Source organism: Lactuca sativa, chromosome 9 (genome assembly GCF_002870075.4).
Source record: "Lactuca sativa cultivar Salinas chromosome 9, Lsat_Salinas_v11, whole genome shotgun sequence".
NCBI lineage: Eukaryota > Viridiplantae > Streptophyta > Magnoliopsida > Asterales > Asteraceae > Lactuca > Lactuca sativa.
In genome coordinates this window covers 44,150,818-44,222,906 of record NC_056631.2, presented here as the reverse complement: position 1 = coordinate 44,222,906, position 72,089 = coordinate 44,150,818, and the positions used below count along the sequence as shown (strand labels likewise).

General features: G+C 34.7%; 3 protein-coding genes and 1 long non-coding RNA gene across 4 annotated transcripts; 2 read left to right on the top strand and 2 right to left on the bottom strand.

Annotated features, from left to right (window-relative positions):
- Positions 1-5,979: 5,979 nt before the first annotated feature.
- Positions 5,980-6,684, top strand: LOC111898283 (non-specific lipid-transfer protein Lac s 1-like). The gene is made up of 2 exons (XM_023894203.3): positions 5,980-6,377; positions 6,503-6,684. Exons 1-2 carry the CDS (start codon positions 6,037-6,039, stop codon positions 6,510-6,512), a joined length of 351 nt encoding a protein of 116 aa, XP_023749971.3. The 5' UTR covers positions 5,980-6,036; the 3' UTR covers positions 6,513-6,684.
- A 17,163-nt stretch (positions 6,685-23,847) lies between these two features.
- LOC128128932 (uncharacterized) lies at positions 23,848-26,597 on the top strand. The gene is made up of 2 exons (XM_052767673.1): positions 23,848-23,954; positions 26,264-26,597. The coding sequence occupies exons 1-2, from the start codon at positions 23,848-23,850 to the stop codon at positions 26,595-26,597; spliced, it is 441 nt and encodes a 146-aa protein (XP_052623633.1).
- Positions 26,598-52,334: 25,737 nt separating this feature from the next.
- LOC111898284 (non-specific lipid-transfer protein Lac s 1-like) lies at positions 52,335-53,269 on the bottom strand. Its single transcript, XM_023894204.3, has 2 exons — positions 52,852-53,269; positions 52,335-52,532 (listed from the first exon to the last, which is right to left on the bottom strand). Exons 1-2 carry the CDS (start codon positions 53,193-53,195, stop codon positions 52,523-52,525), a joined length of 354 nt encoding a protein of 117 aa, XP_023749972.1. The 5' UTR covers positions 53,196-53,269; the 3' UTR covers positions 52,335-52,522.
- Positions 53,270-55,934: 2,665 nt separating this feature from the next.
- On the bottom strand, positions 55,935-57,365 carry LOC128128810 (uncharacterized). Its single transcript, XR_008226857.1, has 3 exons — positions 57,227-57,365; positions 57,060-57,129; positions 55,935-56,026 (listed from the first exon to the last, which is right to left on the bottom strand). It is a non-coding gene; the product is annotated as an uncharacterized LOC128128810 (long non-coding RNA).
- Between the last annotated feature and the right edge of the window lie 14,724 nt (positions 57,366-72,089).

Below are 72,089 nucleotides of genomic sequence, written 5' to 3'. Positions count from 1 at the left end.
TTATTTTGCTTAAGGAGGCCAGATCAATGAGTTAGAGGAACGGATCTGACCTCATGAGCTCATTTGAGCTCGAGCATGGCATGAACTCGACGAGTACCAAGAGCAGACTCGGCGAGTAGGGTTAGGGTTTCCCCATAGTTCACTCAGCGAGTATTTGTCGAGTTGGGGGAATGACTCAGTGAGTCCGAAGGAATTAGAGGGCTGGAGTTCAAGGCGGAACTCGCCGAGTTCATATTGGGACTCGGCGAGTTGAGTCGGGGTGGCCCCCTGACTCATGCCAGGTGTGACCCGTCGAGCAGGGGAAAGACTCGACGTGTCATGCGTGACTAGAGGGTTAGTGGACACGCGTAGACTCGCCGAGTCACCTAAGTGCACTCGGCGAGTCGGGTCAGAGTCTGACCGTTGACTTTGTTGATTTTGAGGATTGGTCAACAATGGAGTCTTCGTGTCAAGAGAGGGTTGAGTCTAGTCTCTAGAGTTATATTTATGAGGGTATTTTACTTTATGTGATTAGGCAGAGGCTAGACCGTATTGCTACAGAGTCAGAGATTTACCAAGACATATGAGGTGAGTCTTCTCACTATACTTTACCTTGAGTGGTAAGTAGGGTTATGTGACAGAGTATCTTGTATGCTATGTATGTGATGTGTTGCACTGCATTATTTCTATGTGATTTATGTTGTGTTTATTCCCGAGTTTACAAAGTTAGGACCGGAAGGTCCATAGAGTTAGGACCAGAGGGTCCATAGAGCTAGGGCCAGTGGGCCCACAGAGTTATAGCCTCGAGTGGCTAACATGTGTTATATGTGGTATTTTGGGGAACTCACTAAACTTTATGCTTACAGTTTTATGTGTTATGTGTTTCAGGTACCAGTGATGGTCGCGGGAAGGCGCCGACATGATTCGTACACACACATGGGATTTTATGTATTTCGATCTTGGGAAATGTTTTTGTGAAACAAAGATATGATACAATGAGATTTTGTTAAAAAATGTGTTTTGAAAATTAAAAATTGTTTTAAGTATTTTACGGTGTTATAGTAAGGTCAACACTGAAGCCCTACAAGAATCCTTTTTGAAAGATTCAACGACGAAGGTCAGCCCGCGCAAAGCCCTGTTTCTCGCTAAACCACCTGTAAGTGAGTTATGCTTAATGTACTTTAAGTATAACTTATGTTTAAGTTCATTATTATTATTATTATGAACCTATAAACAATATATGTGTTAAGTATTATAAATTATACAAAGTTTTATTATAATAACTTTTAACTGTTCGTTGTACGGATAATCTGGTTTGAAGGGCCGCATAGGGTTGTTGGATGAACAACTTAAATGCCAAAATAGTCTTGCCCTTCAGTGTTTCATGTCTGGCCCCTGTTGTACATAGTAGTTGAAAAGTACCGTTTAACATTTATATAATACAAGAAAAGCAATATTGCACGACTAATAATTTTTCACAATAAATATTAGACAAAAATCTAGTGATAATGATACTAGGTTTCGTCGAAGGAAAATACAATTGTTAGAAGTGAATCGCTGCTCGAGTTTGGAGTCAATACTTTACAAGTGAGTGCATAGTCCCTTCATGAGCATTATTTTAATACAAGTATCAATTAAAGTATTAAATATATGTTTATGTGTGAAATATTTGATATTGCCTGAAATACTTGTTAAGAGCATATCTGACAATATATGATGATTTAGGATACAGAGTAAACCTAAATTAATTAAGAGGAATATTGGCTACTATCTTCTTATGAGTACGAGCGAGATATACACGTAGGGTAGAACTTTAAAAATTGTGATTAATCCGAGAGCATGGATTAGACATAGTCATTCGTCCCTAGTTCGAGAGTATGGAGTGGGCATAGTCATTTGTCATTGATCCGAGAGCATGGATTTGACATACCTGATCCGAGAGTATGGATTAAGTAAAGCTGTTAATTTATATCCGTGAGTATGGATCATGTCAACGTGAGGATCGACGAGGTGGGTAAAATTACTTATATGAGGTGAAATTGTATATATATTATGAGTTCTAATATATATATATATATATATATATATATATATATATATATATATATATATATATATATATATATATATAACATTGTGGGATTCAAATCCCTATATACTCACTAGGTTTTCCAACCTGACCCACTCAATTTATTTGTATCACAGGTGTCGATATGAAGCTACATTACACTGAGAGATTAACTGAGATGTAGATCATCAGTGTAAATGAATGTAAGGTCTGTTTATGTTTATGTTTCTGTATTGACGATGACATCCCAATGTTTTAATATATATAAAATACATTTCTTCAGAAATGCTTTGATAATATCTTTATCATGTTTTCTAGGAACAAATTCCACAATATTATTCATAAAAATGGATACTCTGATTTTTAAATAAACATAAATAAAATTTTTAAAATGACTGTGAAGTTTGGGATGTCACAGTTGGTATCGGAGCATTAGTTTAAGAGAAATAGGATTAAGGATTTATTTCTAGACTTAAACCTAGAATGTTAAGTGATGATTGTGAGGAGTGTGTCTAGTATATTTTAGGTAGTACATCTGAATAGACACAAACACTAGCTCATTTAAGGAAGATGCCTAAATTGCTTTTATGTGCTAAATGATTTATGTTATAATGTGCGTTATATACTTTATGATGCTATTATTTGATCGAATCTATGGTCTATTGCCGACCGGATCTGGAAACTTTATGTGTTCAGATTTCTAAACGTTTAATTACAGTATTAGAACTGACATGTAGCTTTTTGAAATGATAAGGAGATTTATACGTCTGTCGTAAGTAAAGATTTCCCTATCTTAATTCTCATCACTGCACTCCGAACGTCTAATTTGGTTTATAGATCGACATGGTGAGAACTCGAAGCGGATTCGGAAATGCTAATGGAAACCGTCAGCTTGAGCCACGAGTGATTAAGCGTGCACCAGAGGTACCAGTTGCACCCGAGCCAATCTCGATGGCAGGAGTTCAGGCAATGATTCGAGCTATGATGGCCAAACAAAGGGAGCAGATGAGGCAAATGTTGCTCAATAGGGACGAACCAACTGTACCCATTGTGCAACCTGAGTTGAATGAAGGACAGTCAGAAGAAGGAAATTTCAATAGAACCGTTAGTCAAACCGAACCACCAGTTGTTAAAAGAAATAACCAAGACGAAGGAATTAAAAGGAATGGACGCAAGTATAAAGACTCCACAACTTGCAAACCATCAAAATTTATTGGGAAAGAAGATCCAATTGGAGTTATGGACTGGATCTCTGAAATGAAGCTAGCTTTCATAACATGTGGTTGTAAGGGCAAGTTACACATCACTTATGCAGTACGTCAGTTTAGAAGTGGTGTTGTTCGTTGGTGGAACACTTTGGGAAAGATCATAAGCCCCAATTAGCCACTACAACTGACATGAGCGAAATTCTTGGTACACTTTAAACGTAAGTTCTGCTCAGCCCAAAACATGCTAGACCCCCAATTATGTGTTTCATGATTATTATAATATAATAAAATAGGAAAAATGAGTTGAATCATCCGTAAATCGTAAAAATAAGTGCAAACACAAACACACACACACACACACACACACACACACACACATATATATATATATATATATATATATATATATATATATATATATATATAGGGTTAGGTTATTTTGTTTTCATTATCTATTGTGTGCATGTATGATTGATTCTGGACCAATCATTTTAGTTATTTTAAGAAAGTAATTAATGCATATTACATGTTGAAGATATAATGGATATTAATTACATCTTTAGCATTTAATATGCATTAATTACTTTATTAAAATAACTAAAATGATTGGTCCAGAATCAATCATACATGCACACAATAGATAGTGAAAACATTTGAACCTAACTCTCTCTCTCTCTCTCTCTCTATATATATATATATATATATATATATATATATATATATATATATATAATACTTAGAAACTACATGTCTTTCCGATCCCGAAAATATAAATTTCGTAGAAATCTGACTTCTTATGAATTAGATATGATTTTTATAAGATATAAAAGTCAGTCGTTACAATGAATGTATGACGCAAAATGCTATGAAGAGAATGATTGACTTTTAGCTAAACACACCAAAAAGAAAAACGTAGTACTCTTTAAAATAAGAATTTTGAGAAAAAATGTCATAAACGGAGTCCGTACGAGAGAGTTATGATTTTAGCAAAATCATTTAATTTTATATAAATATGGACGAAAAATAAATTCAAAATTAGCCGATGGAGTCTAAACGACAGTAGTTGTAGATCTCGTCGATAGCTACACGTGGATATAAAGAACATCAAAAAAGAGTTTGTACGAACCTATAAACAATATATGTGTTAAGTATTATAAATTATACAAAGTGTTATTATAATATTTTTAACTGCTTGTGGTACGGGGAATCTAGTTTAAAGGGTCGCATACGGACTTCAGAACAACCTAAATGCCAAAATGGTCCTACCCTTCGGTGTTTCATGTGTGACCCCTGTCTGTTCATAATAGTTGAAAAGTATAGTTTAACACTTATATAATACAAAAAAAACAATATTGCTCGACTAATAATTTGTCGCAATAAAAATTTGACAAAAATCTAGTGATAATGACACTAGGTTTCGTCAAAGGAAAATAAAATTGTTAGATGCGAAACGCTGCCCGAGTTTGGAGTCATCACTTTACAAGTGAGTGCATAGTCCCTTTCATTAACATTATTTTAATACAAGTATTAATTAAAATATTAAATATATGTTAATGTGTGAAATATTTGATATTGTCTGAAATATTTGTTAAGAGCATATCTGACAATATATGATAATTTAGGATACAGAGTAAACCTAAATTAATTAAGAGGAATATTGGGTAATATCTTCTTATGAGTACGAGTGAGATAGGTAGAACTTTAAAAATTGTCATTAATTTGAGAGAATGGATTAGACATAGTCATCCGTCCCTAGTTCGAGAATATGGAGTTGGCATATTCATTTTTCATTGATCAGATAGCATGGATTTGACATACCTGATCTGAGAGTATAGATTAGGTAAAACTATTAGTTTTAGATTCGCGAGTATGGATCGTGTCGTTGTGAAGATCGACGGGGTGGTAAAATTGCTTATATGAGGTGATATTGTATATATTTTGAGTTTTAAAATATACATATGATATAACATTGTGGGATTGAAATCCATATCTTCTCACCAGGTTTCACAACCTGACCCACTCAGTTTATTTGTATCACATGTGTCGATACAAAGCTATATTACACTGAGAGATTAGTAGAGATGTAGATCATTAGTGTAAATGAATGTAAGGTCTGTTTATGCTTATGTTTTTGTATTGACGATAACATCCAATGTTTTAATATAAAAAAATATTTCTTCGAAAATGCTTTGATAATATATTTTTCATGTTTTCTGGGAACAAATTCCGTAATATAATTATTTAAATTTGATACTCTGATTTTTAAATAAGCATAAATAAAATTTTTAAAATAACCGTGAATTTGAGGATATCACAGAGAAGTAAATGTGGACGAAAAAAAAACTCAATGACTAAATCTGTGGAAATCGAAAAATATATTACCCTTTTATCTCATTATCCTTTTTTTCCATTGAAAAATTCAATAAAAATTAAACTTCAAATCTATTGAATACTACCGTGATATTCGATAATGATTGAATTTATTGAATGACAATTAAATTTGTTACTTTATTCGATTGTCCGATTAAAATCATCTTTTCTGAATCGTATGTGAATTGTGATGATGAATGTCAATTAATTACATAGCGAAATTTAGAGTTTTACTAGAGATTTCATATTATATTATATGATAAATTTTGAATTTTTTTTTAATTTCACGGATTTTGCCACGCCCACATGCACATGCATGCATAGACGTCCCTATAAAAACATGATACCCTCCAAAATACTTTCTCACACCAAACAGAACAAGCAAGAAAAAATACAAGTTACAGTTGAAAAATGACAAGGATGATAATGAAGGTTCTATGCGTTGTGGTGGCTTTCATGGTGGTGTCAGCGCCTTATACAATGGCTATTACTTGTGATGATGTCGTTAAAAAGTTGACCCCATGCGCAAACTACCTGAAGAAAGGTGGTGCAGTGTCAGCGGCATGCTGTAAGGGTGTTAAGGGACTGCATGCCGCGGCTAAATCAACCCCTGATCGGAAGACCGCCTGCGTTTGTATGAAGGAAGCGTATAAGTCAAATCCCGGCATCAAACCAGAGAACGCTCTTGTTCTTCCAAAAAAGTGTGCTGTTAATATTCCTTACAAGATTAGTCTTAAAACCGATTGCTCCAAGTAGGTCCAGTTTATATACTCGTAATTTTTACTAAATGAAATCATTACATGCATCCTCGATCTCTTTAAGAGTAAATAATGTTGAATGGTAAATTCTAGTCACATAATGTGTTTCGTTTATGCAGGGTGAAGTGAGCCTTTACGTTGAGAGCAAGGACATGGAGACATACATGATCACTTGGGTTGCGTAGAAACATATATTATGAAATATCGATAAAATAATATTCGAAACCCGGTTTTCCCTTTACTTTGTATTGTGTAGCTGAATATGTTGTTGTTGTTATGTTATGCAATCAGTTTGGTATTATATTCTTTTGCCGTATATATATATATATATATATATATATATATATATATATATATATATATATATATATATATATATATATATATATATATATATATATATATATATATATATATATATATATATATATATAAAGATGCATATATTAGAGAAAAAATAAACCATAGCAAGAAGCTATGGAATAAGTGCTGGGAACATCAAACAGTAACATAAACTAATGTACAAACATGAAAAGTAAGCAAGATATCAAAATGGGAAGCAACTCCAGTCTACCTAATATTTTTCTGAATCGTCCTTGTATTTGCACCATTCAAACATCTGTAATATAATTGAATCTGTCTTTTTAGTAGGAGAGGGATGTTTTTGTGGAAGATTTTCTCATTACGAGCTGACCAAATGTTCCATATTGTCGAGTATAAGATTGCATTAAGCACCTGCTTTTTATTTGAGCAGTTCCCCTAAGAATTTCCAAACTCAATACATTCCTTGATGCTGTCAAATTCAATGCCTTGTACACCACACGATTTTAGAATCCAGTACCATACCGTCTTTGCAAAGTTACACTCGAATAAAAGATGGTTTCCTGATTCGATTGGACTTTCACATAACTGACAATTCAAGTTAATTACGGAAATACCCCTTTTATTAAGTGCTTCTGCATACGGAATTCTGTCAAGGTTGGCCTTCCATATAAAACACTTGACTTAAAGGGGATAAGTTTCGACCAGCATATCAGTGTCCTAGTGAAATGACTACAAGAATCGTCAATTAGTCTCCTCATAACATTAATTGACGAGATAAATTCCCTCTTTGTGTAAGTTAAAGCGAAAACCAATTTTGAAGAGAATTGAAACTCCCGAGAGGAAAAGAATTGATAAAACTCAAGTAATTCCATAAGCATATTGTTGTTGGGGGTTTTGCATTTCCATCTTCACACAAAACCATCCGCATTAATCGCGTCCAAAAGTGTGCACTTTTTAACCGATTCCATGTTGTATATATATATATATATATATATATATATATATATATATATATATATATATATATATATATATATATATATATATATATATATATCTTATAATATATTATAAAACATATTAGTCGTATCTTCAATTTTAAGAGGTATCAAATATAAATTTTTTTACAAATCAATGATGCATAATAAAATCATTAGTACTTGCTAAAATTTTAAAGACTTCAATTAAGAAAGGTTACTAAAAATTTAATTTGGAGTAAGATGACAATTTAAAATATTGGATTCATCTATATAAATTAATTTATATTTTTTAAACTAGACACCGATAATAATTAAATTACATCAAATGTATAAAAAGAAAATATAAATATAAGTCCTAAACATAAATATTTTAGTTAAAAGTAGAAAAACCTAACTAATAATAAAATCTAATAATTATTTTCACGTAAGAAAACTATTCGTCAAAAGAGCTATTTATCATCGCTGCTTTGCGCGGGCACACATCTAATATATATATATATATATATATATATATATATATATATATATATATATATATATATATATATATATATATATATATATATATATATATATATATATATATATATATATATATATATATATATATGAAAAAGTGAATATACCCTTAAGGTATATAAACTTAGATATCCAAACTCACGATACTACGTCGTTTTGTATCATATAATACATTCTAATTGTCAAATGTTCTTATAATTTAACTTCTAACTTGGTTTACTTCCATGATTTTTATAAATTACACATATATCTTCCTCTTACATATTTTTCATTTTCAACTACAATATATATAGTTTCAGTACGTGTTCGGCAAAAAGATGTGATGTAAGAAAAAAAAATAATCGTGAAATTTCGAAAAACTTGAAAGTAAATCAAGTTAAATGTTGAATTTTAAGAATATTATAATCAATATATCAAACAAAACGACGCATTATGATGTGTTTGAGTACCTAAACTTATATACTCTTAAGGTATATTCACTTTTCATATATATATATATATATATATATATATATATATATATATATATATATATATATATATATATATATATATTTATATATATATATATATATATATATATATATATATATATATATATATATATATATATATATATTTGAACCATCGAAACTGGTTTGTTGATAATTTGCATGGGGTCTAAACAAAAGCAATAATTAAATCAATAACATAGGATTAAGAACATGATAAATCATAGGATGAAAAAAATGGAACATCCTTGAAAGATGTAAACCGAGGAAAATCACTGTAAAACCAAAGAACACATAAATCTTCTTGGGTTTCTAGCACTATCACATTAACACATTTACATTAATGGATGTGGACAACATGTTAACGCGCGTTATCATACTAAAAAAGTGTCACGTCAGAAGCCATGTCATCGATAGTGTTATAACAGCTACTGAGGAAATAGTCAACATGTTATAATTAACACCTACTAATTTTCATGGCATCGTTTCTTTTTTATTTTGTTTTTCAATTTAATTTTTAGTGTTTAGAAAAACAAAATCGATTTACAAAACATGTTATTTAAATAAAACCTAATTTTTTAATTAGACATAATATTTAAACATCTAAAAAACATTACAACAAAAAGCAAATAACATTTAAATATAAAATTTTTTATTTTTGCCCTTAAATTATTCATCTTCGTTACAATCGTACATATAATTAGCCAGGTCTTCTCGAAGTTGTCTGTGTTTTCACGCGTCTTGAATATTAACGATTCTATGTAAATATTCTGTTGTCCTTAGTTGATATTACACATGTTTGCGTTTTGTAGGAAAATACTACGCAATATTCTGTCCTTTAACTTCAATCACCATGTTATGCATTATGATATACACATATAAATTATCTCGTTTAGTTTCTGACTAATATGGTCGTGCTGCATGTTCAACTATGTGTCATTTTGTCTTTAGAACTCCAAAAGCTTGTTCCACATTCTTACGTTCTCCGTCTTGTCTTCTCTTCAAAAAATTGTCTCTTAGTTCTAGTGGGTGTCAAAACGTTTTCATGAATGTGGAATATACTGGATATATTTCATTGGTAAGGAAATACCCAAACTTATATTCATTATCATTCACTGTAAAAGAAGCATCTAGTGCCTTTCCTGACAAGAGATCGTCATATATTCGTGACTGATCAAGAACGTTGACGTCATTGTTAGAAACTGCAACCTCAAAAAATGCATGTCAAATCCATAAATCTTTGGAGGCAACAACATCTCATACCAACGAAGACGTTCCATAATGACCACTTTCATAATGACATTTCACCACATGAAATTTATCCGGTTCCAGTGTGTGCAATCAATGCTTCTAAGCATATCCGTAAAACCATGTCTTTCTTCATGTGTCGCATATAGTTGTTGCATATCATTCAACGAAGGTTTGTACAAATAAATGTCGCCAAAAGGTTTTGATAACATCTCTCGCCGATGTATACAAACTATCTCTTGCAGTTCTCTCAAACATTCTCATGTAATCGTCAATAGAATCAGGCCACCCCCCTATAGCATCATATCTCATTTGGAAAATCATACCTAAACGTATATTTACTAGGTAAAAAAATGTATTTAATTTATGTAAAACCTACATTTATAAATTACAAAACTTAAAATAAATAATACCTAGGTTCCAAGGTGTTGGCTATCCATACAAACATGTTCTTTTGCAAATGAAATCTTTTTTTTAAATTGCGTGGATAGTAGACACAATTATTCGCAAAGTAATCATGAACTAGATGTCAGTTTCCTTCTTCGCGATATATGTTTAACATCGCACGTCTGATTAATAGATGAGTTGGATCTAGTTGTAGGAGCACGTTCGTGTAACACTTATACATCATAGAGAAGAACATCTCATCATTAGCATCATCATTTTCAGATACGGATAGAACAAATCCATTCTTTTTTATTGTGAAGTATTGAAATTTTATGATATGTAGAGAGAAAAGAAAGAGGTGAATGAATTTGGTATAAATTGTGTATGTGTGTGTGTATATATATATATATATATATATATATATATATATATATATATATATATATATATATATATGCAAATAAAAAACTAATGTTTTTTGATCTATATGACTGCTACCGCTCAAATGTTTGAAAAAGTCGTTCGAATTTATTGGCCAAATCCACGTTGCAGCTCGTTACTATGGCAATGGAGGACAACAAAATGGGTGTGGGTGTTGCATGCGTTACCATGCTGTAATGGGTGTTCCAGGTCGGGAATAACGAGCTTTAACGTGCCCACATCGATCAGTTTAAAAAATAGTTTAAGCTAATTCCTGAAAAACACAAATCCCAAAACATGGATGAAGAAAAATTGGAAATATATTAACAATATATTGGAATTCAGAATCCTATAAAAAGTCCTAGAAGTATTAAAACAAGAAAACCCAAATCAGCATCCACGACTTCATTATTAATCCCCTTGAACTGGAAATCCGGTATCATTAGTCGAACATACTGCTTTTATTTCTACCGGCATGACCTAAAACAAAGGGTAAAATCTTTTGTGCCACTCTTGCGACATCACATAAAAGATTTAATGACCATGAATGATGTTTCCATTATGCATATTCTCCGATAAAGTCCACCAATGAGGTGACATGTTGCCGTTAGTGGCTATGTTATTGTATCACCGCTATTGGTTACGACCATGGGTGTTGCAATTATGGCACCTATGACACCTTTTGACGCCATTTGTTTGATTATAAACTTTGTAGATCTGAGCATTTCATATATTATTCTCAAGTTATAAGATGTCTTGATGTAAACCCTGAAGATATTTTATATGTATACTTATTAAACTAATCAAATTTAGTTTGGTACAATTTATAAAAACAACGTTGCTAAACTAAGTTGTTTACAAATTATCATCCTTAACAAGAGACAGAGGCAAGAGCCTTAAAAGCTTATTAGAATATATTTTTCTTTTCCCATGGTCTTGTCCAGTAATGTTCCCCCACCAAAAAGGCATCACCTTCTTGATCTTAAGATTTTGACCGGAAACTACCAACTGTGCCACCGCTGATCCCAGTCAATCTTTATGATCCTTCGCCATTTCCAAGAACATCATATGGATAATGACGAGGTTCCTACCATATCAAAGATCTAGAAGTGAGAGAATATAATTTTCAAGGGTGGTGATAATGGCGGGTGGGTATTTATCTGTGTTATGAGACAACAAAATTTCCACCTTACATTCCATATCATCGTTAACACCATATCATTTAAGTAAATGGTGTTCATATTTTATAACATGTGTTTATATATATATATATATATATATATATATATATATATATATATATATATATATATATATATATATATACTAGTGGTGTATCCGTGCAAAGCGACGACAACAAATAGTTTATTTTGACAATTAGTTTTATTCTGAAACATGTAGATACATATTTTTATTATGTAGGGTTAATGCATGTTTAATAAACATATGACATTGCATGAGTCATCACCGATGACTTGGAAGTAAAACCTTCCCATATCCAGACTTGTCCACGTGGCAATACCTTCACTCTCTAGTCTGGGCTTATCCACCTAGAAATATGGATGAATGTGAGTCATGAATCAATGTGAATGAGCCAAGCATTAAATTATTGTTTTGGGTTACGATCATAACTCTACTTACATATGGTTTCAAAAATATTAAATAGTTTTTGTTAAGAAAATTTGCATCGCTGTATTTTGGTTTAATATAAAAATATGTTGCTATTTTGTGTTAAAAAATAGTCTTTCTTTTAAATGTGCTGTTTTCTGTTTAAAACAAAAATACGATTAATGAAATTTATCGATGTTATTTATTTATTATAAAAATAAGTATAAATAACTTAAAGTTTTGTTAATGCTTATTATAACTGAAAATTAGATTGTTAAGAGTTCGTTTTGAAAGAGAAGTAATTTTATATTAGGTTTTTTTTTCTTTTTGGAACGGCTTATATTAGGTTTTGAAAAACATAAATTTGTTTATTTTTTGTTATTAATCATTATTACTTATATTCCGATAGCTTTTGTTGGGATCAAATTTTTTCCCTTACATATATTAATTGCAACAATGTTAAAATGAAAACCATAAATCATCAAATGAAATGACCTATAGTTACTTAAAAAGTCAACAAATTTCACTTGTACACGATCCTTGTTTCTTGTATGATATACCTATAAACTTTTCTAGTTTTCTAATACTTGTTTCTTCAAATCTAGATCTTGTGGTAGATAACACGCATACTCGATCACCAATTTGCAACTTATCCACATCTAAAAAAATGATAAAAGCAAAAAGAAGAATTTTTAGAGATTTTACAAATACTTTCAGTCTCCTTTCTTTTCCACTTAATCATATAATCCTTAAACTATATTCCAAAAATACTCTTCATTTATTTTTCCATTCCCATCTTGCAACATCACAAAAGAACAATGTTTTTGATAATAGTCTTAATACTCTGTCCGTGTTGTTCACCCATGACATTATCCATCTCCACTTTAATGGTATAAGGACCAAATTACCCTTTACCACATCATCACACCAACTTCTGCAAACAAGCTACACACATTCTTTTGATCTTATTAAGACCATTACGCTCTATTTTATTTTTATTTTAGTGATACCTATAAATTACCCAGCTAGTAAAGTGTGTGTGTGTGGGGGGGGGGGGGGGGGGGGCTGATGTTGGATATCTCTTTCGTTCAGTTTCAAGTTAGTATCATTGGATCCGAAGTTCTAGCGGTCTTAAAATCAACCCAAACTTCATTATTTTAGCTTATTGTTGATTGTAAACATTAGTATTTAATAAAGGCAATGTAATACATGATTAATAGAAACTGGACTGGTTATTGCCATGTTCAAATCTTGGTGTCCTTGTTTTCCCTTTTTTTAATAGATAGGTCCTCTAGTTCAGCTTCAAATCTATTGACTACACTATTAGATAGTTGTAGATGACCAAAAATCATGGAAATTTAACTGTGGAGTAAAACTCACGAAATAAAAAAAATGTAGGATGGTATGCAAACTTGAATGTAGGACATTACAGATTTAAAAGGGTTTTTGTACCCTCATCATCTATACCAAAACAACAACTTCTCCATTTCCAAGTAGGATGCTATAAAACTCACATTATGAAAAACATAGGATATTACGCAAATAGTAATTTCCCATAGTGTTTTATTAGAGTTTAGTATTAAGATCCCTCACCCCATGGTTATGTTTATTTGATCTTAAATAAGGCTTCCATCTTAATAGCTTTGTCCACCTGAAAAAAAGTGAATTCCTTGATTACATCATCGTAAATTCAAATTTGTAAACCTAAAAGACGGGAATAGAAGAAACACAAATAACAAGAATTACTATGGTCCAACAGAAGCTTCACCTTGTTTGCCAAAAAATATTAAGTTTGCGAAATGTTTTACCAGTTGCATTTATACTCTCATGAGGAGCAAGAATGTCACCACAAGGACTCATGGAATAGCTCTTTTGTGCCATTATAATTATAGAAAAAACCAAAATTAATATAATTTGTATATATGCATATGCATTTGAATTATGTAGAATGATTTATATGCATCAGGAATGATGGAGACGTTTCATGTCTGTCTTCCTCAAGAACACTCCCCATTTCATGTTCGTCTTCCTTGGCCTCCCTAGTGTAGAGATCAAACCAGCAAGTTGAAACAATAAATGATTTTATTTTTTCATTAAAAACATTAAAAGTACCATGAGTTATATTATTACCCAATAACTTTTAACTTTAAGCCGTTAGAAAGTCTCCGAACACCTGTACACCTTTTGGCTTCTTCAATGCTACAAATGTTTACCAGGTGTATCATGTGGTAGCAATTTCCATGGTTTGGTTTCCACTTCAGAAGTTATTACTCTACAAACATAGTGAGTGTGGAAAACAACATAAAGATCATCATTTAATAGAAACTTTGTCACAATATCAACACCAAAAGTGTAAAAAAAATCCAACGATCATTCATGGCCCACCCTTTGACATCTCTATGAAGATCTGACCATAAAAGATCACAAATGAAATGATGATTGAATACATTCTTGTAGCGACAAAATGATTATTTTTATTCATGTTGAAATAACGACACAATCTTGTTGTAAGGGAGCCAAAAACCACAAAAATGTTGGAAACAAGTCAAATAAAAACACAAAATTTGGAGGAGTTTAACAAAAAACAATGCAGAAGAATAGTTGCCTTGCACACAAAATACGATTCTTTATTAATTACTGCAACAACAGAACATTACATGGACACGTACTATATATAAACCTATGTGTAACTGTTAAATGACAGTTACTATCCTAACCAGTGCACCGGTAAAATGAAACCCATTCAAACCAACACAATTGTTCAATCTAATCGTTCTAGAACAAATACCATAAATACTAATAAATACTATTTTAATAGATAATTACCAAACTACCCTTGTCTAGCTTATATTTTCCAACATACCCCCTTAAGCTAGACAAGATTCCAGAAAACATCATCAGAAACATTCTTCACCAAACACATCCACAACCATGCATTGCACAACTTCTTATTCATCATAGAAAACATCATCAGAAACAGTGCCCAGAATCTTTTCATCTGGTACAACATCACACCTTTTTAATGAAACAACACAATCATCCACAAAGTCTTTATCATCTTCTTCAATCATCAAAAACATAGTCTCCTCGGACAGCTTCACGAACTTGGCATCTTCTTGACTCTCATCTTGTTGCTTCTTCCTGCAAAACCTCATTATATGACCATAATTGTGACAATAATAACATTGTTTTTCTGACAAAGATATTCTTTTGAATGATCCTTCTCCCTTGGAAGTTCCGCCATCATGATCATCCTTGTTTTTATCTTCACCCAAATCATTTCTAGGTTCCTTCCCTTTCAATTTTGTTTAAACTTGAAATGCTTGTTCCATCGGGGAATCATCAAATTGCCTCATTCTCAATTCATGGGATTGCAAGGTACCTACTAAACTTTCCAAAGATAATGTTTTTGAATCCTTTGATTCTTCTATAGCAACCACAATGTATTCAAATTTTCTTGTTAAACTTCTCAACATTTTCTCAACAATCCTTTTTATCATCAATATCTTCTCCATTTATTCTGATTTGATTTGTTAACATAACAATTCTGTTGTAGTAATCCTCAACCGGCTCAGATTCTTTCATCTTTATACCATCAAACTCGCATCTGAGAGTTTGTAGTTTCACAACTCTAACTTTATCTTCCCCTTTATAAGTTTTGTGTAATGTATCCCAAGCCTCTTTTGATGAAGTTGAAGATGGGATTCTTTCGAAGATAACTTCATCTACCGCCTGGTAAATAAGGAATAAAGCCTTCCTATGTTTCTTCTTGGTATCTTTCAATTTTGTGCGTTGCTGGGCCGAAAGAGTTGTTTGATCTCTTGGTTCAACAAAACCATTGTCGATCACACTCCAAAGGTCTTGTGATTCAAATAAAACCTTCATCTGAATATTCCATTGATGGTAATTCCTTCCGGTGAATTTTGGAATCTGAGATTGCACCCCCGTGGAAACTTGTTGAAGTCATCAGGACAAACTCTTTTCCTATTTTTTAGTTGTTGTAATCGACACCCACACACCAAGCTCTGATACCACTTTGTTGGAAACAAATCAAATAAAAACACAAAATTTGGAGGAGTTTAACAGAAAACAATGTAGAAGAATGGTTGCCTTGTACACAAAATACGATTCTTTGTTAATTACTGCAACAACAGAACATTACATGGACACGTACTATATATAAACCTAGGTGTAACTGTCAAATGACACTTACTGTCCTAACTAGTGCACCGGTCAAAAGAAACCCATTCAAACCAACACAATTTTTCAATCTAATCCTTCTAGAACAAATACCATAAATACTAATAAATACTATTTTAATAGATAATTACCAAACTACCCTTGTCTAGCTTATATTTTCCAACAAAAAAGTTGGCAGAAGAAATGGAGTTCAGACTAACATGTATTTTACCAAGAAAGGAGAAAGGGAAAACTTAAACTTACAAAATAAAGAGAGAGGATAACGATCCAAATGTTAAGCATCATAGGAAAAGCTTTCACCAATTCCTGCCACATAGTCTTAAAATCTTATGGTTGAGCCCTAACACTATTAGCAATAATAACAACGAATGGTTCAAACATTTCTTTTACTTCTTCCACTTTATCCTATATAAAGACTCATAAAATCGATAGATCTGAGGTTGGTTAGAAAAAAGGGCCTTACCTTTTGTGGCACAGGAACAAAGGGTGGTGGTTGATAGAGGTTTGTGATGTTACGACTTCCATATTTGTAAAGATAAACATACAATCTTCAAAAAAAAACCAAAGATATGCAAAGAAAATAAGAAATAGTTATTGTTTTGTTAGAAAAATGCAAAATAGTTAATTTATTGATGGCTACCAGATAAGTTGATGTCGTTGGTGAAATAACCACAATCGGAGATTCGCAGTTTGGTGGTGCGATGGAGCCATGATGGATGATCCATGGGTTTGAATTAAGATTTGCCTAAATCATGTATTTACCAAGTTCAACCAAAAACCTAAAATCAATCACATAAGCCATGCATATAAACATATAAGGATGTCATGGACTCCCTCTAGGGTCATACTCTAGCATGTCGTGGGCTCCCCCAGGGTCTTACACCTATATGCCATGGGCTCCCCCATGGTCTTGCTTAAAATGTCATGGGCTCCCCCATATGGTCTGATAACCACGTGTCATGGGCACCCCCATGGTCTTTACCTGGAATTTCATGAGCTCCCCCACATGGTCTGACATCCAAGTGCCACGGGCTCCCATCGAGGTCTTCCATGCAAGTATCACAAAGACAACTAGCATATCACATACCACATAATCAATTAGCATAACACATGACACATAATCAACAACCATACCACATAACACATAAGGGGATGGACTTGGTGCCTTCAACCCATTGGTATGGTGAGGAAACTCACCTCACACTGCTGAAGTCCTGTGGAAAAAACTATGGCTGCTGGCTGACAGATCCCCAAAATGTCAACATCAAAACGACACCCAATTAATAAATGGGTTCCAAATCATAACCATAACTCCATACTTGGGGTAAAGAGACTATTTTAACCCTAACCTAGATTGGTCCAAAACCAAGGCCCAAACTCAAACTCTGGAGGCCCAAAAGCCAATTAATAAATCAAGGCCCAATATATGACCCAATTTTACAAATTGGGCCCAAACCCCTAACATGGGCCTTACCCTAAAGCCCATCCATATATCCTATCCATACACCTATTCTCAGATGGCCCAACAAGAACCCAACCATCTAAGCCCAAAAGGAAGGCCCAACTCAAAGCCCAAACATAATTAGGGTTTTCACATAAAATAACCGTTAGGGTTAAGTGTTCTTACTTAATCCATTAATTCCAATATTTCCTTAAGATAATTGCAAAGGATTATTAATTAATATTTTAAGTCTAGCAAATAGTTCCACTGCGGGTCCCGATCAATTCCAAAATTAGGATTTCATGACATTTGGGTTTTCTAAACCCTAATTAGGGTTTCCTATAGCAATATTGTACTTTAAAGATTACATCTATTTGAGCATTGTTCTTTTTTATATATATTCTTGTTATTTACAACATTTTTTGTTTTTTTTTTCTAATTATAGCGTTGTATTTTAAACAATTATATTATGTTGTTTTCTATTGTAGTGGTTTACTTTATTTTTTCTATTATGTTGTTTTCAACGCGCATTGTTTTTTTAATACAAAAAATACATACAATCCACATTACATATAAACTGCATACAAATTCAAATATACATACATAATGTCATGCTTTCACTCATACAAATACTGTAACACCCAGATCATGTACGCATTGTCTTTAATAGTGTGAAGTTGTAAGTTTTAGTAATTGCCATGATCACAACGTGAAGATTGCCTTTTCACGTCGTGAGGATTGATCCAGATGCATGCATCATTTAAAAGTCCATGATGTGAGCAGTATAGTGTTCACGACATGAAGACAGATAACAACCAAAAACCATAAGTTTTTTGATATTTAAGGGAATGAAAGGTCTAGGGTTTCTCTCCCTCAGTCTCTATGACTCTCTAAGCCTCCACAAACCCTAATCTTACCTCTCCTTAAGATCCTTTGTCATTTGGGTGCATTTCTAGCTTGTGGGCTAAGAATCAGCACCATCATCATCTTTTCTTGCATTTAGACCCTTGTAAGTATCAAAGGCTCCAACTTTATTGATTAGCATGGGTACATCTTGAGTTTTGTCCATTTTATTGATGTTATTGCTTGATTTAGTGGAGTAGATCCATAAAGTTGGCAACTTTATGGATTCTAAGATTCTCAAAAACCTCATAGTGTTCAGATTTGGAAGTTGGTATAGATTTGAGGCATACATGAAAGTTTGAAGCCCGTTTCTTCCCTTTTGACCTAGAAAATGGATGATCATGTTTGGTGCATGCATGGCCATAAAGAAAACATTTTTATGGACCTTAGGGGTCCCCTTTAGCTTCTGGAAGAAGTGGAATTGAAGACTTAATGCAATAAGGACTTAAAATGGTGATTTTTAGCCTCAGACAACACTCACGATGTAGGGTGTGAGATCCTACGACGTGAGAAGTGGAGAAGTCTCGTTTCTATTAAGACCTCTGGATGTCACGACGTGAGAATGGGTGTTCACATCGTGATGCCAATTCAGGTGGTTTCTTTGACTAAGTTGACCAGTTTGGGTCGAGCTGAGTGGGAATCAGATGGGGTTCGTTGTCACGACGTGACCAAGGCTTGGCCACGACATGAGGATAGTTGACTTTGACTTTGACCAAGTTTGACCTTGAGGGTATTTTGGGATTTTGATGGAGTTGGTTAATTGGTGGGAATAGGTGTTGGTTAGAGAGCTTAGATTATAAGTTGAGACCTCATAAATTTCTGTTCAGTTTGCAAGGTGAGTTTTCCTTACTTTACTTTTGGGTCAAAAGGACCAAGGTCGGCACTTTGGATTTTTATCCTGCTGCGTCGCATGATTGTATGTTGTAGTGGTTGGTTAGATCTATATCCTGATATATATATATATATATATATATATATATATATATATATATAGGATGATGCTATGCTTAGTGATCTGTTAGATACGTATGACTGTCTGTATATGCTAGTTAGGGTTGATGTGATATATGCTGATATGTGATGGTGTGTTAGGTTGAGGCAGTCTTGCTTTTTGCTAAAGGCCACAAAACCCAAGGCGGCCCAGATAGACTTAAGGACCGTGAAGTGGACCAGTCACGCTGAAGGCCCGGAGGGCGGTCTAGATAGGTTGAAGGCCCGGTGCGGCGGTCCAGTCATGCTAAAGGTTCTGTGAGCGGTCCAAATATTATGTAGGCCTGCGAGGCAGTCCAGTCAGGCTGAAGGCTCTATATACATATTGCTTGTTGTTATTATTATGATTATGTGTTGTGTTGGTACTTTGGGGGAACTCACTAAGCTTTGTGGTTACAATTTTGGGTTGTGTTTCAGTTACCTCAGATGACCGCAGGAAGGCGAATGCATGATCGTACACTGCCTCGTGTTTTGATTTATAATTTTGGGAAAAATCTAATATTAAACATGTTATGAAAACTATATTGTAAACAATGGTGATTTGTGGATTGGTTTTAAAAGTTTAAATTTTTTAAGAATTTTATGGATGTTACAAGTTGGTATCAGAGCCTTGGTTTGAGTGAATTGGAGGAACACTCATGTAAATACAGTCTCAAACTAAGGAAAAGGTTTAAAAATAATTTTCAAAAGTAGTTTTCAAATAATCAAAAAGGATGTGGTGTGTACGATCAGCCAGAGCCAGTAAGTAGACACCAAATTACCACATTGTTATTTGATATTGTGATATGTTAGAACACCATGCTAGTGATAGGCTACGGATATTTAGGAATTACATGATAGAATTGCCTGATTATATGATGCCTGATAGCCTAGGGTTCTTCTTCATATGAAATTGACATCATTATTATGGTTGCTTAGTGTATGCATCATGGTTATACATAAGTACGATTCTATAGCCTAAGAATGTTTGGTTTAACCTTATTTCCTGTTCTTGTTTGACGAAGGGATTAGGGTAGGATTAGATATTTGACTGTCTATAGGGTCTAGTGTTATGTATAATTAGCATATACGAGTGCTGCAGGGTTGGTGGAAGTTTCATGGATGAGTTGTGTGGGGTTAGCCAATCAGTCTCGTGATGTTTAGCCTTCCTCTAGGGAGTGAGGATTGAGTGAATGAGTATGTTAGTAGGTATTATTAGGGTTGTTGTGATGATCCTTTGAGGAAAATACGGGTAGGTGTAGAAGGTAGTATAGGCCCGTACTACTGAAGGCATAGGCCTCGTATAAGTAACAAGGAAGTCATAACCCTTAGGGCTTTGTTAGGAGTTGGTTCCCCTAATATTATATTTATGTTATCTGATATATCCATGATTTATTTTTAGTATGGTGATGAAGAGACGATTTCAGGCTGGATTTGGATCGGGATTGGGAGCAGGCAGTCAGGGTGGGCCGGTAGTCACTGAGGACCGTATCAGAGAGATTAACCATGGGGATGTTATGACCATTGTCTGGGGGCAGATTATGGAGTTATTTGGGTCTATTAAGACCACGATGATGGAGTTCTTTGATGGCATATATGCTACTTTGTCTGGGACTGCTGATGCTGTAGTCACCGCAGCCGTCGCGGCTGCAGGGATTGGTGTTGGGCGGGTTTTTCAGTATCGGGACTTCGACAATACAAAGTCACCGACTTTTGATGAAGTTCCGGACCCGATCATAGCCATGAGTTGGCTATCTGACATTAAGGGATGATTTTTCAACTACTCTTGCCCAGATGAACATAAGGTCAGGTGCGCTTTGAACCTTCTGAGGTCTGGAGCGAAGGATTGGTGGAGACTTGTTACGAGGTCGTTTTCTTTGGAGAAGAGAGCTGCTATGCATTGGGAGCAGTTCTCGGAGATGTTTTGTACTATATACGTGTCGCGGGTGGAGCGTGAGAGGTTGAACCATGGGTTTTTGGACCTGAGGCAGGGGACTCAGTCGGTGACGGAGATCACCTAGATGGCGTGAGATTGAGAGAGAGCTTCAGACGAAAGAGTAGAGACCGACCCCGGCGCAGTCGCAGCCAGCGCCGAAGCAGTTCAAGGCCGGTGATTCTAGATCTGGGAGTCAGAGGAGCCACACTTGTCGGAAGTGCAATAAGGTTTATGAGGGGGCCTGTCGACCGGGAAGTGTGTGCCACAAATATGGCAAGGAGTGGCACTATGTGATGGATTATTGCCAAGTGGCCCCAGCTCTGAGTACCCGGATCTGCTATCATTCTGATTAGGTTGGCCATAGGAAGGTCAATCATCCATTGCTCGTCGCCAAGCTGGCACAGGCCATGGTTCCAGCTACTTTGAGGATCACTGTTGTGCGCCAGAGGAGGGCAGAGGATCTGAGGGCTTGAGGCCACGCTTTTCAACTCACTGTTGAGGAGCCCAGAGCAGCCCCAAATGTTGTGACTGGTATGTATCTATCCATTATTTTGTTGATTATGTTTTGTGTTATGCTTATATATATATATATATATATATATATATATATATATATATATATATATATATATATATATATATATATATATATATATATATATATATATATATATATCAAGGTTGCAGAAAACGTTAGGCGTTAGCTAGTCGGTGGACTAGGGTCTAGGGATTAATCGGAGGATTAATTGGGGACCATTAACTATTAAGAAAATTATTCAAAAATTTATAAATCTATTCTGGAACCTACCAGCCTATCTCTAAAAAATGACGGACAGGTTGATATTGTTGAAATTGAGTAGAAAAAGAGTATAAACAAACAAAAGGCTCTTTTTCTATTATTAATACTACTGTTATCCAATTTCTACCTCCCTTACCGATGTATTTTTACATCCCACAGCTTCGGCAGATCGCTTAGCCCCGTTCATCTAGAGCGCTCGATCAGTGAGCTATTGCGCATTCTATCAAGGGTGGCTGCTTCTAGGCAAACCTCCTGGCTACTTTAATCGTAAGAATATTAATAAATAAGCATAAAAGTTCCATAATAAGTTTAACAAACGTAACAATTTATCATCCAATTAATAAGAAAAGTTATTCAAATTTTAATATATCTTAAGAAAAGAAGTAAATTTGGGTATTTATATATTTGAATACATATAAATTTTGAAAACTTTGGAGAAAAATTTTAAAATAATTTTTTTTAAAATTTTTTTATATATATAAGTTGAACATTGAAATACTATGACCTTTTGAAATTTTGAAAATTTTGGTTTAATATTTAAAAATTTGAAAATTTGGTCGATTAGGCCGCCTAGGACCGATTAGAACCGTCTAGCTCCGACTTTGACCCCCTTTGACCAAAACCGTTTAAGCCGACCGATTAGCCTTAATCTTATTCGGTTGAAGACCGCCTGACGATTAATCCCCGATTAATCGGCCGCCTAGACCGATTTTTACAACACTGATATATATATATATATATATATATATATATATATATATATATATATATATATATATATATGCCTCTGATATGTATGTTCCTAGTGAACTTCTTGCCTGCTTTGGTGTTGTTTGACTCGAGTGCGAGTCGGTCTTTTGTATTCTCATCTTTCAGTAGGAAGTTTGATATGCCTATTAGGGAGTTAGGGGTGTCCGTTGCGAGTTTCTATTGCCAACGAACACGGGGTTTCTACGTCATTAGTGTATCAGGGTTATGTATTAGAGATCTTCGGGGATCCTTATCCAATCGATCTGATCCCTATTCCTATGGGGGGATGTTTGCGTGATTGTGGGTATGGATTGGTTGAGCCGGTTTGGTGCCATGATTGACTGTGAGGGTCAGCGAGTGGTAGTTCGAACCCCAAGTGGGGGAGAACTGGTTATCTATGGAGAGGGCACCAATTTGGGTTCAGGGTATTGTTCAGCGGCCAGGGGTCATTAGTATATTCAGCATGGTTGTGCGTGCTACTTGGATAATATGGTGGATACATGTGTTGGGGATCGGATTTCAGTTTTAGAGGTCCCGGTTGTTAGGGAATTTGTAGATGTGTTCCCAGAGGAGTTACCCGATGTGCCTCCTGAGAGGTAGGTCAAGTTCAGGATCGACCGTGTGCCATGTGTGGCCCTGATTGCCAAGGCACCATACTGCTTGGCACCGCCTGAGATGCAGAAGTTTTCATCTCAGCTGTAAGAGCTGCTAGGAAAATTGTTCATCAGACTAAGCAGTTCTCTATGGGAGCGCCGATATTGTTCATCAAGAAGAAGAATGATTCACACCGGATGTGCATTGATTACCGAGAGTTGAAAAAATTAATGGTGAAGAACCGTTATCCCCTTCTATGGATTGACGACCTCTTCGATCAGCTGCGAGGTGCATCTTAGTTCTCCAAGAAAGATCTAAGGTTTGGGTATCATCAGGTAAGAGTGAGAGCGAAGGACGTAGGGAAGAGCGTGTTCTAGACTTGTTATGGGCATTACGAGTTCGTGGTGATGCCATTTGGGCTCACTAATGTGTCTGTTGTATTTATGGATTTGATAAATCGGGTATGCAGGTCGATGCTCGATCATTCCATCATTGTGTTTATTGATGATATATTGGTATATTCCAAGTCCAAGGAGCAGCGTGAGGAGCACCTTCGAGATCTTTTGGGGGTTTTGAGGCGAGAACGACTTTATGCCAAGTTCTCAAAGTGTGAATTATGGTTACGAGAGGTCCAGTTCCTAGGCCACCTCGTTAACCAGGATAGGATTTTGGTCGATCCGTCCAAGATCAATGTTGTGATGCAGTGGGAGGTTCTGAAATCACCGTTAAAGATCAGGAGTTTCTTGGTATTGGAAGGGTACTATTAGAGATTCATTCAGGATTTATCCAAGATTGTGGTACCTCTTAGTCGCCAAACGAGGAAGGGGTGGATTTCTGATGGGGACCTGAGCAGTAGTCGACATTTGAGACTCTTTGGCAGAGGTTATGTGAGGCCCTGGTATTAACCCTCCTGAAGGGAGTTGAGGATTTTGTGGTATTCTGTGATCGCCCATAAGATCTGGAGACAATATATATACGGGGTTCATTGTACAGTCTTCACGGATCACAAGAGTTTAAGATATCCGATGGATCAGTCAAACCTGAACATGAGGTAGCGCAGGTGGCTGGATATAGTCAAGGATTATGAATGCAAGATCCTTTACCATCCAGGTAAAGCGACCGTGGTGGCGGATGCGTTTAGCCGCAAGTCGGCGGGGTCTTTAGTTACATAGATGTGTATGAGGATATCGGTTGATTCTCCACTTTTGGGTTTGATCAGGTAGGCTTAAGTTAAGGGTGTTCGGAGAGAGAATTTGAAAAATGAGAGGATCAGAGGTGAGAATGACAGATTTTTTGCGGATAGTCGAGGGCTGTTAACCCGGTATAATCGCGTCAGGGTTCCAATGTCTGGTGGGGTTAGACAGATTGTGTTAGAGGAGGCTTATAAGTCTTGTTTTTGTTTTCATCCAGGGCCACCAAGATGTATCGGGATTTGAGATTGAGCTACTGGTGGCCATGTATAAAGAGGTAGATAGCCTGGTATGTTAAGAGATGCTTGACCTGCAGGATGCTCAAGGCTGAGCATCAGAGGCTGCATGGAAACCTACAGCCTCTGGAGGATCCCATGTGAAAATGGGAGCATATTTCTATGGATTTTATTACCAATTTTCCGAAAATGCAAAAAGGTTTTTGATGCTATCTAGGTCCTCGTGGATCGATTGACCAAGAGTTCTCACTTAGGGAGAGATCTTCAGCTGAGAAGCTGACCGATGTGTATGATCATGAGATCGTTGCTCGCCATGGGGTGCCGGTCTTTATTGTTTTCATATTGTGATGTCCGGTTCACTTCTTGTCTCTGGCAGATGTTCCATGAGGAACTGGGCACGAGATTGCATTTCAGCACTGCTTATCATCCGTAGACTGATGACCAGAGTGAGCGAACGAGACATACCCTTGAGGATATGTTGAGAGCTTATCTTATTGATTTTGGTGGGAGTTGGGATTCTTACCTACCTCTTGCGGAGTTCACTTACAAACACAGTTGTCACTCCAGCATTGGTGCCCCACCATTTAAGCTTTAGTATGCGCGGAGATGTCATACCCCAGTTTGTTGGGGAGAGGTTTGTCACAGGATTATAGGAACGACTGAAGTAGAACTCTAGACAACAAAGCTTACCCAGTTGATTAGGCAGAGACTGCAGACAGCTTAAAGTCGACAGAAAAGCTATGTCGACCGGCACCAATCTGAGTTGGAGTTTCAGGTCGGTGACATGGTATTACTGAAGGTCTCACCTTGGAAAGGTGTGATATGCTTCAGCAAGAGGGGGAAGTTGGGTCCCAAGTATATTGTGCCTTTCTGGGTGATTGTCAGGGTTGGAAAGGTTGCTTATAGGTTGGATCTACCTGAGGAGCTCAGTCAAATTCACAACAATTTCCATGTCTCTGAATTGCGGAAGTGTGTGTTGGACAATGGCGTAGTGGTTCAGTTTGATGATATTCAAGTCGATGAGCACCTGAACTATGTTGAAAGGCCGATAGCTATTCTAGAGAGGAAGATGAAGGTCCTGTGCAACAAGGAGATACCTTCGGTAAAGGTACAATGGCAACATCGAAGAGATTCCGGGTGGACCTGGGAGTCAAAGGCTGAGATGCGGGAGCATTACGCAGAGTTGTTCACAGCAGTTAACTTCGAGGACGAAGTCTGATTCAAGTAAGGGAGAATTGTAACACCCAGATCAGGTATGTATTATCTTTAATAGTGCGAAGTAATAAGTTTCAGTAATTTCCCTACTCACAACGTGAATATTTCCTTTTCACATCGTGAGGACTGATCCGGACGCGTGGATCATTTAAAAGTCCATGACGTGAACAGTATAGTGTTCACGACATGAAGGCGGCTGACGACCAAAAATCCTTAGTTTTCGGTATTTAAGGGAATGAGAGGGATATGGTTCTCACCCTCAGCCACCATCGCTCTCTAAGCCTCCAGAAACCCTAATCGTACCTCTCCTTAAGATCATTTGTCATTTTGGTGTATTTCTAGCTTGTGGAAAGAAGAAAAGAAGAAGAAGGAAGTACTCTAGTGTTGGTGTGAGCAGAGAATCAGCATCATCATCATCATCTTTTCTTGCTTTTGGACCCTTGTAAGTATCAAAGGCTCCAACTTTATTGCTTAGCATGGGTAGATCTTGAGTTTTGTCCATTTTATTGATGTTATTGCTTGATTGAGTGGAGTAGATCCATAAAGTTGGCAACTTTATGGATTCTAGGAGTCGCAAAAACCTCATTGTGTTTAGATTTGGAAGTTGATATAGATTTGAGGCATGCATGAAAGTTTGAAGCCCATTTCTTCCCTTTTTGACATAGATCCGGTACATGTGTAGCCATAAAGAAAACATTTTTATGGACCTTAGCGGTCCCCTTTAACTTTTGGAAGAAGTGGAATCGAAGACTTAATGGAATAAGTACTTAAAATGGTGATTTTTAGCCTCAAACAACGCTCACGACATGGGGTGTGAGATCCCACGACGTGAGAAGCGGAGCAGTCCCATTTATGTTAAGACCTTTGGAGGTCACGATGTGAGAATGGGTGCTCATGCCGTGACGCCAGTTCAAGTGATTTCTTTGACTGAGTTGACCAGTTTGGGTCGAGTCAAGTAGGAATCGGATTGGGTTCGTTGTCATGACATGAGCAAGGCCTGACCGCGACGTGAGGATAGTTCACTTTGACTTTGACCAAGTTTGACCTTGAGGGTATTTTAGGTATTTTGGGATTTTGATGGAATTAGTCAATTGGTGGGAATATGTGTTGGTCAGAGAGCAGAGATTCGGAGTCAAGACCTCATCATCTTCTAATTAGTTTGCAAGGTGAGTTTTCTTGACTGTACTTTTGGGTCGAAGGCACCAAGGACGGCCCTGTGGGTTGTTATCCTGATTTGTCGCATGATTTTATGTTATAGTGATCGGTTAGATCTGTATCCTGGTATATAGGATGATGCTATGCTTAGTGATATGTTAGATCTATATGACTGTCTGTATACGCTAGCTATGGTTGATATGATAAATGTTGATATGTGATGGTGTGTTGGGTTGAGGTGGTCTTGCTTTGTGCTAAAGGCCAAGAAACCCAGGGTGACCTAGATAAACTGAAGGCTCGTGAGGTGAAACAGTAAGACCGGAGGCCCGGAGGACAGTCCAGATAGGTTGAAGGCCCGGTGAGGTGGTCCAGTCATGCTGGAGGTTCTTTGAGCGGTCTAGCTAATATGTAGGCCTGCGAGGTGGTCCATTTAGGCTGAAGGCTCTGTATGCATGTTGTTTGCTGTTATTATTATGATTATGTGTTGTGTTGGTACTTGAAAACTAACAAAATATAGAACATATAGGGTTTCATATTATTATCAAATTGAAGTACAAATACAATGAAAGGGAAAGACATAATATATAGACTAGCTAATTAGGGTTTCTTAGCTAAAAGGCCCAATCATAAAACCCAATACAAGATAAAGCCCAAAATCTTATTAGGCTAACATCCCCCCTCAAACTCACAATGCAACAACAATAAGCATTAAGAGTTTTTCAGACATAATAGAATCGAGGTGCAGTCAACGGCTTCGTAAGAATATCAATAATTTGTAAAGAGGAAGGAACATAAGGAAGGGAGATAGTGCCCTTCTGGAGACGATGACGTGTGAAATGACAGTCAATCGCAATATGCTTTGTGTTCTCATGAAATACTAAATTGTTGGCAATCATTATCGCACTCTCGTTGTCACAATACAAATGGGTAGACTGAGATATTTGAACACCCATATTTGCAAGAAGCTATCTCAACCAAACAATCTCACAAGTGGCGATAGCCATTGCTCGACATTCAGATTCCCTCGAAGATCGAGTAACAACATCTTGTTTCTTGCTTTTCCATGATATCAATGAATGATAGCTTATTTTATTTCCTTATTTTTATTAGTTTATTTTAGTATTTTTAGCTCTTTTTATCAATATTGCATTTTATATTCTTTATTTTCTTTATCATGGATCATGTCGGGTACTTTCTATTTTGCATGAGATATTTTGTAGAGTTTTGGAGATCATTGTGGTTGCGGTTTGACTGGATTTAGGCTTAGTGGGCTTCTCGATGCATTATTGGGCTTTGCGGATCCATCAAAGGAGATTTAGGCTTAAAAAGTTGAAGATTTGGATGAAGTGGGCTTTTGATGATGGGTCATGGATTTTCATTTTGGGCATGGACTATCCATATTTAGAGCTTGAAGGTGATTGGTCAATTTTAAATCATATGATTCATGGAGGGGACCAAGGGAATCTTGGGTAGTGGAGTGGTTAGTGGAGAAGAATGGACCAATAGCATTCCAGCAACACTTGCGAGGGTGGAATCTCAGGCGCACGGGTACCCGTGCAACTACACAATTTGGGGCATTTTGGGCACCATTTACCTTAGGGTTTGGATCTTTCAGCAATAACTTCGATTTTTCACCATTGGAGACTAGGAGAGGCGATCTTTGGAGCTTGAGACTCATTTCTTCTCATCTTTTTATGCAATTGGTAGTTTCTTGATGCAATTAGACTTTTGTGATTGTTTTTTTGTTGCCATGAGTGGCTAATTTCTCTATTTTGGTCAACCTATGCTAAAACCTTTGAATTTTTGTGAGGTTTTGAAGGATTCATGCTTATTTTTCATTTATCTTATGTTTATGATTCTAGTTCATATTTCTTATGCTTATTTAATACTTCGATCATGAGCTTGGTACTTGAAGGAGCAATTATTGGTTTATTTCTTTGGTTTAGCATTGGATCATTAAATTTACTTAGAGCAAGGGCTTTATGATGGTAGAAATCATCTCTACCTTATGAATCGTAACTCCTTTATGGACGTGTAAGCATTGACATCCTCTAGGAATTGGGGATTCCTTCATTCTTAAGGCTAATCAACTTCTTGGGTTCAATTGCTTCAATTGGATCCTTGATTATGATTAATAAGGTGTGTTATGGGCTTCCCCAACCTCCATACTACCTATGAGGAATCTTGGCATATCATGCTTCATGATTGTTATAACCAATTTGGGATGAGTGATAAGCTTCATGTTGAATCCTAATGATAAACACACAAATGGTCATTGTGTTGAATTGTCTTGGTTAACCAATTGTCTCTAATATTTAGGCATCTCATCATCTTGCTTAATTGCAAGTTTTCTAGTTATTAAAGTCTTTTAGTTTTCAAGAAATCACAACAATCCCCCCTTTTTTTGTTTAATTGTAGTTAGTTAGTTTATTTACACTAGTTCTATTGGATTGCATTGGTGATTGAATACAAACATTTCCCCGAGGATCGATACCCCTTTTACCATTATATTACGTTTTATTTGCAAACAAAGGGTGTAATTTGCTCGGTGGACTTGACATCCCACCAATGAATCTCCAAGAAATACTCAATACCCAGTAGTGGACTTACGATCATAAATATCACTATCCTAATTTGCATCACTATAGGCATGCAGCTCAAGAGAGGATTTAGATGGAAACATTAGAGTGTGGAACTGAGTACCACGTAGATATCTCAAAATACAGAGAACGGCTCCCTAATGAACAATAGTAGGAGCAGTGACAAACTAGCTAACCACATGAAATGCATGAGCAATATCCAATCTAGTGACATTCAGGTAAACCCAACTCCCTACAATGGTAAGATAAAGGCTTGGATCTGATAATGGGACACCATCAGTTGGAGAGTATTTTGCATTACTCTCTATAGGCGTATCTACTGTCCGATTATCCGTGAGTCATGCACGTTCAAACATATCTGAAATATACTTCATTTGATATAAAAGATAACCCTTTGGAGACTGAGCAACTTCAATCCCCAAGAAATAACGTAGCAAACCCAACTCTTTCATAGCAAAACGGTGAGCCAAATCACGCTTTAAAGACTCTATGCCATCATGATCATCACCAGGAATAATCATGTCTTTGACATATAAGGAAAGAATAATCTGACCTGCATTCGTACATCGAATAAATAGATCCGAGTCATGGTTACATGGTTGAAAACCAAGCTAAGTAATAACCGTTGAAAATTTCTCAAACCAAGCATGAGGGGCTTGTTTAAAGCCATATAGTGCCTTCCGAAGTCCACAAAATTCACCTGGTTGGTGAACAATATCAGGCGGAGGAGACATGTATACTTCCTCATGAAGTTCACCATTAAATAAAGCATTCTTGACACCCATCTGATAAATCTTCCATTGGCGAAGGGAAGAAATTGCAATCAAGGTGCGAACAGTCGTCTTTTTTGCAATAGGCGAAAACATCTCCTCATTATTCATAACATACTTTTGCGCGTAACTATTATTGGTATGTACTTAACCCAAGAGTAGCATGGTCCATTTGGGTTGCATATCATCAGGACAATTTGTTAGGATAGACTCTTGAGAGAAGGTTATGTATGATTTATTAATATATTATAAGTTTTATATATTAATATGAAATCATATGTTTTAATTAGTATTGATCAAGAATTAATTTGGAATCAATTTAGCGATCAAAAGAGACTAATTAAATCTGTGAGGACTAATTATGGTACTTAGTTATATTTATATGTGTTGGGCTTATGATCCATGTTGAACGAAGTTTATGTATGGATACATAAAAAGTTGGGTCACATGAACCATGGATAATAAACCCATGGGTATGGGTTTGGGTTAACCCATGACCTTTGGAATTCCACATATAAATATTTTACTTCATAGACAAAATCACAACTAATGTACTCTTGGAGGGTATGGACGGTTTTGGTGTGTATGAATTCTCTCTCAAGTTTCATCCTTTATCCATGATGTGTTGTGACTTCATTTGAGGCTTCCACACTATTGGGGCTAAGCTCTTAAGGTCAAATTCATCAAGACTTCAAGCTACATAAAATGTATGTTACTCTAACTAGTATCTTATATGATATATGACAATTGCATGCTAGTTATAGGATTAATGCCTTGGAAACCATTTTCATGTATAATTTGTGAAAACATAGATCCAAGGTATTTAGGGTTGTATGTGCACCATAGGATGTTGTAGTATACTAAAACCCATCAGTAGTATTAGAGTCAAGGCTTGTTTTCAATTACTTGATGCAAATTGCTGAAAAAAGCTGAAAAATCGAATTTTTTTTGAAGTCTGGACAGAGGACTCGACGAGTCCATGTGTAAAATCATACAACTCGTCAAGTTGGTTCTTGCACTCAGCGAGCTAGAGCCCCTGACAACAAAATTTCAAGTTTTTTTTTGGCCTGTTTTGGATAAGAATCATTACCACAAAATGTTTTTGTTCATGAAATTTGATTTTGTTGTTATGGTAATGATGATTCTCATCAAATTAAAAGATAATTGTCATAATTTCAAGATTTGTATTAGTTTATATGTTTATGCTAATTTCTTGAAGATTGATGATATGAATTATCTTGTTCTTATAAGTTAGTTTAGATTAATAGAAAATTGATGTGATAATTTGTTGTTTATCCAAATTGATCTAAAAGTTGTTCATAAAATGTGTTTTTATTACTTGTCCTCAAATTATATGAAGAGTCTCATTTATGATTTTTAAAACTCATAAGATTTCCATAAGTTATGAAAATGAAGAGTCTCATTTTTTAAATGTTTTAAAGTCTTCCATAACTTGTCCTCAAGTTGTGGAACTTGAATAGTTTTTTCATTAAAGATACTTTAAACTCATAAGTTATGGAAACCAAAAGTTTTTGAATTGTTCAAAACTTGCCCTCAAGTTTTGGAATTTGTAAAGTTTCCCCCCATGAATACTTTAATTCCATGTTAAACCCTTAGAATTTTAAAAGTTTAAATTCAACCCTTATACTATTATAATATTAGTAGTTAATAGTTATATATGTATAAGAACAAAGTCAGTCTTACCGTTAGTAGGTCTCATTCATGAAGCCGGTCTATAAGGGGGTATAATGTTACTGCCTATAAAATGGCAGTTTAATAGGTGTCCACTCTCACCCACCACTCCCTTGACTGGTGGAGGGTCGTTAGCTGAACGGGTTTGACAAGCCATTAATTCTCCTTTCATTAAAAGTATAATGATAAATATAAAGTAACCTTATTAAATTCCCAATCTTAGTTACTTTAGGAAAATGTGAATTTGGTGCTAACTCATGAAATTACACTTTGTACATTACCAAGTCGTTGGTGGAGCGTGTGTGGGTAAGCGGCACACCAACATGGACTAGTATGAGTGACAAAAGTTAACTTAATGTTTATCATGGATTGGTGGATCGCGTGTGGGTAACCGACACATCGATTAGGTGATAAAATATTAAGGGTACCAAGTCAATTTGCATTATTATTCACACCTTGTTTGTGATCCTCGGCATGTCAGTCACAAACTTGAGAGGGCAAAATCGAGATTTAAACATGCCATTGAATAGTTCAATGAATCTAAAAGGATCTAGGAGTTTCAATTCAATTAAGACCTAAATTCTTTTTCGTTTTTCGTGGTGGAAATCAGTACGTCATCATTTACCTACCTTCAAATATTTTATAGTTTGGATTACAGCATACCTCTTCCAAGTTATAAAATATTGTGTTGGGTCCTAGCCTTAATATTCCATATTGGATGTTATATTAAGGACTTAAATCAACTAAACTTGAATTTCTCCCATTTTAGATGTCTAGTTCAGAAAACAATGCTCTTCCCAAATCTCTTGAAACAAACTTTCCTAATAAAGATGATGTCCCGTGATTGGATCATGGAAATAATACTTCTCTTCCTCCACCTCCTCCAATTATTCCTCCTAACCTACAAGTTCTTGAAAAGTTCAAGGTCACTCAAGCCCTATTGGCAAGCAAAGTCTATGTGTGCTCACATCTTGGAGATGAAGTCACATATTGACAAGCTAAGAGAGTTGGGTGTCAAAGTCTTGAGGAAGTTGGTTGTTGACTAGGTTCTTCAATTACTTCCTGAGTCACATAGTGATTTCCTTTAGGGTTACTATATGACAGACCATGACATGACCCTTAATGATCCTACCTATTTGCTTGATGTTGTTGAATTAGCAATGATTTGGAGCACTAGTAAAGCAAATTTGATTGGAAGATCGACTTTCCAAAATTTCATGGACATTGACAATGGAAACATTAGAAGTCCAGAAAAGCTTTCTCTTCCCAATGGAAAGGGATCGACCATGGTCAAGTCATTTGACCCAATGGTAAAGAGAAAGGATAAGTCTGAGATAGTCTCGTGTACCATTCCTAAAGAGTCCATATGTTTCTTTTGCCAAGAGGAGGGGCATTGGTTGCAATGCTGCCCTGTTTTGACTGAGAGATCATAAGGATGGTAAAGTCAGAATGTATGACTCCACTTTAGGTAAGTCCACTATCTAACTCTGTTAAGTTCCTATTTGAGATTCTTATTACATGATGTGACTAGGTCATATTTTGATGTTTTGTAGAATCGAAGAAAGGAAGCTTAAAGGAAGAGTAAGCTGATTCTGATCATGAGGATCAGAATTTTGAGTTGTTGCTTAAGAGTTATGATAAATTGCTTAGGAAGAGATAACAACATAGTTTTCATATACATTTGCATTGTAAGGATAAGTTTTTCCGCAAGTTTTAAATAAAAGAAAAGTTTTGATTTTATTTATTTTAAATTTCCTTACAATGAAATTTGTGAAAAAGTGTTGTTTATATGATTCCATTGATAGCAATATTTGAAAGTGAATTTGATTCTTTCGTTTGTGGTAGTGTCATAATTTACCAAATAAGGAAAGATTCTCATCACCCAAGGTTCAGTTGGATAGAAACTTGGAATCTTGCAACTTGAATTGTATGATGAATGAGAATTTTCATCTTTGGGAAATTAAGAATAATTCTTTGTTCACATGTATATGTGAGTCAAGTGAAGGACTAGCAGATCGGGTACACTTGGTTGTGCGCTGATTAGGTCCACCACAAAGAATGATAAGACTATTCGTCATGATTTACTTGAGTATCTTGTTTATGGTTATCTTAGTGATTATGAAACCATATCACAATTGATTCTCTAAGGACATCTTAGTGCATTTTCTTGGCTAAGAAGATGAATCGTGAATTGTTGAAATGGTTAAATCAAGAAGATGAATCATACTTCATTCCAAAACAATTCTTAGAGTGACACTCCATGATTGTAACCTTGAGTGACATAAAGAAAGGTTTAAAACACTTGTCAAATGTAGAGTAAAATGTTTTCTACTCTTGTACATTTGAAATTGGAAAGTTGTGATGTCTTGGATAAGACAAAGACCATCTATGACCAATTGTGTGAAGTGTTTATCTTGATAAGTATCCGTACTAACTCTTGAATATTTTTTTTGTCAAGGAATGGTTATTGACAAGAGAATCTTATATTTCAAGAGTTTAGTTGGAGGCTTAAAGATCTTGAAAAGTATCGAGAACTAATCAAGAATAAAACATGTTGTTTATCACTAGCACACGACTTGAGGTTTGTAACCTATCTTGTTGACATATTATTATTTATGTGCCCATTCTAGTTAAAGTTGACTATGCATTTGAGTTCTACAAGTTCTCAATTGTTTGCATAACAACCTCGAACCAATGGTAGGCCCTTGTGTTGCCAAGTGGCAAGAAGCTAAGATTGCACAAGTTCAGTCCATATGAGTTTAGATTTGTCACTAACCTTGTCTTTTGATTATGATTATGAGAAATTTACATGGATAGGAACACATACACCCAAGGGCAGACGCGGGAATAAGTAGCAGTAGGTGCACAAAAAAATTCTGATAAAATATAACAAAAAAAAAATTACGAGTGCATTAAACATAACAAACTATTATAGACAAACTTTGTGAAGGGAAAATTGGTCTTTTTCATGGACAGGTTCTTGGCCTCGTGGAGTTTGTTTTCGTGTTGGTTGTGGTTGTACAAAGTTTTGAAGGCATTATTACCAAAATTTCATTCTGAATTAATGCATTTTTATAAGTTCCATTGCTTAAAGCAAAATATAATATACAAATGCCAACTAATAAATGCATTTTTATAAGTTCAATACATTTGCTTGACAAAACAAACGAATCAATTCAAAATGTAGAATGAGACATAAATTGAGTTGAGCTAAATTTTAATAATTATGAAGAAAAGCAGTTGTTTAGTTTGAAACATATGTAATGCGTACGTACACATATATGTGTGTGATGTGTATGGAAAAAATGTTAAAGTAGGACCCCCAAAGGAGGAGGCTAGCTCGCTAGGTAATTATTTTACACCAAAAATGAATATAAGACCGTTAAGTATACAATCTTACATATAGAACATATTAAAACTACGTAATTTTGATTAAATCTTATATAAAAATAAATGACTATTCAATGTCTAGATTTTCTTCTAATATATCTCCAAAATATGTCTTCTTCCTTCATTCACTCCACTATTTTCCATTAATTCTTATCATATTATTGTATTATTGTTATGCCGTTTTTTATGATGCAAAAGCTATTACGTCGAGAAGAAGTTAAATAGAAAATTATGAAAGACTATGGGTCACAAAGAATTTATATATAGCTCTGATATGCCAAATTGTGTATGAAAATATATATTAAATATGAAGACGGTTGAAATGATTTTGAGTTCATGGGAGTATATGTTTGCTGATGGAAAAAAAAGTGAGTTTTTATTAAATGGTTGTTAAGTTAATGAAAAAAGTAAACTATTAATATATGAATTTTAAACAACTAGGAAAGTGATTTAATTGAGTTTTATCGAAACGGTTTAGTTTTAACAAGTTATATTCTCCAAGCCCTTACTTCATAGGTATGATTTTTTTGGCTAGATATTTTTGGGGGCTAGTAAAAAATAGTACATAAAAGTAAAATTGAATGTAAAAATTAAAAAACAAACTTGATGTTAGCAAGATTTGAACTCGAACCCCAAAAGAAAACTTCAACCCGCGCCTTTGACCAACTTAGCCATCCCAACTTTTGATCATACATGTGAACTGTAATGATAATATACTTGTTCCTTTATAGGTGCATAATAATAAAAAAAAGTTTTTTTTTAATATTAATACGAAAAAATCTAGTAGTTGCCAGTACAACCCCTTGCACCACTATAGATCCGCCCCTGCATAAACCATTGAAATCTAAGTGTCATAAGGTTTCTCTCTGATTCATTAAAATGATGGTGAGGAAACGCTTTCACTAAGTAGATTTTAAGTAGATAGCAATTGTGATATTTGCATTATCAAAGTCGTTAGTGGAGCGTGTGTGGTTAACCGACAAACTAACATGGACTTGTGAGAAATGGAAAAGGTCTAAACAAATGAGACTATGATTAGGACATCCATTTTCATAGTTCTAAAAGTTGTTTAGACACACAGGTGAGCTATCTAAGAAAAGGTGTATGATTTTGATAAATTCTTATCAAAGCATCTCGTATTAGAAATCAGAACTTTGGTAAGAAAGTCAATAAAGTATTGATTTCTAGAAGTCCAGCTGATTTCTGGATACATGTCAAGGCTAGTGGGAGCATAAGTGTTATGTTAATAATTATCATGTTAGTGGGAGCATGATTATTATATTAGGTGTTGCAAGTTAGCAATGTTAATTATAGAAAACAAAACTTTCAATTGGGAAAAGTTGTTTTGCTATAATTAAGGGAGAGGAAATTATACTTCATTTGAATTCTAAAAGCTTAGATTAAGATTTTAATCATCTTTAGTCAATGATATATATATATATATATATATATATATATATATATATATATATATATATATATATATATATATATATATATATATATAATTTTATGTCGGAATGGTTCAACATAAGTAAATTCTATATATAGAAATGTTAATTGCGTTCTCAAAATTCGATTATGATTACGACATCCCTCTTCATAGTCGAATTATGAAAACATGGCAAATAAAAAATATTATAGCAAAAGACTGGTCTAGGATCATGTCTTTATGTGAGACATCATGAATCGTGTCCCATATGCTTTGGGTATAGGATCGATTACATGTGCTATAATATTTATCCTTTCTAAATTTTCCAAATGCCTAGGGCATTAAGAGGGGAAAAAGTCTAGAATTGGATATGACTAAAATGATTAAGAAATTGTCGAGGAAAATCTAAGATTTACCAAAGATTGGTAGCTCATGGATAGTTGGAAGTATGGTGTAAATTTTTGGAAAGGACCATATTGACATATTCTAAAAAGTGGCAACTCTTGTTCAGAAGTGATAGTCAAAATGAGAATGTGGAAATGTTTCCAGAGGAAGAGATTCATTAAATCTGTGTATGATTAGAAAAACTTAATGCAAGAAGGATGTTTAAAGGAATGTACTTTGAATTTGAGACTTAATTTCCATGGAATTGATCTCTATTGGAATACTTTGTAAATGTTTGTTTCCAAGTCTTTGTGACTTTTGTGCATAGTCATTACAAGAGGATCAATGCATATAAGTTTAGAATCTAACAGATTTTAGTAAATGGCAAAAAATCTTGTATTCTTACATTTGAGGTAAGGATTCGGGATTGTGAAGTGGGCATCATTGGAATCATGTTCAAGTAGTCTATTTCACTAAGTAAGGATCATAGACAAACATAGTGTACATACTTGGAGTATGGCATAACCATTGTTTGGACAAACATAGTGTGCATGCTTGGAGCATGGCATGACTATTGTTTTAATTCAAGTATTAGGTTGATATATCGAAACATTATACAATGAATAATGAGTAATAAATATGGTGTTTAAATAAAAGGTGTTTTATTTACTCTCAAAAGTGGTTGGGGCCATATAGGATTAGTATTATTCTTGTGTTTCACTTTACATGTTTTGACTTCCCGAATAACCAGGTTATTCAAACTCTCCATAGTCAATCATACTTTGGAAGTAGGTACGAATCAAGACTGTCATGAATTGGGCTTGTAGATGTCTAAAGTGTTTAGACATAGCAAAAGTTGTTGCAACATTCATGAGTGCTCCTGGAATAAGATTTGAGTATTGGATATTATCACGAGTGATCAAGAGACGATAATATCTTATATTCTTCAAACCTAGAGATATGATTTGTTGACTATGAGTTGGTTATACATTGACTGTACAAAAATGCATCAATAACTTGATGTTATAAAACGTGCCTTCGTGTATGATTCAACAAGTGGTTAGTACAAGCATATGAGTAGAAGTTTATCCATTCCTTTTACCCTTGGAGGGATAAAAGCGATATATGTGGGCCCCTCGATGATTTAGTGATTACAAACGTAAGTGCTCGGCCGGACCTGGACTGATTTGATTTGTTTAATTAGTCAGTCATCGTAAATTGGAAATCCAGAAAAAACAAATGGACAGAGAGAATGATTATAATCCATGTCTCAGTCCATATGGTATCTAGAATGGAGGAATACATGATCCCTTATCTAATGAAGAAGTCATTGACTAGGTCAGAGTTCGACAACGGCTTTTAAGAGCTACGATTGCTAGTCGGGTTTTTGGAGTCATAATTGCAATAATAGTTTTAGACTTATCCGAGTAGGAGACTGTTGGATTAGATGTCTAAGCCCATAACTATTATTTGTATGTTCTTGAACTGAGAGTAGCATGGCCCATTTGGGTTGCATATTGTCATGACAATTTGTTAGGATAGACTCTTGAGAGAAGGTTATGTATGATTTATTAATGTATTATAAGTTCTAATATATTAAAATGAAATCATATGTTTTAATAAGTATTGATCAAAAATTAATTTGAAATTAATTTAGTGATCAAAAGAGACTAATTAAATCTATGGGGACTAATTATGATAAATAGTTATATTTATATGTGTTGGGCTTATGATCCATGTTGAACGAAGTTTATGTATGGATACATAAAGAGTTGGGCCACATGAACCATGAATTATAAACCCATGGGTATGGGTTTAGGTTAACCCATGACCTTTGGAATTCCACATATAAATATGTTACTTCATAGCCAAAATCACAACTAATGTATTCTTGGAGGATATGGACAGTTTTGGTGTGTATGAATTCTATGACATCCCGAAAATCTCGGCCAGAAAAGACCGATTTTCATTTATGCTTTTAAAATAATTTCAGAGTAAATCCTTTTGATTTGAAAGAGTTGCGGAATTTGTTCCCAAAAACAAAGTATGATAAAATAATATTTACCAAAGCATTTCATAAAGAAAGGTATTTTCATTATATAATCAAAACTCGGGATGTCATGTTCCGATACAGACCATAAAGCATAAACAATAACATTACAAGTCATTCAACAAATATATACATATACAGACTTGTAAACAAAACAACTTGATGATTCATCCATCTTATGCCCTTGCGCCACTTCCTGTAATACAAATAAACTGAGTGGGTCAGGCTTGGGAGCCTGGTGAACATATAGGGTTTTCAACCCACAATAAATAATTATATTTAATTCCACCAACCAACAATAACCCAATTACCCATTCCCTTTATTCTCAGTTTACGTCCCTAAAACAACTAACATAAGGGACCTAGTCTTAGAATATTTCATCGGGGCGACAACACATGCATTCGGGGGTTTCCCGGCAATATATGTCAAATAAGGCAACCATGAGGGGGATGGAGTACAACGAATGAACACCCAAGTTCATTAACACCTACAGGTGGCGAGCCTGGTAGTGTTCCACAAGACTGTCTAGAAAAGTCTGTGGTCGTCATCTAACCTCCGCTAGAAGACTGAATCAAAACAACATCGAGGCCTCTCATCCGTTTATCACACATCAACTATCTACCAATGTTCTACCCAACATATTAGTAGATAAAAATATTTATTTTTATACATAGTTTAAAACCAGTATAGCATGTTCAATCAATATATATTCCACATAACAGATGAGGCACACACACATAACACGTATTTCATAGAGAATAAATCAGATCTATGAGATAGAAGAAATTGAATATACATTCACACATATAACAACAAAATATATACACATAGCACGCATTTTATATAAAATACTTCATAATTATGCGTTAGAAGAAAATGACTACACACTCACTTGATCAAAAGATGATCGGACAACACTACGGCTTGCAGAAGTAGTATACTTCGATAGATCTGGAAGATCTTCACCAAAAATCGGACTCCTCGCGGGCAGAGCTTCGGCTTGGGAATCGCACTTCTCGGGATCTCGGGAGCGTAAAACTTCCTTCTTAACTTGGATATGAGATTCGGGGTGTCGGGATGGCTTCGGGGGTTTACATGCAGAGCTTCGACACGAAAAAGAGAAGAAATGAGCAAGAATGCCCGGAACCCTCGCATCCCCTTTTATAGGAGGCTGAGGCCTCGCAGTACGCTGGGCGTACGAGGTTACGCAGGGCGTAATTCCTCGGTCGTCATGGCTTACGTATCCGAAATCACTCGAGTGCGAGGCGCGTGATGCTTCGCTGTACGTGGGGTGTTCCGCCTTACGCTGGGCGTAATCCGGATAAGTCCGGTGACTCCTCTTCGGATAATATCGGGTATAATAATTAAATTTAAATATTAATTATTTAATAAACTTTGAAAATTTATATCTTCATCATACGAAATCCGTTTTCGACGTTCTTTATATCCACACGTAGGTGAGACTACGCTCTACAACTTTTGTTTAGACTCCGTCCGCTAATTTAGACTTTATTTTTATTATCTATTTTTAGTAGGTCCGGACAGGAAAACTTCGTTATAAATTCATAACTTCTTCGTCCGACGTCCGTTCTCGCCTAACTTTTCATCGTTTCACTACTAACAACGAGATCTTCGATTCTCGTTTAGATTGTTTCGGCTAAAAACCGCTCGATCTCAAATCGAGTATTCGGGCTGCATACCGCTAAGTCGAAACTTCAGAAAATCATAACTTCCTCATACGAAGTCAGATTTGGGCGTTCTATATATATTCAGAAACCTCGTTTCGGCCACTACAACTTTATGCAAAGATATCGGGCTTATCTCATACTTTAAATTTTGACGCTTATTTTATTCTTAATTCATTAAATTATAATAATTAAGAAAATAAACACATAATTCACATAATACTCAAATATTTCATCTTTAATACTTAAAAAAGAGTTACAAGGGTTATCCTAGACTATTACATCAACGAAAATGCATAGCCTGGAAACGCGGGCATTACAAATTCTCTCTCAAGTTTCATCCTTTGTCCATGATGTGTTATGACTTCCTTTGAGGCTTCCGCACTATTGGGGCTAAGCTCTTAAGGCCAAATACATCAAGACTTCAAGCTACATAAAAGGTATGTTACTCCAACTAGTATCTTATATGGTATGTTACTCTAACTAGTATCTTATTAGGGCTAAGCTCTTAAGGCTAAACCCATCAGGATCATCAATGTCAATGCTAAATGGATCAATAGTATGATGCTCCACTCGGGTTGCATCATGTGATTGAATAGGAATGCTATAGAATGGAATATGCTCCAAAAAGGTGACATTGCGAGAGACATACAGTTTCTGATTTGAAGGATCATAGCACCAATAACCTTTCTGACCAATACCATATCCAAGAATAACACAAAGAGTTGATTTTGAAGAAAACCTATCTCTCTCTCTACATCAGGCTTTAAGACAAAACATGTACACCCAAACACTCATAATGAAGAAAAATTTGGAAGTTGTCCAAACAACATTTCATAAGGAGACTTCCATGAAGTATACATAGTAGGAATGTGATTAATAACATAAGTGGCAGTATGAACAACTTCTCCCCAAAACATATTGGGAACTTGAGTAGAAAGTAATAAAGATCATGCAGTTTCTACGAGATGTTGATGTTTTCTTTCTACAATACCATTCCGCTGAGGAGTGTCTTTACAAGATGATTGATGTTTAGTGCCATCAGATGCCAATAATTGCTTCAAATCATTGGAGGTAAATTCTTCTCCCAAATCACACCGAAAACATTTTATGACAACAAAGTGTTGAGTCTTGACAAGAGCTCCGAATTCACTATATATGGTGAAAAAGCCAGACTTGCTCTTAATTAAATAAACCCATGTATAACAAGTGTAATCGTCAATGAATGAAACATAATAGTTAGATCTCGATTTAGAGGTGATCGGAGAAGGACCCTTCACAGTAGAATGCACAATATCTAAGGGAGCAACAGAACGAGTGCCGCTTTTATTAAACGACAAAGCAAAAATATTTCCCAATTTACAACCACAACAATTAGAAATATCATTAGTTTTCAAAGAGACTAACACACCAGTGGAAACCAAAAACTGTAAACGAGACACTGAAACATGTCGCAAATGAGAATGCCAAAGATAAAAAAAAAATAAATGACAAAGGGTTTAAACGAAAAGACGACAAATCAACACTAGATGCAACAACATCAGCAACATGTAGCTGCTCCAAAACATAGAGCTCCCCAAGTCTACGACTTATCCCAATCATCCTCCAAGACCGAATGTCCTGTACACAACAGAATGAATCAAAAAAGAAGACCCAACAACCAGATTTACATAATTGACTGACCGATTCAAGATTCAAATCAAGTATGGGAATGTAATATATATCTGTTAAAGATATACAAGGAGTGACAATAGAACCAACATCCTCTACTGACATGGGTATAGCACTAGCAGACACAACAGAGACAGGTATACGAGAAGATAATGAAGCAAAAGATGACAATTGTGGTGACATGCGTTGAGATGCACCAGAATCCAATATCCACAAGGATGAAGGAATACCTGACGTCCTGGATGATGACATACCTGAATGAGACATGGAAGCTGACATGGCAGTTAGATTGGCAGCTAAGAACTGTCTGAATTGATCAACAATCTGTGGATTTAACGCTTATGGTGGTGTGAAATATGTTTCATTTTCAACTGAAGGTGTAGCAGCAGCGTACAGTGGTGGCCTAAAAAATGGAAACGAGGGACGCGACTGTCCAGAAGACCTGTTCTGTTGTGAAGGATGAGACTGTGCTAGTGATCTTGTTTGTTGTTGATGCTGATTTCCCTTGCTTGTCAGCAAAGGACAATTTTCCTTCCAATAATTCTTCTTCTTATAGAAAGCACAGTCATCAAATGCAACTTTATGACAATTCTGGTTTGAAGACTGAGGTCGTTATAAAACAACAAAGATAATAGGCGTGGCTGTCTTGAGACCTTTGTCATCATGGGACTTGATATGAGTTTCTTCATCAATCAACTCGTGAACAACCGAATCAATAGTGGGAAGAGGTGTACGATGCAATATTGATCTGTGCAAGCCTTCAAAATCTGAATGTAATGCCATCAAGAACTGAACCAAACGTTGCTCTCCCCTTCTATCAATATAAGGCTTAAAAGCCTTCAACACATCAGGTTCTGTAAGAGATAATTGATCCCACAAAGCCGACATAGCTGCATAAAATTCTTGAACACTGAGATGGTTCTATTGGAGGGCTCGAATATCAAACTCTAATTGATACTGCTTTGCAAAGTTAGACTGAGTATACAGCCTAGCCAAGTGATCCCAAACCTCCTTTGATGTGTCATACTTTGCCAATTGAGTACCAATAGACTGGATAAAAGAATTATTAATCCAAGTAATGATCTTAGAGTTATCAGTCTCCCATGAATCCAATAAGGTTGCATAATTATTAGCCTTCTCGTTTGTTGGTTTCTTCTTGTCACCTGTAACAATCCCCCACATAGTCTTGCCTAGCAAGGAATTTTTCATAACATAACTCTAATAGGCAAAGTTTTTTCCATCGAGCTGAATAGTAATGGATTGAAGAGAATCATCTCTTAAGGCCATATTTCAATATCAGTCAAACAGTAAATACGAGTAGCATAAAAAATAATCAAGATCTCGAAATCAACAAAACCAACAGACGAAACAAAACCCTCGAAACCGACGAAACGAACAAATCAAATCAAACCTAATACAAAAACAAGCAAGAAACTATACCTAAAATTTCGGTGAAATGTAACATGAACAGTAACGTGAACAGTGTCGATGAATAGTACATGAATAGTGTCTTGCCTGCTACAACTCGCCCCCAAAACAAAAGTACAAATGATCAACTGAGCTTCGATACCATGAAAACTAACAAAATATAGAATGGCTAGGGTTTCATATTATTATCAAATAGAAGTATAAATACAATGAAAGGGAAAGACATAATATATAGACTAGCTAATTAAGGTTTCCTAACTAAAAGGCCAATCATAAAACCCAATACAAGATAAAGTCCAAAATCTTATTAGGCTAACAGTACTTTGAGGGAACTCACTAAGCTTTGGACTTACAGTTTTGTGTTGTTTTTTTTCTGTTTTATTATTAAAGGTGTTTATAACCTAAAAAAATTATTGTAGTAAACTAGTACGGTAAAAATGAATAGAGAAGAAAAAATAATTAAAATGAGGGATATAAATATAAAAAAAGACTTAAGTAGTGTAGATAATAAGAAGACACAATAGAATATATAACTGTCAAATTATCAAGTTTTGAAAAAAGATGTTTTAGTCGTGAGTTTTTGGAATCAAAACTGATATTTTACATTTCTATCTTAAGTAATTCTCAATTTAAAAAAAGTCTATCTGCCAATTTCTTTTGTTTTTAAGATCGATGGATGTCATAACATATATTACCATACTTTTAGATTGTTACATCATTTGTTTTCACCTCAAAAAACTGGTGGATGTCATATCATATCTTACTACATCCACCACAATATATTTTTTTATGCATAAAGTACTAGCTTTGAGGGGTATGTTTGTTTAGAAGAAAACAGTAATATTTGGGGATGCAATCTCCCGTAGGAGTATATTCATTATAGATAACTTTACAAAACAGATCCTAAATCAACGGATCTTTAGTTAGAACACTTGAAGATAATTACAAATACTATAAAATAGTTATCTATATCTTATTTGAATTTTGTTGATGACCCTTCTGTTGACACTCCCGCTCAATCTTAACCGATACTAGGTTCAAATTATGCTTCATACAATTCAACATGAGTTGAGTAATTGGTTTAGTAAACCCATCAGCTATTTGATCATTTGAAGAGATAAATCGCACGTCAAAAGAACCCATAGCCACTTTCTCTCTAACGAAATGAAAATCAACTTCAATGTTTTGTTCTAGCATGAAACACTGGGTTTTGCAGTAAGGTAGGTGGCACCTAAATTTTCGCACCACAAAACAGGTGGCCTTGGCTGCTGAACTCCAAGTTCCCTGAGCAATGATTGTATTCAAATGACTTCAGCTGTACCATTAGCCAAAGCTTTGTATTCTGCTTCTATACTTGAACGCGATACAGTAGGTTGTTTGCGGGAACTCCAAGAGATTAAATTCGGACCTAAAAACATAGCAAAACCCCCAGTAGATCTGCGATAGTCAAGACAACCAGCCCAATCTACATCTGTAAAAACACGTAGTAGTGTAGAGGAGGTTTTTCTAATATTAAGTCCTGTATTTTCCGTGCCTTTAATGTACCTAAGTATTCGTTTAACTGCCTCCCAGTGCATATCAGTAGGTTTAGAGAGATATTGGCAAACCTTGTTTACTGCAAAGGATATGTCTGGTCTTGTTAAGGTAAGATATTGTAATCCTCCGACCATACTTCTATACTTGAAAGCATCCTCATCACTCAGTGGTTTACCATAGTCTTTTGAAATTTTATATGTGACTGACATAGGGATTGATACACTCTTACAATTCTCCATGTGAGCTTGATGAATGAGATCTAAAGAATACTTGTGTTGAATTAATGTGATTCCCCCTGAATTGTGAGTGACTTCAATCCCTAAGAAGTGATTGAGACGACCAAGGTCCTTGATAAGAAAAAACAAGGACAACTTGCGCACTAGATGATCGACAATTTCTTTAGAGGACCCAGCGATAACTATATCATCTACATAGACTAACATATAGATGATATGATGCCCATGATGGAACAAGAAAAGAGAAGTATTAGCCTTAGAGGAAGTGAAGCCTGGATGATGCAGTTTGTCACTTAGTCTAGAGAACCAAGCGTGGGGAGACTGTTTGAGGCCATAGATTGCTTTTCGAAGCTGACAAACATGATGAGGATGTTTGAAGTCTTCAAATCCAGGAGGTTGCTTCATATACACATCTTCATTTAAAAATCCATGCAAAAATGCATTGTTAACATCAATCTGGCATAAGTGCCAGTTTTTAGAGACCGTTAGAGAGAGCACAAGACGTACCGTTGCTGGTTTCACCACTAGACTAAAGGTGTCCTGATAGTCTACCCCAAACTGTTGAGTAAACCCACGAGCTACCAAGTGTGCTTTATGTTTATCAAGCGAGCCATCCGGATTTAGCTTTGTCTTGAAAATCCATTTACAACCGACTATGTTCACGCTAGGTGGTCTGGGAACCAAGTCCCATGTATTATTTGTTTGGAGGGTTGTAAACTCGGTTTCCATGGCACGATGCCACTTTGGTTCAGCCATAGCTTGCTGAGATGAAGTGGGTTCAGCAAAAAACGCACGTTGATTCGGATTATATAGGATGGTGCCATCAGTAAATTGTTTAGGAAAGGTTTTTCCTAATTGTCGTCGAGTTGTGACACCGATCGGAGGTGCTGGTGGGCTAGTCGAAGCAGGAGAGCCGGGTGGGCTGACCTGAGCTGAGGATGAAGGTGGTGAGACAGCAGGGCTGGAAGGATCAGCAACAGTAGGGCTGGAGATATCAACAACAAATGTGCCTTGTGTGTTGATAGATTTTGGAGCACACGGTTCATTAGAGGGCATCGAAGTTGATGGTGAGACCCTTGGCATCGGTATTGAGCAAGTGTTGGTAGCCGTTGATGATGTTGAATTGTATACAGTGGGAGCTGTAGCTGCAGTAGTAGAGTTAGGTAGCAATAATGGTAAATCATATTTACTCAAACGGTCATTCACAATGGCAGGTTCAGTTTGAGGAAATGAAACACCCTGAGATGTGGAGGATGGTAGAGAGGAATCTGATGAAGCAAATGGGAAACGAGATTCATCAAAAACCACATCTCGAGAAATATAAATCCTACCTATATGTTTGTCTAGACACTTGTACCCTTTGTGTATAGAACTGTACCCCAAGAAAACACACAATATGGATCTAAATGAAAGTTTATAAGTTTTATATTTTCTAAGACTCGGCCAACATGCACACCCAAACGTTCGAAGAAACGTGTATGCAGGTGTGATGTTAAGAAGGCGTTTGACAGGAGTGGAGTTTTGAATGGTACGACTGGGCATACGATTAATTAGATAGCAAGCGGTTAAAAATGCTTCATCCTAATATCTTAAGGGAAGAGAGGAGTGAGCTAAAAGCGACAATCCTGTTTCAACAATATGGCGATGTTTTCGTTCTGCCATGCCATTTTGTTGTGATGTATGCGAACATGACACAAGGTGAGATATACCACATTGCTGAAAATATTTATGAAGTTTGTGGTATTCGCCTCCCCAATCGGATTGGATAGCATGAATTTTTGTATTTAGGAGGCGTTCAACATGATTTTGGAAATTATAAAAGACCTGTTCAACATCATATTTTTGTTTAATGCAATAAATCCATGTATATCGACTAAAATCATCCAGAAAACTGACATAATAAAGAAAACCACCACTAGACACTTGAGCTGGTCCCCAAACATCCGTGTGAACCAACTCAAGTGGGAATGAAGTGACATGAACAAAATTATTAAAAGAAAGTTGATGACTCTTTGCACGTTGACACGCATCACATATTGACTCACGATTAAATGAAAATTTTAAGTTATTTGACTGCAAAATTGACTTGAAGACTACTGAAGTAGGATGACCAAGACGTTGATGCCACTGAGATGATCAAACTTTGGTACTTGACCCAACATAATGCGTAGTATGATGGATTGGCACCGGGAAGAGACCTCGTTTGCTTTTACCGATTAGAAGTGTTTTCTTCGTGCGTATGTCCTTAACAAAGAAAACATTAGGATAAAGTTCAATAAACACATGATTATCAGTAACGAGTCTATTAGCTGAAAGAAGATGTTTATTGATATGTGGAGCATGCAGGATGTTTTTCAGAACAAGAGGTCTACCTAGACTGTGAATTTTAGAATGTGCAATATGAGAAATATGCAAACCTGCTCCATTGGCTACTAGGATTTGGTCTTTTCCATGGTAACGTTCGGGTATCGACAGGCGATTAAGGTCACTTGTAAGGTGATCAGTTGCTCCCGTGTCAAGGTACCAGTTTGGGTCGGTGTTGTAGGATCCTAACGTGGCACTATTTCCACCTTGATATTCCTCCGATTGATATGCATGATTGAACCGGTTTCTACAGCTCAAAGCTGTATGTCCAGGTATCCCACATACCTGGCAGCGTGTGTCTCCACCACCGAATCTGCCACGTGCTTTTCCTCGCCCTCTATATCCACCATTTCAATAATTGTTTCGATAATTGTTGCTACTGGATCCATTGCTGTTCTGGTTTTTACGAGAATTATTGTTGTTGAGGGCACTGTTGGTAGATTCTTGTTTTGTAGTAGAGTTAGCAGAGGACGAAAAATCAACAGGTCCATTCATTGCAGCTGACTGGGGTTCATGTGTAATAAGATATGAGTAGAATTCCGATAGCTTTACCTCCTGATTGTTGCTTAGGATTGTGATGGTGGTGAAAAGGTCTCCATGACCTGGCCCTAAACCGGCTAAAATATAACCGATAACTTCCTCATCGGTCATGGGATGGCCAATATTGGCCATGGTATCCGCCAATCCTGTCATTTTCTGATCATATCCCGCAGCGCTCAGATCACCCTTTTTTGTGTTAGCCAGTTGGGTTCGAATCTGAATAGAGTTACCTCTATGTTGCGCTGAAAACATAGTATGAAGTGAGGTCCACAATCGCTCCGAAGTGTCTGTGTACCTGGTGAGTTGGGACAAAACGTCTTCAGTCATGGAAGATAATAAACCTCCTATGATGGCTTGATCTTGAGAGATCCATGAATCATGTGCTGGGTTATCTTCAGTTTTCGCTGCTTCTCCTGTGCCGACAGTGATTTTGGCTGCTGGAGTCTTCATGGTTCCATCAAGGTAACCAAATAATTTCACACCCTTCAGAATCGGGACAACCTGTGCTTTCCAGAGCAGGAAATTGGTTCTGGTGAGTTTGCAGGTTACAACCATGGCAATTTTAGAAGAATTAATGAAATTGGATGTAGAAGAGGAAGCCATGTTGATGCTTGATCTAGGAGAAGATGAAGGAAGGGTCGAAAGAAAGAAAAGAATTTCAGAAACCCTAGGGTGAGAGGCTCTGATACCAAGAAGAAAACAGTAATATTTGGGGATGCAATCTCTCGTAGGAGTATATTCATTATATAGATAACTTTACAAAACATATCCTAAATCAACGGATCTTTAGTTACAACACTTGAAGAAAATTACAAACACTATAAACTAGTTATCTATATCTTATTTGAATTTTGTTGATTACCCTTTTGTTGACATGTTTTTCTCATGCGGTGAAAATGTCTCTTGCAGTTTGCTTACCGTAGTTTTCCTTTGGGGGTCGATATCATGTTTGTCGTACAGTACGGTGACACGTCAAATACCACACTGTGTGGTATATGGCGTACCGTGGAGCTTATGTTGAACAATAAAATGTTTTCTTGGAAAAATTAGCTCGTTTTACAAATGAAATGATTAATAAATTGCCCAAGAGACGTTACATTTCCTCTATTCTAAAATTTTGGAATCTTATTCTATCAAACTTTCAAGGATGTTTCCAAATAGCCTTTCTACGGTTATAAATACTTTTCAGATATTTTAGGCATATTTTGACGTTTCAAATTTTTTGCAAATTTTAACAAAAATAGAATTTATTTGTATATACCCTTATGTACTTTTGAAGGAATTTTTTTTAGTATCAATAAATCTCTCACGCCTATATGAATTCTTGTACAGTGTGTGGATTCAATGGGTGAACACGGACATTATAAGTAGACGGCAGAAACCAAAGCTTTAAAACCAAAAAATCTAAATAAGTTTAATTTGATTAAAAATTGTGAAGCATAAAATTAAGGTCTAAACAAGACAGTTAATATGAAATATTCCTCATTAATCATCAAAGTAGAACTTGCCGATCTTTTACGTCGACAATTGTCTCTTAATTAATAGTTTCAATAATTTTCCTTTCAAAATACAAATTTAATGAGTCACCATTGAAGAAGTCGTCTACCATTATACAGGAAGGCTTGTTTTACCAAAGATTATTGTTAGAAAATGATCACTCAGTTGTAGCTTTAGAAATAAGGAAAATAGACGAAACTGTCTATATAATGTCAAAATTATTTGCTTTTATCTTTATCAACTATGGAAATAATTCTAAAATAGATACTAAATTTCTATGAATGGATGATTAAAATCACACTTGATTTTTAAACAATAAAAATATGGGCATGATGAATAACTTGAATTATCCTTCCTAATAAATGAAAATAATTTCACCAAATATGATGTTGTCATTGAATTTGATACATGTAATTTTTAAGAGTTTTTTGAATTACTTTTTTCCACTTGTCATTTTCTTATATTTTTCATTTTCATAAATTTAAAATCCATATTTTAGTAAGATTTATATATGTAAGGTAATGCAAGGTAGGTCATTCTATTTAATTTCATAGTAAATATTCTATAATCTTTCAAATCTTCTATATTATATATTAAATTACTTATTTTATTTATTATATCTTTTATATTTATGTAAAACTATTACTTTAAAAAAAATATATAATTCTTATAACTTTAAATTAAACTTTTGCTTTTAATAAACCCGTGTAATTCACGGGTTTCACACCTAATACTTATGAAATGTTGTTCTTCATGATAAAATGAAGAACAATTATACATATGAAGTTTTTGTTCAAAAAGTTACTATGATTTGTTTATCAATAACTTGAATTAGTTTATTTGCTCATTAATTTTAATTATATTCAAAAAATTAGTATATATACTATAATTATATTATTTGTTTATTATTATCTTAGTAATATATATTTATTATTAATACTATAGATGCATAAAAAATGAAACTCAGTGATTAATTAGATGAACGTAAAAATATTACACATATGGCTTAATTAATGACCTTGATATTTTTTACAGTCCTAACCTATACATGTTCATTATATAATTAGAATAATTAAAAATAAAATAAGTTATTATTTAGATACAAGTTTAATTTGTGTATAAAATAAATAAAATATAGTTAAATATGTGGTAGTGGTTTAGAAGGAAGAGTAAAATCTAGGTAGAAGATGTGGCCGGTGAAGTGATAGTGAGAGTGAATTTTGGTTTGTAAATCATATATTTAAGTTCTGCGAGTGGATTGTTACCGTGTCGTCTCTTTTGTGTCACAAGCGCTTGTAGAAATACACACATAACAGCAATTTAATAGAAATATATTGATTAACATCAATGGAGGGCAACAACAAAACTTATAGCATAACAAGAACACTACAAATAGGAAAAGACAATACAAGGGAAAACAGGGTTTTCCATATTTATTTTAATAATCAGTTTACGGTATATGTTTTTAAATCCCGCTTCACATGTCTCTGGATGAATCTTAGTGTACCCTGCAACAACCAATCACAAAAAATAAATATCAACATCGATTTAAATATCTACCACGATTATTAACAAAGGAAAATGTAAACCTGATTTCTTTCCTAACAAAAGAAAACAGAAACTAATGTTTTTGGGACGATATCAAATGAAAAATACTACGATTTTCGAAAAAAAAAGGCAATATGTTAGGTTGATGTGTCTAGTCGACACTTTATCTAGTTTGGCAGCAAATTAATATTATATCTATTTTGAGACGGAACGATGATGCCTAAAAACATTACGTTTAGAAGATAAAATATAAAAAAAACTATAAATAGGACGACATACTTGGAGCAATCGATGTTGGGGCTGAACTTAAAAGGAAGATTAACACCACACTTTGCTGGAAGGCCAACAGCGTTGCTAGGATTGATACCTGCATACGCTGCTGAAGCAGTTTTCAGGCAACCACAGGCAGTCTTGCGATCGGGGGTTGCTTGAGTGGCAGCCTTCAGACTCTTAAGACCACTGCAACATGGTGCTGGCACTGCACCACCGGTCCTCAGGTAGGCTAGGCATGGCAACATCTTGCTCACCACCTGACCGCAGGTGATAGCAGCCTCTGCATAAGGTGCCGACACCACCATGCAAGCCACTACAACACATAAGATCTTAATTATTGTCACTGCCATAGCTCAAATGTACTATATCAAATTAAATAGAAGCGTAATACAAGATGGGGTTTTGTTTTTATGTATATGGTTTTGATGCAAGAAAAAGTTATGGAGGGTACCACATATTTATAGAGATTTCTATGCATGTGGATGTGCGTATGGTTTCATAAAGGCCGTAAATTTTTGATAGTATATTGCATGTTAAATAAATGTTTTATTTTTATAAGAGGAATGAAATACGAATGACTTTTAGTTCATTTAAATTTTTGAGATATAGCTAACATAATTTAAAGATATATAGGGTTAATATTTGGAAACAAAGTTTTTCAAATTGGTTTAAAAGGTTTTTAAAGTTATTTTCTGGCTTTATAAAGGGTTAATAAATGTTGGTTTTTAAAGTTTTCAAATGTTGGTGTAGGAATATGTGGCTTAAAACTAAAACTCTAGGGCTAAAGTATACATACATACATATTTCTAGGGACCGTTATTGTAAATATGGAGAAAATGAGTGTAACCTATTTAGATAATGTGCTAAAGTAGACATTCATACATGCATATTTCCAGCGACCTTTCCTGGAAATATGGGGAAAATGTGTATAACCCATTTAAAGATCATTGCATTTTTTTTGAACGGCGGGATTATAAGGTAGAAGTTAGTACGAAATCCTTAACGTCTGAATTAAAACTCAAACGTCTGAATTAAAACTCAAGATCTCCAATCTAAGAAGCAAAACCTCGCAAGTTGGCTACTCCGGCATTGAAAGATCATTGCATTGATCTATGACTACGTTCAACAGGTTTTAATTTGCAATTCTAGTTCCTCTCTTATCTTTACGCATAAACCCATACAAATTCAAGAAACTATTTTCCTTGATCTTTTATTTTTTAATTTCTTCCACAATTTCATCATAATTATTGGCTATGCTTATACAAATGCACAACAAGTTGTATTAGAGCTGGAAGGGGGGAATATTTGATCGAAGTTTTATGGAGTTCTTGGCTGCGTTTTTTTGGTGATTGATTGAGGTGGGTAGAGATTAATTGAATGGTGTTTCAGTTTTAACTTCACAGTGGATAATTCATGAAAAAATTTCTGCAGCAATTAAGTGAAAAACATGATTGTTTTTTGGTGCATATTTCATGAAAAATTTTCCTTTTTGATCTCGAATCAAGTAGCAAATAGGGTCTAACTCATTATGGTTTTATTGAGTTGTATTTATTTTGGTGATTTAAATCGAAAATAATGTCATCAACAAAGAAATAATGGGTTGTGGTGGAGTTCACTCCAAGAGTTCGATAAAAGTTCTCAAATAAAATAATATTAACATTCTGTATCTAAAACCAAATCAACTCCTATAAAATCAATTTCCCCGATATACTCTCGAATATTATGGGCGTGTTCGGCAAAACTAGCTGGTAGCGGGTAGCTTGTAGCTTGTAGCGTTTTGTTAAAAGCTACATGAAGTAACATTTGGATTTGGAGCATTTTGATTAAACTAAATGCTAGAAGCTTGTAGTGTCAAACGAGACTTTCTGTTTAAAATGGAGCGTTTTGTCAAACGTTAGAAGCTAGAAGCTCTCAAACGCTCCAAAACGCTCAGTGCCGAACACGCCCTCACTACAAAAAAAATGCTAATTAGTGACCAAAACAAAGTGGTCACCAACAATAGAAGGACTCGTCACTAAACCATTTAGTGACCAAAATTTCAGTCGTCACTTTTCGTCACTATAGGTCCGTCACAAAACCGATTTAGTGACGAAAATATATAAGTAGTCACTAAATAGTGACTAAAATATTTTGGTCACTAAATCAGTAACAACCCGTATCGCCACTAAATGTTGTCACTAATCAAATAAAGTCGTCACTATTTTGTCCCATTAGTGACCATTAAAAAGTCGTCACTATGTTAGTCAATTAGTGACCATACAACGTCGTCACTGGTTTATACGATTAGTGATCATAAAAGGTCATCACCATGTTATTCAATTAGTGACCATACAAAGTTGTCACTGTGTTATTCAATTAGTTACCATACAAAGTCGTCACTGGTTTATCCACTTAGTGACCATAAAAAGTCGTCACTGATTTTGGTTGCTATTTTTTGTATTTAACCCATTTAAGTAGCTAGTCAATGGTAAAAATATACTATGATTCATTTATAAAAATAAACAAAAATTATACTCAATTTTAAAAAAAACCCATAATATCTAAAAACGAAAAAGCTTGGGGAAAATTATTTTCCACTTGGCACTATCTAAATTATCATGCAGGTATACATCACACACTCAATAAAACCTTAATACAACTTTTTAGCAAATTTTCCAGTTTTTTCCAATAATTGTCTTTACATTCTCATTATCCTTTCAGCAATATAGATGAAATAGTATTGCAATACATTAATCTATTATTCCTTCAAGTGACGCCTAAACAAAAATGTTATCTCAATCTGCAATACATGTATAAGATTTCAGTTAACAAAATTCACTATTTTTTACTTGACAAAAATCTATCAGTCAAAGAAACTTACAGCAGTCAAATCTTCCTTAGAGCCCTTACTCCAAAAAAGCCACCATCTGTTACTCCAGTGAATTTCACATTCATAATTAGAACTAACCCCTTTACATACTTCATTCCTTATAACTAAATCATTATGAAGAAAGTTTTGACTTAATATAGAACTTAGAAGACAAATGAAACTCACAATTGATTAATCAATATAAAAAAGCTAAAAAATTTAGTGTTTTTTATATTGATACCTGTAACGCGAACCATGGGTTCTCTTCTAGAGATTTTAGTCACGTGTGTGCATCATGCATAACAATTGCATGTTTTTGGCACCAATATTTGACTGAAATTTACAAAAAGAGCCAAATCAAGAACATTAATAATAATAAAAAAAATCAATCAACAATGATATTTATAAAAAAAAAATGGAATGTTCGAACCATACTACAAGATAAAACATCTTACTTGAACACATTTACCATTAGAAGATCCTCTTGCAAGAATGTATGAACCAGGCAAAAAGAAAATTAAATACATCATCACATATGACATTCACATTTCACAATATCCTGGCCTATCAAACAATTTAATCAATCAACTCTTAAAAGTAGAACTACTTACATATTCGAATGTGTATAGAAGCAGATTTTGCATATAATCACAAGGATACGCAAGAGATATACAAAATTGAAAGAAAATAACAAGTTGCTCTTATTTATTTCTAATCTTTATGATGTTTTTTCATGTACAAGACACTAAAAACGCTTAAAAATAACAAGTTTTAAATGCATATAACCACAAACGTACATGACAGAAATACAAAAATAAAGGTAAGTAACAAATTACTTTTTCTTTATAATCCTAACCTTTATAGTATTTTTTTCATGTAAAAGACATGCAAGATAGCTTCAACTATCAGAGAAACATAGTTAAAAAGGCAAACAGTGTGACTAAAGATCTAACCTCAGGTAGTCTACCAGTAAAATATTTGTAATCTTTCCCAATATTCTTCACAATGTTGTCAAGAAGGTATAATGACGGCAACTTTTAATCACTTAGACCCTAAAAATATTTTCCATGCCAGCAAGTAAAAAAAAGCACTCTCAAATCACATAATTTTAGCTTATAAGAGTGTGAATTAACTTGAAAAAGAAAAAATGATGTTGACATATTAATATATTAGTAACAAGATCAATGTAAATAAGTGAGTATCTTAAGCTTACCAATTTTTTCTGGCTTATAATCATGATGGCATACACCAATGACACTACAAATATAGTCAAGTGAATGACAAATTTGAATAAATAAAATTTAAAATGAGATTAAGTTAATCAATTTACTGTTCAAAAAGAAGAGAATGATTAGTAAGTGCTCACCTTATATGTGTACAATTGTACATATAACATTGGCATGTGTTGATTCATCCTAACACAATGCATTGATATCCTGTAGAATGTTGAAGGCACAACCAACACATTGCATTCAGATACACCTCCATAAACTTATGTTATCAAATCAAAGAGTTTAGGATATATTCACCGACCTCTTGAGAAACATGAGCCTAATTTCCAGTAAAGTGAATCCATCGGGCAACAATTGAAATCAGACACGCATATTTATGCAGCTAGACTTGAAATCAAACACACCTAAAGCATTATTATATGATTATACATAGATTTATGTCGTCATAATTGCTTGGAGATCAATATAACACAAAGTAGTATTGTATTACAATAAAATCTGAAACAAAAACAGAAACAGAGCTTACCTGAGATTGCGGTCGTCGGCTTAATGATGGAGGCCGATGGATGTCGATCGCGGTCGTCGGCTTGACGTTGGAGGCAGACAAAGGTCTTCCTGACAATGGATGCTGACACCGATCAACTTATCAATGCAAGCGGGCGCCAAAACTCATCAGTGGACAAAGATTGCGAGAGTAAGATCATCAATGGTGGTTCTTCGTGACCGACTGAGAGAAACACCGAAAATGATGAAGCCAGTTGTGGTTGGTTTTACGATGTCATCTTGATTCGTTCCTGACCGAGAGGGAAATTTGCGATGAATTTGGAAAATTGGTTCAAATCGACGATCGAATGTCTGCACGTAAGCCTAGTAAAAGAATTAAACGTGGGCACATGGATTTAGGGGAAACACAAAGTTAACTTTTCGAAAAGTTATATAAAACACCCTCATCTTTGAATTTATTGATAAATAGACCTGTTGGTTATACATTTCTAATAAAATACGCAATAATATTCAACTAAATTTAACTCTCAAAACGTAATTATTTTAAATGAAATATAATATTTTTGTTTAATTTTCTAGTGACCACTATATTTGGTCATTAATGTTACAATGTTGTGACCATTAATTTTGGTCATTAAGTTTGTATATGAGTGACCATTATTTTTAGTCATTAATATTTGTTATGATATTAAAAAATAATTTTAATTTAGTTTTATAGATTAGTGACCGGTGAGTGACGACTATAACGGTACTGGTCACTAAATTTGTAGCATTACCAAAATTTAGTGACGACTTAATATATGGTCACTAAACGATGAAGTTAGTAACCAAATTTTAGGTCGTCACTAAAAAATGGTCACTAATAAGCAGTTTTCTTGTAGTGCCTATATCTTTTTGTTGTAGTTTGGAAACCTAACACAAAAAAACGAACACCCCATTCGTAAAACCAGTTTCCATAATGCTAATTTAATTTTCTTATTTCTGAAAACATGATGAATAAAACTAATAAATAAGATAATCCCATTCATTAATAGATGCAATCAAAAAGGTAATAAACTATATTTGTTACTCCATTTAAGTTGAGACATCTTGACAGTTTTTCAAATTGAATATACAGTTTTTTAACATACACAACAATTCATTCATTATATAGTTGTACAATACAATATTTTAAAGCACTAATTGTTGTGTATGGAGAAAAATTGTTGTGTACGGATCAACTCCTCAAACTAAAGATTTTTACTTCGCAAAAGATTATATAATTAAATAATTTGGTTTTTTAATTCAATTGAGATTTTCTCGTTTTCTAAATAAAAGAGTTTAAATAAAAAATAATAGTTTTTCAGTTAAAATTATGTCGTTTTAAATGGTTCTATACTTAATATTAGGTATATAAGTATATAACAACCACATATTCACTTTTCATATATATATATATATATATATATATATATATATATATATATATATATATATATATATATATATATATATATATATATATATATATATATATCATTGCTATATATAAAAGCCTTAATTTTCAGGTTCCTCCAAAATCAAATTTACAGGGTTCTTTTGGCACCACGTAGTCGGCCTTCTGAACGACACAATATATCAAATTCAATTCACACTGCCTCCTTCAAGTGTCATATATCAATTCATCACATACCTTTGTCATCTTCAAGTCCTCATATACTTTTCATCTCAAACGTTGAAGATGGTCGGTCGTTGAATAGAAGAAGTATGGATATTAACATCGTCTTACCTTCCGTCATGTCGTATTCACGTTACCCTTTGGAAATCTAGAATCACACGCTATTATCCTTCTCCCGCTTCTCTTCAAGAAAAACTCCGACTAAATCCTCTACACAAAAAACCTAATTGGGATGCTACGGGTTTCTATGCAATAAAAATTCGGATTAAATCTTCCATGGGTATCGTCACTTTTTTAATTTGGGCTCCCCTAAATCCGCCAAGAAGCACAGATAACCTCAGAATTAATCCACCGATTCTCTTTTTCCGACGGTTAATTTTCGTCCGGATGTTGATTGGTTAGTGATTCATTGGTCTCCGTCTTCCTATATCAACAATTACCAACCATCAGAACCTTAATCTTCAGTCATCAACAACAATTGACAGTTGTCCATTATGATTAAGGTGGGTTTGATTATGTGAATTTTAGGGGTTTTTTTTTTTATTTATAGTTTTGTACATTTTCTTTCTACTTATAGGTTCCATTTTCCATCTCATTAGTTCCGTTTTCCATCTGATTAGGTGTTGTCTTTTTCACTTCTGCTTCCCTCTCATGCAGTCGGCCATCAATTACAAATCACAACTCTTCCCTTCTTAAGTTAATTAACTGTCATCCTAATTTATTTGTAATTTATCCGGTCCTCTTCTTAGTTGTTGTACTTTATTCTTCTTGAAACTCACAACAGATAACTGACGAACCAAACAAGAACAATCTGGGAGGGAGGGTGTGGGGGAATGAATGGGAAACATAACACAATATCTTTTTTATTTATATTTTCCATTGCCTTTTATTCGTCTTCAAATGCCCTTTTTTGTTTTACAACTTGAACTACATGTAAATTATATGTTGCAGAGATGGAATTATTGAGGCAGTGGTCAACAAACCCTTTAGCCATCAAGGTAATTACTTACTTAATTCTATGCTTAATTTGTGATTTTATTGTTTATTAAGGAATAAGATATGTATATTATCTTTTATATATTTGGAATGTTTCCCTGTAATTACTCAGCCATCTACAGCTGTATTTTCCCTGTAAACCTTCCTAGTTTATCCCCTATTCTTGTATTCTTTGGCTATTTAAGCCACTCCTTGTATGTGCATAAAAAGTATCAATTCAAGCCTATATCTCTGTTTATATGGTATCAGAGCTACCCTGCTCTCACGAGATTTGATCCTCTTCTTATCTTCTCAAATAAAACCCTTAACCATCAATTAGGGTTCATCGATGGCCACCAAAAACAACATTCACATTACCGCTGCTACTCATCTAACCATCAAACTCACACCCAATAATTACCCTTTATGGAGAAAACAAGTCGAATCCACTTTTATCAGTCTTGAACTTGATAACCACATCATCGGCCCCTCTGTTCAACCTTCAACAACAATCACTGACAAGGAAGGAAAAAAATAACAAATCCTGATTACTTACCATGGCATCGCAGAGATCAAATGATATTATTCAGTGCTATGTTGGGGAGCTGTTCAGACTCGATACAACCACTCATCTCGTCTGCAGCTACAGCTTGAGAAGCATGGACTCGGCTACACTCAAGCTTTGCCTCATCCTCAAGGTCCAGAATTATCTCATTAAAGTCCAAACTTGCCAAGAACCCTAAAGGAACTTGATCCATCTTAGAATTCCTTCAAGAAACGCGGGCCATTGCTGATGATTTAGCACTAGCACAAAGCCTTGTCTCTGAAGAGGACCTCATGGTCCACATTCTTTCACAACTTGGTGAAGAATATAGTACCATTGTTGCTGCTATCAAGGTACGAGACAACCCCCTGTCCTACCCCGAGCTCTTTGACAAACTCATAGATTATGAAAGAGCCCTCAAGGATATACCTTCAACCCTTGACTCAACTCCAGTCACTGCCAATTACACTTCCCGTCAACAGGGATCCAATAATCGCACATACAACAACTCTTTCTCCAGGAACAACACCCGACCTTTTCCCTCTCACATGTCAAAAGGAACACCCCAATCTCAATGGTCAAATAATAACTCCTATGGCCATCGTACCAACAAAAACAATCACTTATGTCAGTATTGTAACATTCCAGGGCACCTTACTAAGGACTGTCAAAAACTTGCTCGATTTCTAAGGAAGAACAATGTCATCACTGACCTTACAAAATCAACAACTCCAATTGCTAATGTTACTACGTCGGCCCCAGGATCTCCGTCCTGGCTTTTTGATACTGGTGCATCCAATCATATAAACTCTGACAAAAATACCCTTCACAGCGTATCAGAGTATGGAGGTGTAGATGAAATAGTCCTTGGAGATGGTTCAGGTTTACCTATAACACACACTGGCAACACATACATCTCTACACCTCACAAAAAATTATTGTTATCTAATGTGTTACATGTTCCTAAATTACACATAAATCTAGTATCTGTCTCTGAATTATGTGATACTAACTTGGTTTCGCTGGAATTTTTTCCATCTCATTTCTTTGTAAAGGATCTATGCACGGGGGCGCGTCTAATGCGAGGAGATAAAACTAATGGAGTTTACCATACACGGTTACATCCCAAGCTCCACATCCATGCTACTCTCAAGAACTCACCACTCACACTCCATCACAAACTTGGTCATCCATCTCGTCAAGTCTTCAAGACTCTGATCTCTAAGCTAGGTTTTAATACAAATATTGCTTCTGATGTTCATTGTCCTTCGTGCTCAATCAATAAAAGTCATAAATTACCTTTTGGTCCAAATTCTTTTGTTGCAACCGAACCACTACAACTCATTTATGATGTCTGGGGACCAGTTCAACAATCGATTGACAAATACACCTATTATGTCATTTTTGTTGATTACTTCACCAAGTATGTCTGGATGTATCCTAAGAGTCATAAAAATGATGTTGCAAAACTCTTTCCTCGGTTCAAACTACTTGTAGAAAAATACTTCCAATATCCCGTTATCTCCTTATTTAGTGATAATGGTGGAGAATACCAAGGTCTCCTCCCATTCCTTCAATCTCATGGAATCTCTCATTACACCACTCCACTATATACACCAGAACAAAACGGTATAGCCGAGCGCCGCCACCGACATATAGTTGAAATGGGCCTTGCGCTCCTACATCATGCCAACTTGCCATTATCCTTCTGGTCACATTCCTTCCAAACAGTCGTGTACCTTATAAACAGACTTCCTACTCCTATTCTCCAAAACAAATCTCCATATGAGTGTCTTTTCAATCAAACACCAAACTACTCCAAACTACAGCCTTTTGGTTGCCTATGTTACCCGTGGCTTCGTCCCTACACAACATCCAAGCTTCAACCCAGATCAACCCCATGTCTATTCCTTGGATATTCCTCCACCAAGTCAGCATTCTAATGCTATGATCTTAAATCAAAACGACTATACCGCTCCCACCATGTCGATTTTATCCCTGATCAGTTTGCATATCATAAGCAACCCCTCCATCAATCACTTCCTACACCATACATCTTTCTCACCTCTCCTATCTCCTCTCCCATAAAAACATCACCACGACCAATGAATACAACCATCTCTCTGGATTCATCTCCACCCACTTCACCTCCACCAATAATCGAAATAAATGACTCACGATCACCTATATTTGATGACCCACCATCCTCCCCTACCTCAACGTCATCACCCATCTATGCATCCTCTACAACCACCTCACATGTTGCTCCTCCCCCTCCATCTCCACAACAACCTCGTGACACCTGACCAAGAAAACTCAACTCTAAATACTATAACCCTTCCTTTGTTAATACCTCCACACTTCATCCGATTCCATCCTCTATTGAACCTACAACTCATACCCAAGCCCTCAAAGATCCACAGTGGCGTCAAGCCATGGATCAAGAATTTAATGCTCTAATGCAAAATGGCACATGGGAACTGGTTCCTAAATCATCTCATTCCCCAATAGGTTGTAAATGGATCTTTCGCATTAAAAGACATCCAGATGGACCCATTGCTAAATACAAAGCCCGACTCGTAGCCAAAGGGTTCCTTCAACAATATGGCAAGGACTATTTTGACACCTTTAGTCCAGTCACGAAACCAGTCACCATTCGTACAGTCCTCTCTATAGCCCTCTCTCACAACTGGCCGCTCTGACAACTTTATGTCAACAATGCCTTCCTCCACGGTACTCTTCATGAAGAGGTGTTTATGAACCAACCACCGGGATTCATCCATCCTCAATTCCCATCTCATATTTGCAAATTACAAAAATCAATATATGGCTTGAAACAAGCACCACGAGCTTAGTACACTGAACTCACCAATTTCCTTCTCTTTGTAGGTTTTCAAAAGTCTAGAGCTGATCCAACTCTTTTTATCTACAACCATAACGGTCTCTTGAGCTACCTTCTGGTCTATGTAGATGACTTTGTCCTTACGGGCAACAATAACGCCTTTCTTGATACCTTTGTTGCAACCTTAGCCCAATGTTTCTCTATCAAAGATCTTGGTTCTCTTCACCACTTTCTTGGAGTTGAATTCATACCCACATCCCATGGCTTATTTTTTTCCCAACATAGAAACATTCAAGATCTCTTGGAACACTTTCACATGGATGGAGCAAAGGATGTGACCACTCCCTTGAACTCCTCAGTTTCTCTAAAGCTGCACCACGGGTCTGCCAGTGTTGATCCAACTCCCTACCGCAAGTTAGTTGGTTCTCTTCAATACTTGGCCTTTACGAGACCCGACATCTCATTTGTTGTGAGTAAATTGTCACAATTCATGCACGCTCCCTCAGAGCTTTATTGGCAATCATTAAAAAGAGTTCTCCGATACTTAAAAGGTAATATTCATCATGGCCTATTTTTCAACCGGGGTACCTCTCTGACACTCAAATCCTTCTCTAATTCTGACTGGGGAGGAATTGAATGTGGTGGTCGCTCCACCATGGCTTACCTATTGTTTCTTGGTTCAAACATTATCTCATGGAGGTCCGCACGTCAAAAATCTATTCCCCGGTCATCTACTGAAGCAGAATATAAAGCGTTAGCCAATGCTGAATCTGAAGTCTTATGGGTTCACAACCTCCCGATAGAATTAGGACTTCATTCCTCACAGCCACCTACACTCTATTGTGATAACATAGGTGCCACATACTCATGTGCCAATCCTGTCTATCACTCTCGCATGAAACATGTGGCTCTAGACTATCACTTTGTCCGGGAGAAAGTTACAGATGGCTCACTGATTGTTCATTACATCAATTTCTTTGATCAGTTGGCAGATGCATTGACGAAACCACTTTCTCGTGGTCCTTTCCAAAGACTTCGTTCCAAGATTGGAGTTTCCAATGGAACCTCCATCTTACGGAGGCGTATTAAGGAATAAGATATGTATATTATCTTTTATATATTTAGAATATTTCCCTGTAATTACTCAGCCATCTACAACTGTATTTTCCCTGTAAACCTTCCTAGTTTATCCCCTGTTCTTGTATTCTTTGGCTATTTAAGCCACTCCCGGTATGTGCATAAAAAGTATTAATTCAAGCCTATATCTCTGTTTATACTGGTCAATGTTATTTGTTGAAGTGCTCTCTTTCCTTCACTTTTTATTGCTTAATTGATAACATCATATTAAAATTTACAATCTTTAGCTTTACGGATTCAATTCTGTGAATAGAAACCATGAAGTTTGTTTAGAAGTCTTAAAATCCATTTGCAGAGAGGGTTTTAGAATTGGAATTAAGATGGTGACGACCCTTATCTGTCACCGCCCTCATATTATTTTTGTTTTAAAAAAATCATTTGTTCTTCTCTCCCTTTTGTGTTGCATGTAATTATTTTGGCATGAGTATTAGGTTTCACCCAACTCTAATGATTTAGGGTTTATAATTATGATTACAATTTTGGGAGAGCGTCTTGTTTACTTCCCTTTAATTATCATTAAATATTTTGATGCATTTTAACTAATTTTGTATCATGATTTCTTTGAATTTCTATTAACGTTAGTTCAACACTTCATCATTCTTGTTGAACAAATAAAGAAGGGAAGTTCTGAAGACATGTGGTCGCTAGTGAATAATAGATTGAAATGGTGGATAACATAAATAGAATGGATATGGGATTTTAAATAGAATTTAATATGGTATGAAGTTGATAACTAAAAATATGAATTACTTTTAATTGAATTTTGATTTCATTTTTCCTCTGTTGGTGGTGATTGGGGGTATGGGGTAACATGGCAAAGGAAGGTATAGAAGATGGTCACCAAAATCTTCAAATTGGAAAAAGTGAAACGTAAACTTTTATTGAATTCTTTATCAAGACTTCCCAAATTGATAAGCATTTTGTTGAAAGCATAACATTACCAATTTTGTTCATGTTAGACTTATCAATCTTGAAACTGAAAGGTAAATTGCTTAACATTTAAACAAATTGTAGCTTTTTTTTCTTTTCCTTTTGCGACGCTGTAGTGAGTATAAGTGATATAGAGCAATTTTTTTGACATTGTTTGATGAATTTATAATACTGAAAGGATCAATGCTACTAACCAATAAACATCAAAAGGATATCGTATGTTTTTTGTTTGCTCTTTGAATTAAGGTAAATACTAATAGCATATGTTTTAGTGGAGATGGAGGCTAAAAAAACACACTTGAATCTCCAAACATCCTTATATTCTTTTTATGTTGATACTTAATATGCCCCAAATTCCCTTTATCTGATATTTGGAACTAACTTATATTTATGGTTAAGTGATTTGTAACAGATTTATTGGAAATGAAGTTTTATCTCGATTAGACATTTTCCTTCCTAAATAAGCTCCTGTCATTGCAGCAAAGCATTAGTGAAGGTGAACTTTCTACAACATCATAAGTTTTCAATTTTTTTATTAATTGAAATTTTGTTATGATGATTATCAAATTTACATTTTGTTGTTTGCCATATTTTCCCCAGGCTTCCAATTTTGGGTGATTTTATGTCTGTTTTTTTTTTTTTGCCCTCGGTTGGTGATCATCTCGGAGTTAGGATTCCAATATAGAGTTTTTATCGTGATTGCACACAAAATATAATATCCTAACCTTGTATTGTTTCGAGTGATGGAAGAAGGTATTTGTTTCCCATGGCATCACAAGTGATTTTTCTTAGTTTACTTTAGTGTCATAAACTTAAAATTGTTATTAGATTACTTTAGAGATTGCCGTCAGTAGTAGTTATTTGACCTATTATTGCTGTATGCAACAACTTCATGCTTTTGAATTTTATCAATTGATTTCTAGACAAGCTAAAATGTTTATCAAATCAAGCAAAATAATCATGTGGTTATTTTTGTGATTTTCTCTATTGTTAATGTGGGGAAATAGTTCAATATTTAGGAAAACAATCTCTCTCTCTCTCTCTCTCTCTCTCTCTCTCTCTCTCTCTCTCTCCACCATATATATATGGGCGTGATCGGAAAAAATTAGCTGGTAGCGGTTAGCGGGTAGCGTTTGATTTTGGAGCGTTTTCTTGAAAGCTACTTCGTGAAGCTTTTGATTTTGGAGCGTTTTGTTTAGGTTAAAAGGTAAACGCTCCAGTCGCCGAATGAGATTTTTTGTTTTATACTAGCATTTTCTTAAAAGTTAGAAGCCAGAAGCCCCCAAAACACTGCGTGCCGAACACGCCTTATGTCTTTTCAGAGTTTGAATATCTACATAGCGTTGTAGGGTAGAATAATTACTTAATTTCTATGAATCTTATGTTGTGAATATGATATTAATCAAAGAGATTTGTAGATGTTAAAAAAGAAAGAGATGGTAAGCCTTTTGTTGTATAAACATATTATCAGTTGACTTATTTTGGTTGTTAGCTGGTTTTTCATATTCATTATGCAACAAGAAACCGAATGACGCTAGGATTTCTATTTCTTATGAGTTTCAGAGCTCTTCATCAACTCAACAAGGGGAAATGACGAATAACTTGCATAATCAAGCATATTATCAATGTTTCATACCTATGAATGTTTACAACAATCTTGCAAAAAATATGAAGCCAACTATCGTTTACTTGTGGCAAAACAAGACTATACTTCCATTTTGTTTTTCTTATAAAAGCTTTGACATTGAAAATCCACACACATAAAGCAGAAAATCCTCACATTTTGGTTAGTATCGCATTATACTTTAGCTTATAGAAAAAGAAATACCATTACCCTACATGGTTTGTGCTTAGCACGAGCCTCGAAATTTTCTAATATATATATATATATATATATATATATATATATATATATATATATATATATATATATATATATATATATATATATATATATATATATATATATATATATATATATATAAAGGAAGCATTTTTCTTTTCACTACATTCATTTGAGACTTTCATGTATTTTTTCTTTCACCACATTCATTTGAAACTCCAACAACTTTTCAATTTCTTTATAATAATAATTAGACAAAATTGCAAAAATGGTCCTTATGGTATGCAAATTTTTAGGGTTTTAGTACAAACCTCGAGTTTTTTGGATTCATGGTCCTTTTGAAGTGGCTTGTATGTGAAAATAGTCTCTCTAAAAATTGAAATGACTATAATACCCTTGATGTATTTATTTTTCATTTTTCCTTCATTTTTTTTTAAATTTAATATTTATCTGTTTAATTTAACAATTACAAAAATAATATAGGGCCTCTCTTTCTCTTTCTCTCTCTCTCTCTCTCTCTCTCTCTCTCTCTCTCTCGTCTATTAGCATCGAATGTTATTTTAGCCACCGCCACCATTAGTGGCAACTGTTCATCTGCCACTATCCGCCATAGCAAAAGCTTAAACTTTCCAAAATCAAGAACCTACAAAAGCTTCATATAACTAAACTTTTGTTGAACATATACTACAACAGCAAGTAGAATTGCAGTTACAGGAATCCCAATACTCCCAAACTTTATATAAAAATCAAGATGCAGGTTCACAAACTCATAATCCTTAGAAAAAATATGGTTTCAAGATTGGGATTCGAATGTAATCATAAACAGAAGTCGAATCACGGTTAACTCGATAAAAACTCAGAGCTTTCAAAACCCAAAACTTGAAAAACCCTTCCTTATCGCCTCCACCGCCATCTCTCCTCTTATCCCCTTCCCAAACGGCTTACCCATTAACGCCACCACTCTTTCCATTGTTTCAACCTCTTTCTCAATCAAACCTTCTATGCATTTTCCCCCAACTAGAAAAAGCCAAAATCACATGAAAAAATCTACATCAAAACATAGAGAATGGAGAAGGGAGATGTGGTGGCCGAAGTGAATATTGGTAAGGCTGTAGTTGGGTGACGGTTAAAGTTAAACTAAACAAGTAAACAACACCGATTTAGGCTTTCTCCTTACGTTTCTGGATAAACGCGATTTGGGGTTTTTCTACCCAATTCAAAACAGAAAGAAATGAGAAGTGAGATGTGGTGGTGGCCGGCAATCTCTTAACAAGAGGTGTAAATGGTGGTGGATAAACTTCCAATAGCAGTTTTTGATTGCATTCTTGGCTCCCAATCTTTCCTTGAGCATTAAATAGTCAAGGTTGATGATTAGTGATGTTGATTTTATGTAGATGGAGATGGGTTCATATCCTCTTTAATATGAGAGAGAGAGAGAGAGAGAGAGAGAGAGAGCCAGAGAGAGAGAGAGAGAGACCATTTATTAATTTTTAATTGTTAAAATAAATAAATAAATATTAAACTAAAAAAATGAAAGGAAAATGAAAAATAAATACCTAAGGGTATTATAGTCATTTCAATTTTCGAATGGACTATTTTCACATACAAACCACTCCAAAAGGACCATGAATCCAAAAAACTTGAGGTTTGGAATAAAACCCCAAAAATTTGCATACCACAAGGACAATTTTTGCAATTTTGTCTAATAATTATAAGTTGGTTAATAAAGTTAAATAAATATCAAACCTAAAGTGTAATCATATATAAACTAAATTTCAATATTAAAATGATATCTTTACTTCTATATATAAAAATTATGTTTTTTTAACTTTTAACATATTATACTTAATTTATTAGTTTTTATATATTATTGGATGTAAACCATTATCATTTTAAAGATACAATTTTGGAACAATTTGTATAAAATATTTAATTTATTAATTTGAATATAACATTACAAGGTCAACCTAAATATAAATTTTAGTTGAACTTAAATGACCCAAAGAATATTTTGTAAATAGATGAAAGTGACTAATTGTATTGTCTTTCAATAATGATCATAAGTTGGTTAATAAGGTTAAATAAATATCAAACCTAAACTGTAATCATAAATATATACTAAATTTCAGTTTTAAAATAATATCTTTATTTCTACTTAAAAAGTTATGTCTTTAGCTTTTAACATATTATAATTAATTTATTATATTTAATATCTTGTTGTATGTAAACCATTATCAATTTAAAACTACAATTTTTGAACAGTTTTGATGAAATACTTAAATTGTTAATTTAAATATAATATTATAACGTCAACTTAAATATAAATTTCAGTTTCACTTAAAAAAACCAAAGAATATTTTGTAAATAGTTAAAAGTGATAAATTGTAGGGATAAATGCAAAAACTAAATTGTAATCTCAATTTAACTAAACTATTTCCTAAAAATATTTTTATAATCGTTAAAAGTTTTCAAACAATTAGCTTAAAATAACTTACAATAACAATAGTTAAAAATAACTCTATATAAATTATTATATTGTTACCTTTAAAAAAAACAATGGTTAATGTTTTAAATAATTATAATGATATAAATTAAAACGTTAAGCAAATAAATTTTAAAAAATTAATTAACAATAACAACTATAAATAACATTAAACCGTATACTTGTATAATCGTTAAAAGTTTTCAAATAAGTAGCTTAAAATAACTACCAATAAGAATAATTAAAAATAACTCTATATAAATGATTATATTGTTACCTTTAAAATCAAAAACAATATCTGATGTTTTAAATAATTATAATGATAGAAATTAAAATGTTAACAATATAAATCTTAAAAAATTAATTAACAATAACAAAAACTATAAATAACATTAAGTCATATATTATATTTAATTTTATTCATGAGTAGCGGGTAGAAGTCAATCAAACAGTTGAGATTATACAGTTATAATAGATGTATATATTATCATATATTTCAAAATAATCAATATAATATATCAATTTAGTATACGAATTATTATATCAAATTTTACAACAACGTTATTGTTATATTTAAAAAAACATATATTTGTAAAGATTTCAACTATATAGTGTTGGATTAGTGTCTAAGTCCATAACTATATTTGGTATGTACTTGACCCGACCCGGCATGGTCCATTTGGGTTGCATGGCATCATGCATTTGGATAGACTAAAATGAAAGAAATAACACTTAAGGTTTGGTAATATATTATAAGTTCTAATATATTAATAAGATTATTTAATTAGTATTGATCAAGAAGTAATTTGGAATTAATTAAGCGATCAAAAGGAGACTAATTAAATATATGGGTTGATTGTGTAAATCATCCATACTTGTATAGTGGGCTAATGCTCCATGGACTATTAAGTTGGGCTAAAACCCATAGGATGCTCCATGGTGTTTTGTACCCATGGATCATGGAAATGAAAGGCCATGACAATTAGGGTTTACATGGTGAAACCGTAATTGTGAAAACCGTAATTGTGAAACACTATATAAGCATCTTATTCTTGTCAAAATCGGTCACCATGAGAGACTATGAAGGAATGGTGAGGGCTAGCCGATTTTATGAAGTGTATCATTTCTCTCTAAGTTATTCCAAGTGCATTTGATGTTGTGTGAACCATTTGAGGTGTCAAACTTGGGGCACTAGGCTCTCGAGCTTCATCAAGTCAAGCTACATCAACAAGGTATGTATTTTATATATTTTATTACCCAAGTATCAAGAAATTGTATGCTAGTTAGGGTAATACCTTGGAATATTCATATTTGCATGTATAATTGAGAAAGCATAGGTACAAGGTATTTAGGGTTGTATGTACACCATAGGAGTGTTAGAATGCTCAAAACCCAACAGTGGTATTAGAGCCTAGGCTTGTTTTCTTGTTATACTTGCAGAATCTGCTTAAAAATCGAAGTTTTTTTGATGTCTGGGCAACTGACTCGGCGAGTCCATCAGGTGACTCGACGGATTCCATGCCTTAAAAGTGTTCAAAACAATCCAACTCATCGAGTTGGTTCATTCACTCGACGAGTTGGACCCCCAAACAGCATATCTTCGATTGTTTTGGCTGGAAATGGACTAGGAACATTACCCTAAGCTGTTTTCCAACGTATAAACCTGTTTTTGATGTGGTAATGTTCATGCTAATCCAAATTTAAAGATAATTGTCAATAAATTCATGTTCTGTATTAGTTTAAGTTTTAGGCTAATTACATGAAAAAGTTTGATTTGAATTATCTTGTTCTTATGAGTTGCTTAGATTAATAGAAAAGTTATGTGAAATTGTTGTTTTCAATCCAAATTAATCTAAGAGTTGATTCTAAAATGTGTTTTTGTAACTTGTCCTCAAGTTATATGAATAGTCACATTTAAGATTCATAAAACTCATAAATATTTCCATAGGTTATGAATAAAGTAAAGTCACATTCTTTTAATAGTTTAAAGTCTTCCATAACTTGTCCTCAAGTTATGGAACTTAAAGAGTTTTTGGATTAAAACTACTTTAAACACATAAGTTATGGAATTAAATAGTTTTGAATAGTTTCAAAACTTGCCCTCAAGTTTAGGAATTTGAAAAGTTTTCCCTTATGAATACTTTAATTCCAAGTTAAGCACTTAGAATTTTAAAAGTTAAAATTCAACCCTTAACTTTATAATATTATAAGTTAATAATATATATATATATATATATATATATATATATA

Bases quoted from the DNA above. Each gene is read 5' to 3' on its own strand.
- LOC111898283 (XM_023894203.3), top strand. From the start codon at position 6,037: ATGACAAGGATGATAATGAAGGTTCTATGCGTTGTGGTGGCTTTCATG.
- LOC128128932 (XM_052767673.1), top strand. From the start codon at position 23,848: ATGGTGGATACATGTGTTGGGGATCGGATTTCAGTTTTAGAGGTCCCG. The intron at 23,955-26,263 runs GTAGGTCAAGTT...GGTGATTGTCAG, and splicing joins CCCGATGTGCCTCCTGAGAG to GGTTGGAAAGGTTGCTTATA.
- LOC111898284 (XM_023894204.3), bottom strand. From the start codon at position 53,195: ATGGCAGTGACAATAATTAAGATCTTATGTGTTGTAGTGGCTTGCATG.